This window comes from Schistosoma mansoni, chromosome 2 (genome assembly GCF_000237925.1).
Source record: "Schistosoma mansoni strain Puerto Rico chromosome 2, complete genome".
Lineage (NCBI taxonomy): Eukaryota > Metazoa > Platyhelminthes > Trematoda > Strigeidida > Schistosomatidae > Schistosoma > Schistosoma mansoni.
The window spans coordinates 18929459-19001547 of NC_031496.1; the positions used below are offsets into that span (position 1 = coordinate 18929459).

Genomic DNA, 72089 nt, shown 5'->3' on the forward strand with positions numbered 1-72089 from the left:
CTGTATTGTTTTCTTAGGTGTATTGATTATAGCTGGTCTGCGTGTCAGTTCACGACCTTGACGAAATAAAATCAGAGTAGGAAGCTGTTTAGACCAGGAGGATGTATCAATGTTATATTTGACGCTGATATCTGGATATCGTATTACATCGATTTTTCCAAACTTCATAAGATCTGTTCCAAATTCTTCTGACAATTCTGCAAAGATAGGTTGTAGTTTAGTACAAGCAGGTGACCACACAGTATAAAAGGCAACGAGCCATGTTACTTTCGGGTTACCACGAATAACTTCTTGTTCAAAAGTAGTATCTCGCAAGTATAAAACTTTATCAGGCCCATTATAAACAGGTTGTTGTAAAAAGCAGGCTTGAACCAACCATAAAACACCATACAATATGGCATATACAACATTCTGTTTCCAGAACATAAGTAGACTAACAATTTTAGCAAACATGTAAAAATGAGCAAGATAATCGGGAACAGAAAATTGACGCTTATTGCGCAATGCGACGAAGCTTCCTAAAAATATCAACATTTCATATTCTTGGAGATTGATGTGACAATCGTCATACATCCATGTACAAAATAATGGTACAGTTTTTGATATAAAAAAAAGAGCGCTAAGTAGCATATTCACGATAAAGTATGGATGAAGTAATAGCTTCAAATCCCGTTTATGTTTCATCTGTAAAATTAAAAAAAGAAATGAGTGTTATAAATGAACTATGGAATCGCATCAAAGTGATAAGATTGGAGCCTCAATAATCAGGAATCATTAAAATGTTAATTATTGATCACAAAATACTACAAAATTAACGTGGTTTTCGGAAGTCTCTATGTATTATTCTGGTACTAATCAGTTGAAAAGAAAAGCTGGTTATGTCGTAAACAATTGTGGTCGTATACAATTTTAATAGCAACTAATAAGACCTATCAGAATACTTGACTAGGTCATAAGCTTAAGTACCATTTGGGTGACCCAAGTGATCAAAATGTAATTTAGCCTGGGGATCAAATGGTTATGCACTTGATATTTGGGAATTATTACTTAAGGACCCGAAGTTACAGTTTGCTTTAATCAAAACATTACCATCCTTCCAACAAAAGCCTTATATGAAACAAATACTCCTTTAAAGTGGGAAGCCTTAAGGTCATTTTCCATACTTTTGATCTGAAATTTTCTACTCTTTGAGAGGTTGTGGTTCGAAGGTTTGAGCATTTGACTCCCGAAATCGGGTGATGGGTTTAAAGATTATTTAAACAGTTTCGATTTAGTTTGAGTATTACCTATATTTGCTGCTAACCAGTCCTATGTTCATCAAGTTCTTTAGAGCTAATCAAAGTTTGTCAACAGGGTTGCAACGTGGCTACTAGTACAAGTGACTTGAAATCATGTAAACTTTCAAAATTAAAAGGTCGGACGCAACCGGCAAAATATCCTGAACCTAAATATGGTGTACATGTCACTAGTCAATAAAATGTACCTGTAACTATGTTTTGAACTTGCGCCATAGCCAGACACGTCACTTCTGGCTATTTTGGCAGAGGATGACCTTTTTACGATGGATAGATATATACACTACTTAACATCGAAACACAGTATACGCAAGGTCGTCTCACCTCACCGCCCAACCGTTGCTGCTACCTTGACGTGGTGGGTGGGCTTGCCTATCGTGATGATCCAATCGAGCTATGCTGGCTGGAACAATCGTTCCTCAAGGTCTTACCATGCCAGACAGTCGGGTGAAAGAGCGGTAAGACTAAAAGCAGCAATCCCAAGGTCCGAAGGCGAAGTCGTACTACCGACTGTACAGAGGTGTGACGGCAGTAAGGTGTTCTTTCAGACAACCAGCATGACAGCGATGCTGCCTTCCCACAAGGAGGGGTGGTGTTAGAAAAGGTCAACCCTAAAAATGCACACCTCGCCTTATCCCACGGATTTCCGTCTCCGGCGGTAAGGTCCTTTGAAGAACGGAGCTAACACGTCAAAAATCCCCCACAAAAACGCCGTGCGTGACCGGCCTCAAGCAGTTGTCCCTTGGGCACTGCGGTCACGCTCCCAGGTCGTTAAGACCAACACTAATCCGACTTCTTTTTCAGGTCCCTCAAGAAATACCCTTCCACGGTGTGGGCAGCCGGGAAGTGACATCAGCCCTTGAACCCGTAACAGCACACGAGACCAAGTTGGTCACTTTCAAATCCTTCCTACTCCTAATAACTCTCTTATCTCCACGACTAACCCTTCCCACGTCCTTTTATCACCTCGCACCGCTAGGGCAAACGATTCAAGTACACGGAACGTTATTCCTGGTCTCCTGAAACCACGCTCTAAACTACATGTAGGAACTTTTAACGTCCGAACATTGTGCCAAATAGGACAACAGGCCTCCCTAGCTAGGACTTTAGAATCTTACACCATCGATGTGTGCTGCGTCTCCGAAACGCGCATACAAGATCCGAGTAGTGTCATTCATTTGACCTCACCTAATCAAAATAAAGAACCATCTCGATACACGTTTCGTGTATCTGGAAGCCCTGATGCTGCTTCCCGTGGCCTCGCTGGAGTACATTTATTTATTTATTTAAACACATATATATATTGGTACAAAAGGGCACCAGATACATATGCGCCACACAAAATAATGAAAGTAGGAAGAGAAGGGATGAAAAGATAAGGCGGACTGAAATGTACAACCAGAAGACTCTTTCAGTTAAGAAAGTTAGAACCACTCTTTATGTAGAAAGTAAAAGATGATTACAGCAGGATCGCCACTGGCTTCTATTCTGAGCCATATCTGATAACGTCTCTACCCACTGTGTTGCACCGTCTCTCGGACCCCATCCAGGGAGTCGTGAAGGACCAACAGAAGCTAACTCTTTGCAGCTTTCTTTCATGCCACGACACCATGTCATACACTGACCTCCTCTCCGCTTTTTCCAACCAGTCCCAGAGTCGGCAAATAATGCACGGCGTGGAAATCTCTGGGACGACATTCGTAGATCATGTCCAAGCCACCGAAGTCGGTGTTTCAAGATGGTGACACCAATTGAATTATCGTCTCGGCGCCCGAACACACGATGCCGAACCTCTGCATTACTAACATGGTGTTGCCACTGTATATCAGCAATCCTTCGGAGACAACGATGATCGAACACAGAGAGACGTCTAACATCCTCAACTCGGAGAGGCCAGGTTTCACAAGCATAGAGCAAAACTGCTCTCACCGACGCGTTGTAAATCCGACCTTTTACAGCCAGACTAACATCACGAAGGCGCCAAAGATGGCCCAGATTGGCATAAGCCGCTCTGGCTTTCATTATACGTGCATCAATCTCATCACTCACACCACCACCAGCACTTATGTAGCTACCTAGATACACGAACTTCTCAACTACTTCAATCTGCTCACCATCCAGGGTGAGTACAGGATGAGAATCCTGCCAGTCTTGTAGGAGTAATTTGCACTTGGAGGGTGCAAAGCACATGCCGTACCTGCGGACACTGATTGCCAACTGATTAAGTGCGGATTGCATGCCTTGGGCATTATCGCACAGTAAGACAATATCATCCGCATACTCAAGGTCGAGAAGTCGTTCTCCAGGCAACATATCCACACCGCCATTACTTACATCCATCAGAGCTGTTTCTAGGATGTCGTCGATGGCAAAGTTGAAGAGGAATGGTGAGATCGGGCAACCCTGCCTAACCCCACTGCTCGAATGGAACAAGGGAGAAAGGTGGTTGTATGCCCTCACTCTGCCTGAGGTGTTCGTATACAGGGCCTTTAAGATGTTAATGAACTTCTCAGACACACCCTTCTTCAATAGACAATCCCAGAGAACAGTCCTGTCCAACGAATCGAAGGCCGCCCTGATATCAAGAAACACTACGATTGTTGGCCTGCGATAAGTATGACGGTGTTCTAACATTTGGCGGAGGGTGAAGATGTGATCAATGCATCCTCGACCAGAACGAAAACCAGCCTGCTCCTCGCGAGTCAATCGTTCTCGGGTTTTAAACAACCTACGAAGAATGATAGAAGCCAATAGTTTGGACGCAATCGGAAGTAGACTTATCCCCCGATAGTTGTTACAGGAACAACGTGAACCCTTTTTAAAGATAGGGACGACTATTGACTCATTCCATGATGTTGGAACACTTTCTTGCTCCCAAACCTTTGTAAACAACACAGTCAGTTCCTTAGCCAGAAAGTCACCACCATCTTTAAAAAGAGCCGGAAGTTAGTCATCTGGGCCAGGTGATTTGTAGCGTTTCAAGAGTTGGAGTTCCTTGAGGACTTCCGCCTCGTTTGGTGGATCAGTCGTCACCGGCCATGTGTGCAGAACAAACTGGTCGATGTTGCCGGAGCAGCAGGCCAGTTGAATTGACCTTCGAAGAATTCTGCCCATCGTCCAAGACGTCGAGAGATGTTAGTGATTGGCATCCCATCATCCTCGTAGATTGTTTCACTCACACCAGACTTCTTGCTGCCAGTGGCTCGGATGAGTTGGAAGAGCTTCCGGCAGTTACCAGATGCAGCTGCTGCTTCCACCTCATTAGCACGCTCCGACCACCAGGCTTCTCGGTCCTTACGCAAGCTTTGCCCGATTTCATTACGTAACAGCCTTCGTTTGTGGTCAAACGCACGGTCACCCGGAGTAGACCGATGGGCTTCCATCAGTTGTAAGGAGCCAGAAGAAACCCAGTGCTTGTAAGCGGGACGTTTCGCGAAGCCGCAAGCGGCTTTACTCGCCATTTTCATGGCGTCGTGAAGAAGCAACCAATGCTCATCTATACTTTTCGGTGGGGTGGTAGCTAGCCTAGAGGCTAGCTCCGCTCGATACTTACTTGCAACAGAAGTTGCAGCCAGTTTACTAACATCAATCCGTTGGTGGTGGTCAATCCTTCGGCCACTGAAAAGTAAGGTGAGATTGGCGCAGACCAGGGCATGATCAGACTCCAGATAGGTACTCCAAAAGGAGCGGCAGTCTTGTACACAACCACGCCAGCGGTAGCTGATCGCGATGTGATCAATCTGAGTCCAGGCTTGGGATGCAGAGGGAGGACGCCAGGTGGCACACCGGCGATGACTGTGCCGGAAGTTAGTGCTAGCCAGAAACAGGTTGTGGTCTGTGCACAGTTGCAGCAAACGGTCCCCGTTATCTGTCCTGCGACCAACAAGTCCCCATCGGCCACCTAAACGACTCTCTTCTGTGCCTAGACGCCCGACCTGTGCATTCAAGTCTCCGGCTAGTACTACAATATCTGTCGAACGCGCTTTCTGGAGAAGAACTGTTAACTGATGGTAAAACTCATCCTTGATTGCATCCGGGCTGCAATCTGTCGGGGCATAGGCGGAGATGACGAAAAGACACCGTTTCTCACGCTGATTTCTTCCTCCTTTGATGGAACTTTCTAATCTAACAGCACATAACCGACTGTTAATGGGGATCCAATCGATTAGTGCTGCCTCAGCCCTAGCGCTTAGTGCGACACCAACGCCAGCAAGACCAGACGAAGATGCCACAGGGTCCCCGGATAAGCGCATGTGGAACAAGCTTTTCGAGGCGACAGATGGAGAGCGGATTTGTAGCACTTCACTAGAGTCTTGAATACGGGTCTCGGATAGACAACAAACATCAACATTAAGACCTTCCAAAGACATAGCCAGTCCTATCTGTTGTCTGATATGCATTAGTGTGCGAACGTTGAAGGAAGCCAGCTTGAACGGCGTACGTGGTTTCAGAAAGACTGCTTCAGTATTCATAATCGGTGGAAGCATTCACTTTCAACCAGACAGTGACTGGAGATCGTTTAGATAGGACAGATTTTCCACCATGGGCGAGCTGCTGCATAAGTTGAAAAGTAAGGTTACACAAATTGGGGATAAAAGGGGGTGAGTTAGCGATATGGTAAATAATAATAATAATAATAATAATAATAATAAAGGTAATAATAATAATAATGTAAATTGTCTTGTTTCTAGTATGAGCAGGGATAGTATCGTCAATAGAGTTCATCATTTCATTTATTTGTGTGTGGGCTGTGATACTGCCCGGGTGCCCAAACCGAAGCAGGTGGCTTTCTTAGGGGGCCACACCCCGAGCCTTTGACCAAAAGGTCTGATCCACAAGGCAGTGGAGCATCGTGAGGAGATGCAGTCCCATGGTAGCCGTTGACCAATGACAGGTTCGTCAGCCATTCGTTCCATCAGGATACTGGAGCCCATGTGCACCATTGGTTTGGAATCAGGGTTTTCCAACTCCCCTAGGTGGACCCTCCGTGTCCACCAACCCGGTTAAAGCGCCGGACATTCGCTTTTCGTCCTCTCACTTTCGTAAACAACACCCCCGCCACGAGAAGGCAGTGAGTAGGACTTCCCTGACAGAGGCTATATATTCGCTGGCCATGTGAGAGCATTTCGAGAGGGAGTAGACTCTCCCCACTCTCGGCCGTACCAGGGCATTTGGGGGCATAGGTATAGGATTAAGTCCTAGGGCAGAACTAGCTCTTTTAGACTGGATCCCAGTAGACAGTCGTCTTTAAGAGATATCACTTTCATCATCTCAATCTCCTGGAGTTGAACTTTTACCGGGAGATTCACTTGTTGACTTAGAATACGCCGACGACATAGTTTTATTCAGTGAAGACGCTGACAAAATGCAGAGTCTTCTGACCACTATAAGCAACAATGCAGGCATGTTCGGGATGCGATTCTCTCCCTCGAAGTGCAAAATGTTACTTCAGGATTGAGTTGCATCGACACCTGAACTAATGATAGGGAGTGAAGTAGTTGAGCGTGTTGACTGCTTCACTTATCTTGGGAGTCTCATCAGCCCTTGTGGTCTGGTGTGTGACGAAATCTCAACACGGATACAGAAGGCTCGTCTAGCTTTCGCCAACTTGCGCCATTTATGGCGTAGGCGAGATATCCGTCTAGCAACAAAAGGACGGGTTTACTGTGCAGCAGTTCGTTTCGTCCTACTTCATGGCAGTGAAACATGGCCGATAAGAGTAGAGGATATTCGTAGGCTACTAGCAATTGAACAAAGGCGTAAATGATGCATTGATCTCCTATCCGAGGACCACCGGGTGTGTAAAGAAGGTGCTATGAAGGTGTTAGGAAACGGGTACTAGGTAATGATGTAAATCGACTGATGAAGTACTGAAACTTCATCAGTTGAGATCGCTGGGACATGTGTTACGTATGCCCAACCACCGACTGCCCCGACGTACAACGTTTTATGGTGTAAGAGTAGGTTGGAAGAAAGCTAGGGGCGGCCAGACCAAAACATGGCATAAATCCATGAAGTCGCTGACAAGTGGACTGGGTCGTGTTGGTAGGTGTAGACTACCTGGTTGGGATTCGCGAGATGATAGCAACCGATGGTTAGAGACCTTGAATGACATGGCTCAAAATCGTTTGCAATGGCGAAGGTGCATCCACTCTTTGTGTTCTACCAAATTCTGATTCTCTAAATTCCTCATGTCCCTGTCCTTTTTCTCTTTCCAAATTTATTTCGCCGTATTATACTCCTTCAATAACATCTTCAAACCCTTATCTTTCACATAATACTTATACTCTTACTACTTCTACCAATATGGGATTTGAATCGACAACTTCATCTCTGCGCTAATGTGGTATGGCAACTCGAACTGATGTACGTACGTACGAAGTTCTACGTTGTAACTAATTGACTGACTGACTCACCTCAACTAATAGTCGCGTTGCAACTGGGTTGATAAGATTCAATTAACCATGAAGACGAAATAAACATGACATAAGTAATCGGCAAACACTGTAAATATCTCATTTCTGCAACTGGTTAGTCCCCAGTTGAACAGCACAAGGGCAATGTCTTTAAACGTGACACTAACACACAGGTCTCCCTAAGACTAAAGATACATCATAGTGATAGGTAACAAATAACAAAACACTTTGGTTAAGAGCATGGTTCTGATTGCCCACAATCATCTAGCATGAGTAACAACTCTAATTCTCATAAAGCATCCATATACAATAACGTAAAAAGGTCAGTTTTAAGATGTTATTTAACAGGCAGTTATAAGTTATCACAGACGAGGTTAAAGGTAAATTCCTATCGATAAAAGGATAATCAGACTTTAAGCAGTCAACCAACTGACTGTAATGTAGATATTGCTGAGTCTGTACATTGGAATAAGCGTGTTAGCCATTAAAAAAACCCAACACTGGATGAATTATGAATGTCGTGGATAGTCAGAAATAATGCAAACCAATGTTAGAGAATAACTTTGCAGCGTATAAGTAACAGATCAGTCTAGGTAGATGCGAGAAATCTTGAAAGGTTTTTTTACTTAACTTTCTCACAAAATGTCAAGCTTCCCGGCAGATACACACTGGCAGATCAATACACTGACGTAATTTTCGAAAAGTACTTACATTTACGATGTTGGTATCAAAGATCGTATATACCAGTAATTAGTAAGTAGAAATAAGTAGAGAAATATTTTGCATTGTTAGTTAACGCTTTAAAAGATATGACACTACGTGGCTCCATGTTAAAAAGCAATGATGGAAAAAGTCAAGTAGTTTGTCAATTAGTGCAATCGCCATGTCCTAGAAAAACGTGGACTAATAATAAACAGATTTGTCGCGAATTACACCACAGACATTACCTGTATTGTGATAAGTGAGCAGAAGATGTGGTGGAATAAAGTGTTTGTTTCTTGAACTTTGAGTACCATATTCCCGTTCTACAAATACATCATTAATTAAGCGTTTTAAAAACACCATGGCACTACAGTATTCCCAGGATCACATGATAAGTGACTGATAGTCGAGACTATAATACACCCAGTCACAAAGCCGTACAGCCATTATCAAGAACAAAATTTTCAAGAAGCGTTTTGATGTCATAGTACCAATTTGGGGGAATGGTGGACACTGCGGTGTTCATTTCGGGGAGTGTGAAAGTATTGGTTTTGAGACACGTCACCTCGATGAGGAACATTTGGGGAAAATACACACTACTTGCATCGGGCTGGGGAAAAAGACATTTTGACCTTTTTTGTTCCCTTGGATAATTTTCTTAAGAAAAAACAAAGATTCACAAATACTATTACTTGTCATCTACAGGTTACTATGTGAGGACAAACAGAAGGTATTCAGAAGACAAATATCTTATGGAGATTTGCGAAGATTGTATTTTCATAGTTGAATTCACGAGTCGACCTAATCTGGAAAGTCATTGAGAACCTGAAAGCATTAGACAAACGTTTCGTCCTAATATGGAACTCCTCAGCAGTACGCATCGATGATCACAGGCGTGGAATTCGAACCTAAGACTTTCAGTTTCGCGCTCGAACCTCTGGACCACTGAACCGGGATCCAAAGGTATTATTGCCTAACTTCAATAAGTCGCATGCTTCCAGGTTTTCAATCGATTCGTGAATTGAACTGTGACAAAGATCATAATGAAGAACAGTGACCGAAAATACCTCTGAATACTGTTGTCGTAACGATTTATTTGATAACCCACGCCTTCAATCTACAATCCTTGTAGTCCAAGATATAAAAAATAAATTCCTAATATCTGAGTTATTGGAAGATTTTCTTTAAAACGAGATGTTTTAACTTTTTCACTCCATTCAGAAAAGTATTATACTAAGACTTTCCTGTAGCACATACTGTGATTTCTACCAAGAGTACCGATCATGGTAAATTTGGACAAGTGAATTTCTCCAGGCCTTACAAAGGCAGAAAATTTTCATTCAGAAGGATCTGTTTCGTCTTGTTTGAAATTTAATATCTCAAAGATGCCCAAGGACAATCAGTTTCTGTTTCATTTTGGAAAGTACTAGAGGGTGAAGATACGACCGGTATTGTAGTTTTACAACTAGCAACCAGTAACACCCTCTATATTCGAAGCGTCCCCCAATCGGTTAAAACCAGAAGTCAGATGCAAAGAGATTGGAAAGATATATTTGATTCGTTATCAACATATCGAGAAGCGTTTACTCTAATCTGGCTAGTGAACGTAGGAACTGTTTCCCACGCTGAGTCGTAACGTGATCTGGTGCGGATGCACGACCGAAAGCCTTCAGTTAAACAAGTCCGCTTAAAACAATGTGGTCAGCATCCAGTGTCGAACACTTAAGAAGCCGTTGATTTTGGAGAATTATTTACAGCTACAAGGCTATGTAGTCTGTGCTCGTCCTGGGAATGATGTTCTCACAGTTAATGCAACTTTCCTTTGAAAGAGTTATCAGGTAAAGTTCCATTCAGATAGTGGGGTAATCAATTCCATTCATTGATGATTCTCTCAGAAAGTTGATAGTCAGATGTCGATTAACCTATTCTGAAGTTATGAACAATTTCAGTGTTCTCGTAAATTCTCAGTTTTTGAAAACCAGAGAAGTGAGCACATATCAGATGTACTTTTATCATCAAGTAATTCAAAAACTGTGATCAAGTCACCTTTGGTTTTTTTCATGGCATCGGAAGTAGGTTTAGCTTAGCAAATGGAACATCATACGGGAGCTGTGCTAATACCGGAATCAGCTTAGTTGCGGTTCTTTGAACCTTGTCCGACAGCTCATTGTCTCTTTTTAGGCAAAAGCTAGCCGCTTGTATGCAGTATTCGAGTTTAGGACGAACGACTAATTTATAAAAAGGCGAAGCGATTCTAACATCTATATGGCACTAAACATAGGGTTTATATCAGCTCACGTACATTTGAGTTTGTACACATTTAATTTGGTTAAGCCTTTCTATTAACTTATTTAACAAATAGAGTCATTCGTATAACAACAACCTATCTATACCATTGTATTTTTATTATTGTTGCGCCTGTATGAACATGTATGCTTGAGCATTGCTTACCGCCTACTAACACATTCATTCTTTTAGCTTCAGTCCTAATCGCTTAAATGATTCGATGACTAGTTCATTACCTTTATATATGTACATTTTAGTTCTATTCATTGACTCACTCGCTCGTTCAATCGCTCGCTTGTTCTTTGACACTCGTATATCATTCTTATTTTGAAGCTCTAAACTATCGCTTTTTTGCCACTCTCCATATCTTGGCAGTGTCAGTATATAACAAGGCCGACGATGATAGGAGACTAGGAAGGTCATTTACATACAGGAGGAACAACACTGACCCCAAAACTCTGCTATGAGGCTTTCCGCTAAGTACAGTTTCCGAGCTAGACAACTTCGAGTTCGCCTACACCCAACTAGTAAGTCCTTTTCCCACAAACATAAATTGCTTCTAATCCCGACATTACATAACTTATATAAGAGTCGGTTGTGAGAAACTTCATTGAAAGCCTTATTAAAGTCAACGTAGGCTTCATCTGTACGTGACTACTGATCGTTAAGAGCGCACCAACTTTGACGGGTTACTCATAATTTTATGGGACAGGAGTAACCTATTCTAAAGTCATGCTGATTTTCAGAAAGAATCCAGGTTTCATTTGGGTACTTGAACAAATCTCTTCGAATAATTTTTTCCAAAATTTTGACTATCATGCTGGTTAGGCTAACAGGTCGGTACTTCTAGTGTTTGTGTCGTGTACCGATTTTGGAGGTAGGGCTTACTATAACATTCTTCCAGTCTGGGTTGCAGATAGATTGAAACATGTGCTTGAGGGATTCTCGAAGAAATGTGCTGGTTGCCTTAGTAACCCGGAATACATTTTATCGGTTCCCATGGATTTGCCTATACCAAGCTTATTTAGCAGACCAAAGACATGGTTACAGTGTTCAGAGTGTGTGGAGGGGTCGTATAAACTGAGGGAGAGAGCACCTCAACGGCAAATACATTGCTAAAGTAGTTTGAGAATATCAGTTGTTTACTTTAATCGCCCTCCACTAATGATGCAGTACTACTGTCAGTATTGCTGTCCCCTCATAATGCTGGAATATTTCTTCATCTCTTGGTCCTTTTGGTTTATGCACGAGTATAAGAATTTAAAGTATTCTATAGACTCCTTAACAAGTTTTTCCTTGTATAACCTTCTAAATTTGCAGAGGGTCAAGACACAGATAATTTAGTCTCGTGTAACCTAAATCTCTCCCTCTATCTTCTCCTCTTACGGAGAAGGGTGCAAACCTCTTTACTGAACCACTGTAGAGAATTTCTCTGACCTCTGGAAGTAGTCCAAGGTATATGTGGTGCAGTGACTTGTGTGTAAAAGTTTCTGAACACATTCTAAGGCGTTGAATGCGAGGCTCTAGTCTTATGAACTAGTCTACTGAGGATACTGTGTGTAGTGTCTTGTATATTTTCCTTTCAGACATTTGGTCAGGCTTGGGCTCACACATCCTCGTTATTGACAACCATATGAAACTCTTACTTAGGAGTGGGATATAATAGAAGATTGTGACGTTTTCCTCATAATGGTCCAATATGAGATCTATTAAAGATAATTCGGAGTCTGGGACGTACCTGGTTGCTTCATTCACATGTTGCATTAAAATGCATGTGTTAACCGCATCAAGCAGTTTCTGTCGAAAAGAATCTTCTAATAATTCAGTCCTCAGATTTTTATAGTCTGCAGTAGGCGCGTTAAAGCCTTCCAAAATTAAACAAAGACCATTTGATGATCAAATGTTGAGATTGTCTAGCAAGACCTCATTCAGCTAACAGTTTTGACAGCCGTAGATGAAACAAATCAGCAGCTCTTGCTCTTTGTATTTCAAGTGGTGAACAATTAAGTCACACGTCCCACTTTAATGGATGTGTTATCAATAACGGCAAAGGAGTTAGTATTTCTGATGAACAGAGCTACTCCTCCCTTACATTTCTGGTTTCTGTAGGCCCCTGATAGTATGGAAATTGAAAAATCAGGTTCCTTATTATTTACAGACTGCGTCGGTCACGTTCCTATGACTGTAATAACTTCCACCTTGACATAGACTATCTGTACACCTAACTCCGATAGCTCGTACAGCGAACTCCGAGAATTTGTGTGGCAGATCCGAAGACGATTTAAATAGCTTCGCCCAGAACGTAAAGTGGTTACTCATTAGTCTCTGTCGAAGCTTCACCATCCGGGAATTTAAAATTTTAAGGTCCCTATCGCCAGTATCTAATCTTATTTTTAGTTCCTTCTCAGCTTATTGTCTTTATATGAGCACCATTTGGTGTGCTCTCGAACACGTCTGCTGGTACTTTACTAAGCAGCATTCACCATAGCAGTGGCTTAAGATAGCAAGCTATCTGCGTGCGAGCAACATTTCCGACACAACCACGCGTAGCAATTTTTACTAAATCATTTGAGAGCGGCAGGGGTTGGATTCATGCCGGCTTCGTGGTATCATTCTTTGCACTCATCGCACCTCGTGCCAATTTCCAAAGGGTATCGACAGGCTGAGCGTTAACAGTTGCTTTCTATGCACCATCCAGCCATCAATCACAGGTTTTCAAAAGGAAACTAGACAAAAACATTACTCGGAGACGAAAAAGGCTGATGATCAGAAAAAGCGGATAATTGGAAATCGTTAGAACCAAAACTGCAAACAAATACAAAAACAATTAATGTGTTCAAAATTAAGGATGACAAATTGCCTTCGAAAAACGATACTGCAGGTGGATACTTTGACTGAAATAAATTCACTCAAGGCGAAGATGGTAGTCGAGATGTATAATAAAAAATACTGTTCACTTACCACTGTTTCCCCTAATGGAGCATAGGCCGCCGACCACTCTGTCCTAGGCCTTTCTTTCTAGTTCTATCCAATTTTTGTTCATTCTTCTCATGTCTGTCTCCATTTCTCGGCGTAATGTGTTCTTTGGTCTTCCTCTTTCCCTTTGGCCTTCAGGATTCCATGTGAGGGCTTGCCTTGTGACTCAGTTGGGTGATTTCCTTAATGTATATATACATATATGTATATATATATATGTATATATATATGTATATATTCTGAAAATAATAATTACAGAATTCACGCCAGTCTACAGGCATGATCAATTTGATACAAATAGTAACATTAGATGTAAAAAACAAACATATGATATAAGATTGTTCTAAGTTTGTCAGTTCAGTAATTGTTTAGGTAGTGCAATTATGATATGTATTACAGCAATCCAATGCATCAGCAGGGAACTTTCAATTTTTTCTTAATTGTATAGCCTGTTGAGTGTGTTATTTAAGGTTATTTCTTGTGCCAGAACGAATTACTGATATCTATCTACAACTAGAGAAAGTAAAATGAAAACAGAGAGCACTGAACAACAAAACATTGATTACCAAAATATGTTGGTCAGGTTTACCACTGTTCATGTTAGATGTTGTTCAAATACATTAAGGTTTTACTGAGGGAATTCACTAAGAAGAATGGCTAAACATTTACTTACTTACTTACACCTGTTACTCCCAATCGCGCATAGGCCGCCGACCAGCATTCTCCAACCCACTCTGTCCTGGGCCTTCCTTTCTAGTTCTATCCAATTTTTGTTCATTCTTCTCATGTCTATCTCCATTTGTTGGCGTAATGTGTTCTTTGGTCTTCCTCCTCTTCTTCGGCCTTGACTACTCCAAATGGGGGCTTGTCTTGTGATGCATTTGGGTGCGTTCCTCACTTCCAGCGCTTCCTGATTTCTTCCTCCACTGGAATCTGGTTTGTTCTCTCCCACGGTAGGCTGTTGCTGATGGCAGCTGGCCGACGGGTCCGAAGTATCTTGCGTAGACAACTGCTAATAAATACCTGTATCTTCTGGGTGGTAGCCTTTAATGTTCTCTAGGTTTCCGCCCCATACAGTAAAACTGTCTTGAAATTTGTATTGAAAATTCTGATCTTGGTGTTGATTGACAATTGTTTTGAGTTCCAGATGTTCTACAATTGTAGAAATGCTGCTCTTGCTTTGCCGATCCACACCTTCACATTTGCATCAGATCCACCGAATTCATCAGTATTGCTACCCAGATATAAAATGGTTTAAACACCATCAAAAACTCCGTCAAGTGTGATTCGATTGGTGCATGATGTATTGTATCAGATAATATTATTTTTCCATGTGTATGTTGAAACCTACTACTGCTGAGGCTGCTGCTACACTGCATTTGTTGTTGCGTGTGTGATAGAAGAGCCAGATCATCCGCGAAGTCTAAATCGTCAAGTTGCATCCTGCCTGTCCACTGTATCCCGTGATTTCCTCCAGATGTTGACGTCGTCATGATCCAGTCGATGACCAGGAGAAAGAGAAAGGGTGAGAGTAAGCAACCTTGTCTAACACCGGTCTTTACCTCAAATGAGTCGGTGAGTTGTCCTCCGTGGACGATTTGGCAGTTTAGTTCATCATAGGAGTTCCGTATGATATTGACTATCTTCTCAGGCACGCCGTAGTGTCGAAGAAGCCTCCATAGTGTCGTCCTGTCCACGCTATCAAATGCCTTCTCGTAGTCAATGAAGTTGATGTAGAGTGATGAATTCCATTCGATTGATTGTTCCACAATGATACGTAGAGTCGCGATTTGGTCTGTACACGATCTATCCTTACGAAATCCAGCTTGTTGATCTCGAAGTTGGGCGTCTACGGAATTCTTCATCCTGTTTAACAATACTCTGTTGAAGACTTTTCCTGGTATTGAGAGAAGAGTGATGCCTCTGTAGTTATCGCACTTGCTGAGATCGCCTTTCTTTGATATCTTGATCAGAAGTCTTTTTTTCCAGTCTGTTGGTACCTGTTCTTCGTCCCAAATCTTACTGAAGAGGATGTAGAGTATCTCGGCAGTTGCTGTTGCACTTGCTTTCAGTGCCTCTGCCGGGATGTTGTCTGGTCCCGCTGCTTTGCCGCTCTTGATTTGTCTAATGGCCATGCTAATCTCCTCAATTGTTGGTGGGCCAACATCGATTGGGAGGTCTGTGGGTGCTGCTTCGATGTTGGGTGGGTTCAGTGGAGCTGGTCGATTCAAGAGTTCTTTGAAGTGTTCTACCCACCTGTTTCGTTGTTCTTCAATGTCGGTGATTACTTTGCCTTCCTTGCTTTTCACTGGTCTTTCTGGCTTACGGTAATTTCCAGCAAGTTTCTTTGTTGTATCATACAGTTGTCTCATGTTTCCCTCTCTTGCAGCCTTTTTCGCCGTCATCGCTAAATCTTCCACATATTTACGTTAGTCAGTTCTGATACTCCTCTTCACTTGCTTGCTTACTTCTGTGTTTTCGGCCTGTGTCTTAGATTTTTCTGCTCTTGATCGGCTGGTATTGATTGTTGTTTTCTTGTTCCTCCTTTCTTCAATCTTATCCAGTGTACCAACAGTTATCCATCCCTTGTGATGGAGTGCTTGTGGCCCAGAACCTCCTGACACGTTGAAGTGACTGCCTCTTTTATCCCTTTCCAGTTGCTCTCCATAGTAGTTCCCTCGATACTGAGTAGCTCATGAAAGGCCTGGAACTTGTTGCTGAAGGCTATGTTGAATTTGTTGAGTTTGTCAGTATCCCGAAGAAAAGCCGTATTAAACTTTTGTGATGTCCGCCCCATTGTTCGATGCTTCTTAAAATTTTATTTCATCTTGGCGACCAGTAAATGATGATCTTATGGTACATCAGCTCATCTCTTGGTCCTCACATCCTCCATCGCTCTCCTGAACTTTTTGTTGATGCAGCTATGGTCTATTTGGTTCTGGGTAGTGTGATCCGGTGAAGTCCATGTGGCTTTGAATATTCGTTTGTGTGGGAATATAGTGCTGCCTATGACCAGTTTATTGAAGATACATAGGTTTGTAAATCTCTCACCATTTTTGTTCCTGTCTCCCAGTTCATATCGTCCGATGACATCTTCGTATCCGGTGTTGCCCATTTCAACCTTGGCATTCAAATCTCCCATCAGAAGGGTCAGGTAATTTGTTGAGCATTTCTCGAAGATTGACTGTGGTGAAATTAACTCAGCGAAGAGTAAAATTACTGTCCTTCATAAATAGCGAAAGTAATACTGAAAATTCAAGCAACAGTTGTAGGAAATAGAAATGCAACAATTATTCGGGGTTTAACAGCTCTTTTACACGCATAGTCTATATTAATCGAAGTATGCCAACTCAGAAGTCAGAAATGAACGGCCTCAAAAATATATTTGGAAAGCTAACGCTTTGTCGCGAGACGTCTGGTATAAGCTTGCTAGTAGTTGCAAGGTATGCGTAACATGGTGTACGCACTTGTGATTTGGTGTGGATGTGTGATCGAGCACCTTCAACTAGGGTGATCCCAGTAGAACAAGTTTTGTTAGCATCAATGTCAAAGACTTACAAAACTATTTATTGCATGGAATTTTTTTGCCGCTACAATGGTTAAGTCGTGTCTGCAAACATAGACTCGATAGCTGCGTATAAACGAATTTCATCAGACTATGAAAAGATATATGAAACATTCCGAATTCTAATAGGTATAACAAATCTCAACAGCTATATGAGGAACTCAAAGTGTTTAAATGACCATTAATTACCGTATTTTTTCACTGGTCTTGTGATGTGTTCTACTGGATCTTTAAATTTGGCTTGCTTGTAACTTTTGCCTTTCACATTTTCATTTTAGTCTTGGTTTTGTATGGTATTTGATAGATTTTGTTCGAGATTTCTGAAAATTTAGGGTTAATTGAAGAAAATGTTTTGTAATGACTATTGGAACAGTATTTTTGCGTTGATAGAAAGCAATTTACGAATAAAATTTTGGCGAATTTGAACAGAGCAAGAATAACATGGTCTGCAGAGTGTAGTGAATTCTTTTTATTTCACGGTTTCTTATCAGCTGCATACAACCTAAAATTGCAATTATCAATCTAACTATTAGGTCACGTTTGACATACTTTGAGTTATAAAGTTATGACAAACCATTATAAGAGGGATGGAAATAAACAAAGTGAAGATCGACGTGTATTTATACATCAGGAAGTATTACTCCAGAGGTTATGTTAGGGCAATGGGATCAGTTAGTGATTAGGTAATCGTTCAATATGGTAAAATAAACAAATTTGTGAACACTAATAAGATTGAGTCAGGGATAAATATCAGAAGACGTAAGAATAGTAAAAAGCAACGAAAAGGTTGAAGATAGGGTTGAAAGAACGACCAAAATTAACAAAGGTTATTTGACAAATATACGATTATCATGGCAGGGAAAGACTTGTCAAATTTTCTTTCTGTATACATAGATCAAACCGGAGACGTTTGATAACTCCGCGAAACGAAGAATGATGTCTTTTGCCTGTTGGTTATTTTAAATGCAACACTTTCATTCACTTCATGTCAACTATCTAGATGTTTTGTAACTGCACCTGTGAAGAATTGAATCTCCTTCAGCTGTAAGTTACTAGGAATTTGTTTGTAAAACTTTGTAGAGGCCCTTCTCTGTGTCCTTCTTAAGTACTTTCTAATGCATGTACATTTAATTTCAAAAGTGTGATTGTAGATGACGTCAGAAGTGTATTGATCTAAATTGAGTGATATAATAAAAACTTGGTGTTGCATGGTGAAACCTGTTGGGCGACAGAGAAGCTAATTTTTAGTACCATCTTGTCGATTCTTCCTAAAATCTAATCTCCATTGAAGGGAAGATGCACGGCGACAGGTTTCTTTCCATGAGTTTGTTGTTTAACATCCTTGAAGTTTTGTTCTCCATATTTCATGATGAATTTCTTAAGTATCTTTTTTTCCTGGGATTTTTTTTTTCAGAACAGCCAACTCCTCACTTATTATCCCATTTGAGCTTGAAATCCAGGCTCTAATAAAGAGCGTTTTGATTAGACACCTTTTGTAACTGATGGTGTTGTGAACGCGAACACAGGTGGGGACAACCAATACATTCTAATACAAAATTCAGAATATCCTGGAAAAATACTTCATTTGCCAATTTCTATAATTTGTTCTTCACATCTCGTATGATTCTCCCCATTCACAATTTCTTACTTTTTCCCTTTCTGTTCTCTTCGACCTTATCTTCTCAGCCTTCTGCTGCCAGGCTTTCCATTTCTGATTACTACTACGTACTACTTATGTCGACAGACATAAGTAGCATACACCACAATAGGAAAAAAACTGTTGAGGTCCAAATTCTGTTCTAAACACGTTTCTTTCCTACACATACTTTACTCGAGACATCCACAATTTTTTTCGCCCTCCTCTAAGATCTAAAAAATTGAATTGGTTATTTCCTCCGTACTCCACTGTAAACGTTTTGGCGGGATGAGATTTTTAAGTAGCTAAATAACCAAGAAGCGTGGTCTACATCACCACTAACCAAAATGAGAAACTTGCAACACTTTATCGCTAATATGTTAAAAGGCTTGAATGTTCTGCACGTATATATTGTTGACTGATTGTAATTTATGTGAAAGAGAATCAAGATCTAAAAATAATCATCAAAATAACACTTCTGCGAGTATAAAGAAATGACAAATTAAGATCAGTTCGTCGGAATTCTTTGAACACACTCTCGAGGCATTAGTCCATTGGAAAACAAAGTTGCGGCTATTCTGAAAAGCTTGCAACAGATAGCAGTTGAGCAAAACAACATGAGTTGTAAAATGTGATTAATTAATTGCATCTTGTTTCCTTCCTTGTAGCTACACACAAGTTGATAATTTTGGTTTGTTAGAATTTTTACCATAATATACATTCACATCCCATGCAACTTATTTCTTATTATTCATTTTTTTGGAATATCAACTCATGCTAGCAGTTGAAATTAACCAAATACAGCAACTTGTATGTATCTGAGGAGAAAACAACAGATTAGAATATATATTAATCTCATTCTCTAATGGACTTTATTCCGGCATTGTTTGAATCTGTTAAAATACCCCATTCCTTTGATGTGAAGCTTTGAAACTCCAACTGAAAGCCCTCTATGACAATTGACAGTCACAAGCCCTTGTTGGTAACCCTACATCTTCTAAAGAATCTGTTGTGCCTTATGAGCGCTGGCCAGGACAACTTCCCCAATCATCAATCACAATCTGGTCTATCTCGCGCTCACTAATCACTTGATAGCCTAATCTCTCTGACTCAGTCAATTACACACCCGGCTGGTACTTTTTTTATATTGAGCCTACAGCTAAGTTCCTTTTGGACTGTTATTAGCAAGCTTCTCACAATACTCTGCCTTCAGACTAAGGTCTTCTACAGATATGGTTTATTTACAGACATACTGAACGGCACCATACGATGAAATAAAAAGTAACAAACGAAAACAAGCCGAAAGTTGTTGTAGATAGTGAGTAATATTCTTATAACATGAAGATCTTTCGAGATTCTTACAGTAGGGTGTTCTATCCAAGTCCTGAAAACTTTACTTATCTCAACTTGGAGAATGAAGACAGCGTCGACTAGTTTACTTCCGAAGGATTTAATAACTTTCGGAAATACCCAAAGACGAGCTGTGAAACCAATACATGGTACCTATCCCAAACTATCATATCTCTACCTACTTGAGTAGATGAAACAGAAGTGAAGCTGTGACTTTCAAAATTATAAGTACTCCTGAAATTAACTCCGCTTGTAGCCCCTCCGGGAGCTACTGCCGGTCCCAAGCCCGGATAAAGGAGGAGGGTTGGGCATGGGGTTAGCGACCCCATCCTGTAAAAAACCGACTCGCTAAGAAAACATTAACCAGAAAATTATTCACTCCTGAAATTCTCAGAAACACTTCTCTGTGTTCAGTCTTATCACAAACTATAGAGGTAGCAGTCAGAATTAGAGTGACAAAACAAGCTTGGTTGACGATTTACTTTCTATTTCCTAAGAGCACTCAAGCCTTGGGATCAAATACCTTTCGAAGTGATTCGAATAGCTACCCGGTACTTTGAGAGGAGACTCTATGTTTACTGAAGGACTTCACATAGTGCTAAAAAATTGTTTCTAGTTATTTTCGTACAACAAGGTGCCACCTACCTACCTATAGGGATTGTCAACCAAATATAACTAGATACAGATACTCGATAGCCTCTTTCACCTCGTCTGCATCCATTTATAGTGATTGGTTTCAAAGTAGATAAAGAACCCTCTTCGAAAGAATTGGAAGAAATTATGACCATATTCTCTTCAGTGAATTTCACATACTGCGAAAAAGGTTGGTACGGTTTTAAGCAAATGCCCTATACACCATAGATATGCCCTCGCAAGTGATGTTCAATGCCAATGCGTAGAGGGATTGTTAGCGGAATATAGATTGGGTTTAAGTGTATTCCATGCAGAATTGTGTTGAAACACGTTGGGCGGCCATTTCTTAACCCATCGGAACTAAAGATTACTTGGAAAACACTCTAAAATCTCCCTACGTAAAATTACAAGTAAACTATCGTTTTCCCTATTATGCTTCTTTTTCCCATTCTACCTTGTTACTTGAAAGATAATTACCCTCCTGCTCAACTGTGTTCTGATTCTGGGGCTTGTCGAGTGAATTAATGTTCGAAAGAATACTAAGAAATAAGAGTAGCTGGGCTGTAATAAAACCATGACAAGGATATTGAACAATAGGATATCATGGGACTAAATAAAGACAAAATTATTCGTGACAAAGATTGTACTACTCCTTAATTAGCTGCACACACCCACTATTCAGAGGAATTCCAGAGAGCAAATAGTCCGCTACTTTTGCCCACCAAATTTTGGAGTAAAGATGATTTCGAAGAGCATATGGATTGTGTAATCTAAAGACCTAAATTAGAGACTAAACGATAGTATGTGGTCAATCAAATGCAGGATCTCAACTGAAAGCGACATTTAGTCAGCCACACAAGATAAAATCAAAGTACTTTAATATCCTGGACGACAGGAGTCACATAAGTGGTAGGTGAATCACTATGATCTGCCGCCAACACATCACGTTTACTTTATACTTGGGTCTGACCATATTTGCTGCCTATGCTTGTTTACTACCGGTCATGCTAATAATGACTGTAAAAATCAATACCAACTCTAGACAACCGAGTTATTACACCTTAAGACAAAACTTGTCGCAATCAACGCTAATAAAAAGTAATCATTATTTACTTGTGGTTGATTTTTGCAGAGGCGATATCAGACTAGTAGTAAAACAATAGGGAGAATATTAATATCCCAATAAGTACTGACAACACAATAGAAATAGCAACTTTGTATTGTAGTACAAAACTATAGCAGTTAACAGATTAAGACTTTTAGCAAACATAACATTCTAAACAAACTAGAAAGTTAAGATTACAAAGTTATTTAAAATACTCTATGCAAAACGACTAATAAATGTTTACGAAATCCCCCATATGTTGAATAGGTATCAATTAATGAGCAACAAAAGGTTTTGTAAAATGTCCGACATATGTTATATAACAAAAATTTGCTACGGAAACAGAATATATTTTGTGGAATAATTTCAAAGTGCTAGATGTTCAAAAAGAATATAATCTTGTTATTAGCTAACAAAATCAAAAATTTATGTTTAGTTTAAATCATTTATAGACAAAAAAAATAAAGAAACAAATAAAAAAATCAAAATCACTTAAAAAAATATGGATAACGAATCAGTTAGGATTTGCAAGAAAAACAAATTATGACTAGTTAAAATGAAATGATCGATAACACCTTCCTTACATTTAAAATTCTGAGTAAGGTGTGCTGGAGTCGATATTTACATTATCGGTTAATAAAAACTTGTTTTCTAAAACTGAATTGCTTGGTGTGCAACAAATTCCACTGTCGTTATTTTCTACCTTACATCTACAATCCGCCTGACTGATATCTGACTCCAGATCATTCATATGTAACAAACACGGATTAGCGACACTCTATGTACAAAAATAAAATAATAAACCAAGTGATTTTTTTGCATTATGAGAGAGAATTAATAATCAATTTAATTAAAGAATGACACTTGAAATCGTACAAAGTATTAAAAATGCTTAGACATGTACAAGTCAGCTAAACAAAACATCTTAAAATGACTTATTATAAATTATGTCAATAAATCATTATTGAGTGAGCCAGTAGTAGTTTCATACTTTGAAATTAAAAAGTACCACAATGTACCAAGATTATTTGTTAATGTGCACCTTGTGAAAATAATACTTGTACAAATGAATTAAAAAGGTGGAAACGACTCAATTGAAAATTCTGTTTTACTAAATCATCGTCAGTAAATCATTGACAGAGTCTAGAATAGAGGGTAATAATAAAAATCCTTTACATACAATAAAGTATTGTTACCGGTTCACATGACAGTTATAAATAATCTAACATACAAAAGTAAACGCAGATTCGAACGCATTATTTGTCAGAGACTTGTATCATCATAACTAAACTGTTCCAAAAGTCAGCGGACCCGAAGGGAGTGATAATCTCATCAGCGTATTAACACCATACTTGAATAGTGCTTACAACTAGGCGATTAGAACCCATAGCTCATTGATAGAAAACTAAAGTCCAATATAACTTGATAGATATAATCACAAAAAATAAGAAGCCATATCATGAAAAACAACTGATAATATTAACCCAACATTGAGGAAAGTTAAGAGGGACAAATCGAAACAAGGTGTGACTCGTTAATAATTAATGAAACGCTCACTGTTTATCACAAGACTGTGGGCTAAACACTGAGATGGGCTTGAAATAGGCATAAATTTCACCCTTGGTACCCAAACACTGAATAACTATTCACAACGAACCATAGATGGGAAACCAAAAGTATGCCCCAAATCGGTCCAGAGGTATATGATACTGTGTATTTATTATGAGTTTTGATCCAATTCCATTGAAGCTTATTACACTTCACTTATTAAGTACATAAAAATCCAATCTCAGACAAATAGTAGTTGGATTAGATAGTTCTATTCGAAGGTAGTTTAGTTGAAGGTTTGAATTTCCCTTTCTAATTGGATGTCAACCCACGAAGTTGTTCATCTAACCATTGCAACTTACTGAGGCGAAGATGCACAAAACATGATGATGAAATTTACTCGGTATTGTTTGCTTGAATCTTCCCATTGATGTTTAGGACTGCAATGATCAGTCTCCTATTGGCACATGCGCATGCTGTGTGTATAACCTCGATATTACCTTAAGTCACAAGCGTTATAAGCAAAGATGGGTGGTGGCTAGCGGTGGAATCCAGGAAAAGCGTTTCATCCTACTCGGGACTCGTCAGCTGCATGTGCTCGCATCCAAGAATTGATGTCCACTCTGAGACTCGAATCCAGCACCGTTCGCTTCAATTGCAGTCCTAAACATCAATGGTAAGATTCAAGTAAACAATACCAATTGAATTTAAACTTTACCCCATTACACAAACAAGTGGCTAACTGGACTCAGTAGCTAAGTGGATAACGTGATGGCGTTTGAAGCGAACGGCACTATGTTCGAGTTCCGGAGTAAACATCAACTCTGAGATGTAGGTACATCCAGTTGATGAGTCCTAAATAGGACGAAACGCACGTCCTGGATTCCGCCACTAGCCACTATCCATCTTTGCTTATTGACAACGAGATGTTTATAATACAATTTAGGTCGTTAAAACTTAAAGCTGGAATCATATATTAGCAACTTCGCTTACAAAATGTACCAATTACCAAAATGAACATAAACAATAATATACGTCAGATTTATTAACTAAAATTAAACGAATGATACAATAATCACACGCTATAACGCTAATAGAAAAAAACAAACAGACTAAACAATGTTTAATAGTGCGAATACAAGGCTATAAGACTAGATGGAAACAAATTGAATGAAAAAATCTATAAGTGATAAACTGAACAGTTTACATGAAACTGCAAAACAAATTTTCGAAAAAAACGATCTCATTTAGTGATTTGTTGTCATTTACAACATATATTTAGATTTTAATATACCAACTTAGTATACGATACAACGAAGCACGATGAAATAATATTAGATGAAATCTAAAGGTTTTTTATTTAGTTAAGACCGGAACAAAACAATGTGCTAAACAGAGATAAAATTATCTTGAATTAAAAAGAAAACTATTATACTTCAGAGTATATCGGAATATCGTTGCCTGATAGTAATGATCGAATGTGATGCACTTATCGAATTGAGATTTATGGCAGATTTGTGTAAGAACTAGTGATACTGTCCTGTCAGCCAAGTTGAAACATCTAGAGCTCAGGTCGAACCTGAGATTTATTAGTTGGGAACCGGATATATTAACTTGGGTTATGTACAAACACTTAAAAAGACATTAACATTCTGTACAATGTTTAGACAAATCAACCTATAAACAATCAAAAGACCTGGTGAAATAGATTGAGTGTTATAATGAGATGAAAAGATTACCTTAATTCAGCGAATGAGCACTGATTCCATAATCAAATAAATGTTTTTTTATAAATAATGTGACTAGCTGGAGAAAATAGTTATACCATCTTAGGTGGTTTTCATTAGATGGCTGAGTTTTGTATACACAAATTACGATTGAAACTAAAAAATAATTTAGGTTGTATTAGGACGTGATCCAACGTACTTCGCATGATTTGTATAGTGCTCTAAAGAATAAGCATCGAGACCCGGCGTCATTTTCAGTTTGAACAACGAAATATGGGTCAACTGTTAGTGGTGAAGTTTTAATGGTTGTAAACTACTTAACCACATAACAATTAAACATGAAACTATTGTTGAATTAAAACTGAGATCTGGTTAACAACTATGTTGCACAGTGGACTCAATAGAACATCAATTTGATTGGTTGCCCCCAAATGCCCTGGTACGGCAGAGATTGGGGAGAGTCCGCTATCCCTCTCGAAATGCTCTCACATGGCCACGCGTATATAGCCTCTGTCAGGGAAGTCCTACTCACTGTCTTCTCGTGGCGGGGGTGTTGTTTACGAAATTGAGAGAACGGAAAGCGAATGTCCAGAGCTTTACCCGGGTTGTTGGACCTACTGCTAGAAAAAAAACGTTCTCGTCGACTGAATTTTCAGGAATTGATCTCCTACCAGGAGGTCGACTTATCGACTTAGAATACGCAGATGACACAGTCCTGTTTGGTGAAGATGCTGATAAGATGCCGAGTCTTTTGGTAGCACTGAGCAACAGTATCAGGATGTTTGGAATGCGTTTATACCCATCTAAATGTAAATTGTTGCGTCAATACCTGAAATAAAGATAGGGAGTGAAGTAGTCGAACGCGTGGACAACTACACTTATCTTGGAAGTCTGATCAGCCCCAATGGGTTGATGTCTGACGAAATCTCTGCACAGATTCAGGAAGCTCGTTTGGCTTTTGCCAACTTACAGGACCTATGGAAAAGGCCAGATATCCGTCTATCAATTAAGAGATCAGTATGCTGAGCAGCAGTTCGTTCTGTTCTAATTCATGGTTGCGAAACGTGGCCATTAAGAGTGGATGATACTCGTAAGTTCTTAGTATTCTATCACAGATGTCTTAGAAATATTGCTCGCATCTGCTGGAATCACCGGGTAAGTAGTAGTGAGGTTAGACACAGGGTATTAGGGAGTGATGGTAAATCAGTTGATGAGGTTGTAAGTCTTCACCAACTGAGATGGTTGGGCCAAGTGTTACGTATGCCTGAACACCGATTACCACAATGCGCTATGCTGACTAGTATTGGGGATGGTTGGAAGAAAGTTAGGGGCGGCCAAACCAAAACGCGGCATTAGTGCTTGAAGTCACTACCTTCTAGTCTGAGCCATGTTGGTAGATGGTTGGAGACTCTGTGTGACATGGCTCAGAATGGATCACAATGGCGTAGGTGTATACACTCTCTGTCTTCCCTTAAACTATGAGACTAAAATTGCTACATATCTTTCTTCCTGTACTATATCATTATATATAATCCGTCTTTTATATATAACCAGCACTAAATTAACTACCATGAATTTGGTGTTAATCTTGTTGTATTAATGAGGCATTGTGGCAACTTGAACCGACTTATATATGTGCCTGGTCCTACGTTGTAGCTGACTGAATGACTAACTTTGCATATAAGTAATATTAAAATATCATCATGAGCTATAAGTATTTTGTACGATGACTATCTTGACCTCTTTTTCGATATCACGAAACATTAAGTCTATAATATGATTTATTAATGTTTAGTCAAAAAATTAAATTAACCTACCTTTTGTGATGAGTAAGAAAGTAATTCTAATCCACAGTCCATGGCTGTTGGTAACTCAAACGAATTTAATCGTAAAATCAAACCACTCAAGCGATCAGCTCCCTTCCAAAAAATTGAATTTATCATTGAAATAACTGGATGACTGTTTGTAGAAAATCGATGACAACTCTTTTTGGTATCTGAATCTAAGGACATTGGTATCGTTTTATCGATTGCTTTATTTAGTGTACTAGTCGAAGTTTGTTCTGTTTCGTTCACTGTTTCAAGATACCACTGAGACTCTTTTAAAAGATCCAACAAACTGAGTAAGTGATAAGTACCAATATGGGATTGTTCTAAAGCCCCTACATATCTGAAAAAGCACCGAAATAAACGAAAGTATCATCAATGAAAACCAACTCGTATAAGGAAACAGTTCAGACTGACGGAGTCTACGAAAGACTACAAATTAAATCATATTCAAAACTCACAATTATATCACGTCATTAAAAGTAGAATTTTCTCGCCCTGCATACAGTATTAAACTTAACCATCAATTTTCGTGATATTAGCTATCGAATTACTGTTTAAAAATGTTGGTGTCCACGAAATTATTATCACCAAAAATTAAACATTTTATTTGGGGAAAATTGACTTCAGTGAAGACAAATTTATAAAGTATTATTTTCCCTTAAAAATTTTAAGCATCATATTGTTATACAACTGTTGAAATCATTATCAATTAGTTTTTCCTCCTGTTGATATTTCTATGCTACGCAAAAATGTGATGTACAGCAACATGGATTAAAACAGATTTGTGCCACATTAGTTACCTCTTTGTTTCCAACTGTGTTCAGGTGATAAAAATTTCGATATTTTCATTGTTCTTCATTTATTTTTCCTTTTCTGACTCATGAGTTCCTTACTTACTTTATTATCATTTCTTTGGTTAAGAAAACTATGGGTGCAATCATTTTCAAAAACCGTACATTTATCATGTCCATATAATTAGATTGAAGATAGTCTTCAATACATGAAACTAGAACATCCACACCATACATTATTAGCCATCAATGAAGCAGAGATGCAATGAATTTATCAATGAACCATAGATGTATTGAGCTGACAATCGTCAATTATTCATTAAAATTTTAGACGACAGCTTGAAGAAATGTGACAGTCTAGTTTGAGATAATATATATCAGACAGAATAGAAACTTATAGAGATTTTATTGCAGCTTCATTTTTCATAGTTGAAATCATGAGTCAATTGAAGCTAGACCACCATGGAAAACCTGGAAGCACTAGACGGCCGTTTCGTCCCATTATGGGACTCCTCAGCAGTGGGCATCCGCGATCCCGCCTCGCGAGATTCGAACCCAGGACCTACCAGTCTCGCGCCAGAGCACAAAAGAGTAACTACATGAAATTTATTCTAGTTGCGTATTTAATTATTCTTTTGTTTATTTGTCAGTTTTTCAAATGATTTTCCATCGAATTTGCCGCCTTCCTCGGTGTAGTGAATTTCATGAAGCCCAATTACATGAAGTTTCGATTTTTAATCATAAATAATAAAAAAATTATTGAACGTGAGGATATAACTTATAAAACCGAATTTTCAAATTTAAAGTATTTATTATAATGAAAAATGAATGGAACACAAAGATTTACTATACTTAAAAGCGAGTTTTATATACAGAAAAAACACAAATCTGTACGTTAATTATTATAAGGCCTGATTACCTGGAGATAACATATATTAGAAATTTAATTTGTAACCTCAGAGGAAAACCAACCAGTTTAAAACTCATTGAGCACAAAGATGATCCATACATCCAAAGATGACTTTGAATACAGTTTAAATATGATTGTGGAATTTTTGTACTATCTCTAATAAGTGAACTCAATGAAGAAGGTAACGAAGAGTTAATCGCCCTATACAATTCATTTCGACATGCACAACAGTGAGCTACATTTAGGCCGATCCCAGAGCCACTAATTAATTTTTTAGGTGCGGAACCGATAAATTTAGAGGATTTGACCGTTCGAACAACTGAACTTGTTTCAGGGTAGCGATTTTGATTACTATCTGAATCATTATGTATTTTACTGGATACAAGTGAATCACAACTATGTAATCGACGAATCCGTGGAGAGTTTCGTGATTTCATTCGAGAAATATTTGAAAATTCTCTTGGAGTTTGATGTATACGACAAGCAATAAAACCTGATCAAAAAAGAAACGTTCCAATTTAAAATAAATGCAACTGCTAAATAACAAAACAATAATATGCATTCAGGATGTTTTCATTTTTGTCGAAAAGGTAATAGGCTATACATAAGTCAAGAGTAGCATCTGTGATATGATAACAAAAATGGAACATTTAGTTAATCTAATATGCCCAGTAACATAAAAGTGATTAGGATTGAGAAATAAAGTTGTAGAAGTACAGACAATTAGAGAAAGAAAAGATGAGAACGAAGTTCAAATATCAAGAAACTAAAGAGTGATATTGGACACTGGAAATTTTCAGCAAATACAACACTGACAAAGGTTGAAAGCTATACCTTAATAGCGTAGGGCCTAGAATGTTAGTAATGGTAGTTTATGTGAGCACAAAACAACACTGCTGGCTATTACTGTTACCATCTTAGTTGTCAATCATATAAAGGATCAAAAAAATTAAATTTATAATCGGATTTACTCAACTAGTCTAACGATTATTTATCTTTCCTGAATAAATAATTAGAAGGAAGCATGGCTGTCAACATATATACACTGATAGTCACCAGTCAAGAGAGTACCTGATAACGTCTGTCATATATTATTTGGTCAAAAGTGTCAGCAACAATATTATTTAAAAACGGTGGGAATCTTTCAAGTAATTAGGGGATCAAATAAAGCACCTGTCAAATACTACACGTACAGTTCGACATAATTTCTTCAATTCTCCTAGACGAAACTACAGTGTTATTAATTGTTGAAAATTAGTATCAGATCCGAAATAGTTTGACGGATACTGTCATCAAATACAATTTTATTAGGATGAAATTAAGTGTAAAATTAGGTGTTGATTCAAATGTGATTTTCATTAATTAAAATATTCATATGCATTAGCTTTGTATAGATTTCGTTCAGAATGACAAAGTCTGTTGATAATAAGTACTATGATTAGGTCTGTATATAAATAAATGCCTTCAAATGGTTAATTTTAAGTTCCTCTCAACAAATCATCTGAACAAACCCGAATTTTTGTTTTCAGCTAATGGTCAGGGTACAACAAAACAGGAAGCAGTCTCGTTTATTGGCACTGAAGTCGGAGTTTGAAATTATTAGCTAAATGCACAAACGTTAAACACTCCATAGTAATAACTCTGGCAGTTTGGATACGTTTAAAGTAGTGGTATTTGAGGGTCAATCACAGTGAATATTGTTTGAAAACTGATAAAATAAATGAACAGATAGTTATTCTGCGACATGATGAATACGGTTAACATCTAGATGTTTTGTATTTAGCCTGAAATATTATATATTATTAGTTAGAGTTAAAAATCGAGTTACACGGGGAACATTGACTTGGTGAGGAGCGTCATAGAGCACAAAACTTGGTCTAATCCTTCTTGTCAACTGTCTTCAACCACCCAACACGCGACGTCAAGTCACTTAGACTAGTGACCACATTGTAACTCAGTCGATATAATTTCATCAGAACTAAGGATTAGAAAAACATGATATTGGTTATAAATCAGTAACTAATCAATGTCATGGTGACCCAGATGTATGATGTCTTTAGAAAAAAAACCTAGAGAAACAACCAAAGATTTCTTGAGGGGAGTTTCCGATAATTGTTTCTTTTCTATGCCCATCACTTGTGTGAAAGGTGATAATACCATACAGCTATACAAAACAAAGTAGACAGAACCTCGAAACCCGTATGTTTTAACAACCAAGCCACCGTCTTACTATTAAGCCTCATTCGCTATTTTATATCCACATAGTATTACATAATTTGGCAGTATTTGTGTCCGAAACTTCCTTGTAGTGAAAAACTTTATTCTTGATATCTAGAAATTAAGCGCTTTTTTGAAGTCATTAAATAAACAAGAACCAGTAAAACACAACAGACATACCACGTGTAATTAAAAACCGTAATGCATCATCATAACCTTGGTTGGCTAAGTTGACCAACTGATCAGGAGCCATTGGCCACACCATTCCCACTAAACGTTTAATATTTGTTAAGTTGAAGCTCATTGAAAGATTCAGTAATGAGATTGAACCTAACACATCTTCGTACTTTTGTGGCTGAGCTCTATGATACTGTGGGCCCCATTTTGATTCCAGTGGACATATATCTGAATCACCAGCAAATGGACTAACTTTAATAGTCTGTTGGTTTATGCTAAGTAAATTGTTTGATAAACCGCCATCGACCACAGGCTAAAAAAATGGATACACCAAAGTAATCATTATCATGAGGGTATACCATGAATAGTATTTCAAATTTATTGTGATATGAGCCGTCACTACTCACATTAATCACTTTTAAACTGTAAATGAGGTTACTCCATCCAAACAGGAAATTGTGTTATCATTGAACAGTAGTTCTAACTTGGAAAGAAATTTGGATTTCCAGTTTAGTAAACATGATGTCCCAAAATATGGCTGAGACAAATATTAGTAATGTCTACAATTATAAATATATATAAATAGCTCAGTAAATCGGTTTACTTTTAGTATGATCTCTTATTACAGAAGAGATGATAACAAACTAACGAGTATTCGGAAAAATATTGAGTATGATAAATAGTTTTCTTAAACATCAGCAACTAGATAATCTTCTAGATTTTTGGAAGATCTCAACAAAAATGAGGTGCTGTTAACAATGAACTTAGAAGAGATAAGTTCTGAACAGAACGAGCTGACCATAACGCTAAAAAATAAAGATATCTAGTAATGAAATGAATATCTGAAGGAAGTTAGGAATCTTTACTTTTCAAACAGTATCCTTGTTATTATGTATGAAAAAGGAGTATCCAGAGTATCAAGAGGAGATTACTACTGATTCGGACAGAATATATTTAGAGAAGTCAGTATATATATATATATATATCAGCCGTCAAATCGATTGGTTAACGCACTGACCAGATATAAGAATATGAGCATGATAAAAGGTATAACTTAACAACCAGTTCAAAAAAATTAGACTCGGTTCACAACACCTACATATTTAGTTGTGTTTAATTCAGAACGATCCAAGTGAGTAGAAGATAAATAACTGGGTTCGTTGCGCTTAACAACTAAACGAACAAGTATCGGGAGTTAAAATTTATCATCATTATTAGCTTGCAATTTGGTACTGGAATGGAAATTTTCGGACGTCACAAAAACGATAAGTAGAACAACGATAATTCAAATGAAGAGAACAAGCTTATCACGCTTACGAACAATGTATACTTGTAAGTCCAACAAAATTTGAGCAACCGCCCTCTGAACAAATTATGTAAATATCCACATCAAAAAGATTATATACAAAAGACCAGCACCTTATAAGCTTGAAGTTGGGGCAAGTATACTAAACGGAAGCGATCCATCGGATATTAACCTGTTATAGATCGACTACGTGTGTAATTCAATCGATTTCATCTAAAATATAACGCTTGAGATAAGACGAATAAGGGACATGATTTCCGTGATAGACGAGGTAATAGCACCCGGAAATCTGTATCAGTTTAAGTTTCCGCAGTTAATATCAAAAGTGAGGGATTAACACGACAAAAAGTGAAGAAATTGAAATGAGTATATCAACGGCAGTGGGAAGTTACGAGAAAAAAAACTTCAGGGGAATATATAAGAGAGAAATAGAAAGCGTGTAAGAATGCTAATCTCAAAATTCAAAAGAGCAATGGGTATATCTACAACATACACATTTTAAGATACTACATCTTGATTCGTCTAGTATACATATACATCATTGAGTGGATGTCAACTAAGAAATTTGTGCTTTTCGAGGCTACAGTAAGTGAATTCACTGGTTGTCTCCATGTTTTAATCTATTCAATTCTCAACTTCTTCGAACCCGCTGTTACGCTACCCAGCATTTCGCGCCGGGGTAGACGGTAGCTATGCACTATAACACAATCACCGAGTACCTTAGACGGCTAATGTTCGCAAATTTATCAATCCCTTGGACTCTAGCTTGACTATATGTGAATAATGTTTCTAAGACATCTCAGTCTGTAGCTCCTCTAGAGTTACTGCCGGTCCCAACCTCGGGTAAAGGAGTAGGGTTGGGCATGGTGTTAGCGACCCCATCCCGTAGAAAACTAACTCGCTAAAAAAACGCTAACCAGAAAACATAATTCAAACCATTTAAACTCTGCCCTGGGAGTTGAAGGAATAATTATGACGCCTCAAGATGAAAGCCGAAATTTTTCCGAAATCACGAGGCCGACGCACCTTTTAACAACCAGGAAAACAATCTCTATAAGTAAATGAAACGTCCGGACAATACGGGAGACAGGGAGGACCGGTCAAACAGCAACGAGAATGAGGATATCAGTCAGTCACAACGTAGAACTTCGTACGTACGTACATCAGTTCGAGTTGCCATACCACATTAGCACAGAGATGCAGTTGTCCATTTAAATCCCATAGTGGTGGAAGTAGTAAGAGTTAAAGCAGTAACCGGAAAGATTATTACCCCAATGCTAAAACTCTAATACATTTTTTTTATTATTATTATTTGAACACATAAATATTGGTACAAAGGGGCACCGAATACATATGCGCCATACAAATCTCATTCGATTTGTGTGAGGGCTGTGATACTGCCCAGGTGCCCAGACTGAAGTAGGTGGTTTTCTTAGGGGGCCACATCCGGAGCCTTTGACCTAAAGGTCTGATCCACAAGGCAGTGGAGCATCGTGAGGAGATGCAGTCCCATGGTAGCCGGTAACCAACGATTGGTTCATACGCCATTTGTTTCCTCAGGATACTGGAGCCCATGTGCACCATTGGTTTGGAATCAGGGTTTTCCAACTCCCCTAGGTGGACTCGCCGTATCCACCAACCCGGTTAAGGCGCCGGACATTCGCTTTTCGTCCTCTAAATTTCGTAAACAACACCCCCGCCACGAGAAGGCAGTGAGTAGGACTTCCCTGACAGTGGCTATATACGCGTGGCCATATGAGCGCATTTCGAGAGGGAGAGCGGACTCTTCCCACTCTCGGCCGTATCAGGGCATTTGGGGGCAATACATATCTGGTTGTAAGCAGCTGATGAGAAACCACGAAATATAATGAATTCATACTATTCTGCATCAATATTTGTACTGTCTTTATTCATAAAGGGAACTAACTGCAGGAAAGATTAGGGTTTGAAGATGTTATTCAAGGAGTATAATCCAGTCAAATAAATTTGGACAAAGACAACTAGTGTAGCAGCAGACTCTGCATTAATAGGCCTCAACATACACAAAGGAAAAAGCAAGATTCTCAGATACAACACGAAGAACATCAACTCAGTCACACTTGATGGCGAAACTCTGGAAGACGTACCTGGAAGCATCATTGATGAACATGGAGGATCTGGTGCAGACGTAAAGTCAAGGATTGGCAAAGCAAGGACCGCATTTCTACAACTGAAGAACATATGGAACTCAAAATAACTGTCAACTTATTTCAAAGTGAGAATCTTCAATATGAACGTCAAGACAGTACGAATGTATGGAGCTGGAAAGTAGAGAGCTACTACAATCATCGTCAAGAGGGTACAAGTATTTATAAACAGTTGTCTACACAAAGTACTCAATATTCACTGGCCGGATACCATCAGCAACAGCCTTTTGCGGGAGAGGACAAACCCGCTTCCAGCTGAGAACGAAATTAGGGGAAGACGTTAGGAGTGAATAGGATATGCATTACGGAAATCACCAAACTGCATCACGAGGCAAGTCCTGACTTGGAATCCTGAAGGGAAGCGGAAAAGAGGAAGGTCAAAGAACACATTACGCAAGGTATTGGAAACAGACATAAAAAGGATGAATGTCAACTGGAAATAACTGGAAAGGATTGTTCACGACAAGGTTGGATTGAGAGTGCTGGTGCGCAGCCTATGCTCTTCTATGAGGGATAACAGGTGTAAGTAATTAGGTATAACAAGGAAACTAAGTATCACTCGGTTAGTCGGCTACAACGTAGGACCAGGCACATATATGCATCGATCCATGTTGCCACACTTCATCAGCACAACAAGATGAACACCAAATTCATAGAAGCAGCTACTTCAATGGTAGTAATATATAAAGGAAAGATTGCATATAAGGATATAGTACAGGAAGAAAGAATTAGTTCGTAGAAAGAAAAAATATAAAGCAATTTTAGTCTCATAGTTTAGGGGAAGACAGAGTGTATACACCTACGCCATTGTGATCGGTTCTGAGCCATTTCACATAGAGTCTCCGACCATTGGTTACGATAGTCACGCGGACCCCAACCAAATAGTCTGCATCTACCAACATGGCTAAGACTAGAAGTTATTGACTTCAAGGACTGATGCCACGTTTTGGTTTGGCCGCCCCTAACTTTCTTCCAAACATCCCCAATACTAGTCAGCATAGCGCATTGTGGTAATCGGTGTTCAGGCATACGTAACACTTGGCTCGACCATCTCAGTCGGTGAAGACTTATTTATTTATTTATTTATTTAAACACATATATATTGGTACAAAAGGGCACCAGATACATATGCGCCACACAAAATAATGAAAGTAGGAAGAGAAGGGATGAAAAGATAAGGCGGACTGAAATGTACAACCAGAAGACTCTTTCAGTTAAGAAAGTTAGAACCACTCTTTATGTAGAAAGTAAAAGATGATTACAGCAGGATCGCCACTGGCTTCTATTCTGAGCCATATCTGATAACGTCTCTAGCCACTGTGTTGCACCATCTCTCGGACCCCAGCCAGGGAGTCGTGAAGGACCAACAGAAGCTAACTCTTTGCAGCTTTCTTTCATGCCACGACACCATGTCATACACTGACCTCCTCTCCGCTTTTTCCAACCAGTCCCAGAGTCGGCAAATAATGCACGACGTGGAAGTCTCTGGGACGACATTCGTAGATCATGTCCAAGCCACCGAAGTCAGTGTTTCAAGATGGTGACACCAATTGAATTATCGTCTCGGCGCCCGAACACACGATGCCGAACCTCTGCATTACTAACATGGTGTTGCCACTGTATATCAGCAATCCTTCGGAGACAACGATGATCGAACACAGAGAGACGTCTAACATCCTCAACTCGGAGAGGCCAGGTTTCACAAGCATAGAGCAAAACTGCTCTCACCGACGCGTTGTAAATCCGACCTTTTACAGCCAGACTAACATCACGAAGGCGCCAAAGATGGCCCAGATTGGCATAAGCCGCTCTGGCTTTCATTATACGTGCATCAATCTCATCACTCACACCACCACCAGCACTTATGTAGCTACCTAGATACACGAACTTCTCAACTACTTCAATCTGCTCACCATCCAGGGTGAGTACAGGATGAGAATCCTGCCAGTCTTGTAGGAGTAATTTGCACTTGGAGGGTGCAAAGCACATGCCGTACCTGCGGACACTGATTGCCAACTGATTAAGTGCGGATTGCATGCCTTGGGCATTATCGCACAGTAAGACAATATCATCCGCATACTCGAGGTCGAGAAGTCGTTCTCCAGGCAACATATCCACACCGCCATTACTTACATCCATCAGAGCTGTTTCCAGGATGTCGTCGATAGCAAAGTTGAAGAGGAATGGTGAGATCGGGCAACCCTGCCAAACCCCGCTGCTTGAATGAAACAAGGGAGAAAGGTGGTTTTATGCCTTCACTCTGCCTGAGGTGTTAGTGTACAGGGCCTTTAAGATGTTAATGAACTTCTCAGGCACACCCTTCTTCAATAGACAATCCCAGAGAACAGTCCTGTCCAACGAATCGAAGGCAGCCCTGATATCAAGAAACACTACGATTGTTGGCACGCGATAAGTATGACGGTGTTCTAACATTTGATGGAGGGTGAAGATGTGATCAATGCATCCTCGACCAGAACGAAAACCAGCCTGCTCCTCGCGAGTCAATCGTTCTCGGGTTTTAAACAACCTACGAAGAATGATAGAAGCCAATAGTTTGGACGCAATCGGAAGTAGACTTATCCCCCGATAGTTGTTACAGGAACAACGTGAACCCTTTTTAAAGATAGGGACGACTATTGACTCATTCCATGGTGTTGGAACACTTTCTAGCTCCCAAACCTTTGTAAACAACTTAGTCGATTCCTTAGTCAGAAAGTCACCACCATCTTTAAAAAGAGCCTGAAGTTAGTCATCTGGGCCCGGTGATTTGTAGCGTTTCAAGAGTTGGAGTTCCTTGAGGACTTCCGCCTCGTTTGGTGGATCAGTCGTCACCGGCCATGTGTGCAGAACAAACTGGTCGATGTTGCCGGAGCAGCAGGCCAGTTGAATTGCCCTTCGAAGAATTCTGCCCATCGTCCAAGACGTCGAGAGATGTTAGTGATTGGCATCCCATCATCCTCGTAGATTGTTTCACTCACACCAGACTTCTTGCTGCCAGTGGCTCGGATGAGTTGGAAGAGCTTCCGGCAGTTACCAGATGCAGCTGTTGCTTCCATCTCATTAGCACGCTCCGACCACCAGGCTTCTCGGTCCTTACGCAAGCTTTGCCCGATTTCATTACTTAACAGCCTTCGTTTGTGGTCATTTCACAAATAAATGAAATGATGAATTCTATTGACGGTGAAGACTTACAACCTCATCAACTGATTTACCATCATTCCCTAATACCCTGTGTCTAACCTCACTATTACTTACCCGGTGATCCCAGCAGATGCGAGCAATATTTCTAAGATTTTTAGACTCAAGACCTGAGGGAAGGTAGAAAATGAATATACCTCCTTATCAGTTCACTCGATGTCTCCAACAATTCGTGACAACTTTGCATACCTCAATCAGGAAGTCTGTATCTAACGACAATTTAGTCCAACAGTGAGTGACTTCGCGTCCCGACCGCTGCTGCTATCTTGATTTGGTGGCCAGGCTTACCTATCCTGATGAACCAATAGAACTATTCTGGCTGGAACAATCGTTCCTTAAGGTCCTACCATAACAAGTAGATCATTTGATGAACAATAAGACTGAAAGCGGCAAACTCAAGGTCCGAGGGCGGAGTCGTACTACTGACTGTATAGAGGTGTGACAGTAGTAAGGTGTTTCCTTCAAACTGAAAGCATGACAGCGATGCTATCTTTCCACAAAGGAAGGGTGGGTTTAGAAAAGGTAGACCCTAAAAATGCACACCTTACCTTATCCCGTGGACTTCCGTCTCCGGAGGTAAGGGTAAGGTCTTAACAAGTACAGAGCTAACACGAAAATTGCTCGTAAAAAGGCCGTGTGTGACCAGACTTAAGCAGTTATCCCTTAGGCACTACAGTCACGCTTCCAGGTCACTAAAACCAATTCCAACCCGAATTTATTTTCAGGTGCCTCTAGAAGAACCCTTCCACGGTATTGACAACTAGGAAGCGATAACTGTTCTCAGACTTCTAACAGCACTCAAGACCACAGTATTCATAATTACCCTCTCTATGTCATATCTTGGTTCGCCAGTCTCCAGGCTTTCTTGTAACCTATTCCCATATCGACATGTATTGTGCATATAAGTTATTCATATGTAATACGTGTTTCAACCACTTTACTGAATTGAGATTCACAAACTCAGCCAACTAGCTATCTTCACCTATTACGTCAACTCTAGGGATTCTCATTCGGTGGTTTCAACATGCACGAGCAATGACTTGAAGCCACTTATAATAAAATACTAGTAATCTAAAAGCATTCTTTGTTTTTGAAAACTATGTTTTATAACCACTAAATATCCATGGTCAAACAAGAACCTACATATATTATATTGCATAGAGAAATACAAAGCGATCTTCCACACATTATACTAGTCTGAATGGCAGAAGAATAATTAGTGAGTTCGCAGGTGGAAGATTTAGCAATGACAGCGGAAAAGGCTGCAAGAGAGGGAAACATGAGACAACTGTATGATACAACAAAGAAACTTGCTGGAAATTACCGTAAGCCAGAAAGACCAGTGAAAAGCAAGGAAGGCAAAGTAATCACCGACATTGAAGAACAACGAAACAGGTGGGTAGAACACATCAAAGAACTCTTGAATCGACCAGCTCCACTGAACCCACCCAACATCGAAGCAGCACCCACAGACCTCCCAATCGATGTTGGCCCACCAACAATTGAGGAGATTAGCATGGCCATTAGACAAATCAAGAGCGGCAAAGCAGCGGGACCAGACAACATCCCGGCAGAGGCACTGAAAGCAAGTGCAACAGCAACTGCCGAGATACTCTACATCCTCTTCAGTAAGATTTGGGACGAAGAACAAGTACCAACAGACTGGAAAAAAAGACTTCTGATCAAGATATCAAAGAAAGGCGATCTCAGCAAGTGCGATAACTACAGAGGCATCACTCTCCTCTCAATACCAGGAAAAGTCTTCAACAGAGTATTGTTAAACAGGATGAAGGATTCCGTAGACGCCCAACTTCGAGATCAACAGGCTGGATTTCGTAAGGATAGATCGTGTACAGACCAAATCGCGACTCTACGTATCATTGTGGAACAATCAATCGAATGGAATTCATCACTCTACATCAACTTCATTGACTACGAGAAGGCATTTGATAGCGTGGACAGGACGACACTATGGAGGCTTCTTCGACACTACGGCGTGCCTGAGAAGATAGTCAATATCATACGGAACTCCTATGATGAACTAAACTGCCAAATCGTCCACGGAGGACAACTCACCGACTCATTTGAGGTAAAGACCGGTGTTAGACAAGGTTGCTTACTCTCACCCTTTCTCTTTCTCCTGGTCATCGACTGGATCACGACGACGTCAACATCTGGAGGAAATCACGGGATACAGTGGACAGGCAGGATGCAACTTGACGATTTAGACTTCGCGGATGATCTGGCTCTTCTATCACAAACGCAACAACAAATGCAGGAGAAAACGACCAGTGTAGCAGCAGCCTCAGCAGTAGTAGGTCTCAATATAAACAAAGGGAAAAGCAAGACTCTCCGATACAATACAATATGCACCAATCCAATTACACTTGACGGAGAAGCTTTGGAGGATGTGGAAACCTTTACATACCTGGGCAGCATCATTGATGAATACGGTGGATCAGATGCAGATGTGAGGGCGAGGATCGGCAAAGCAAGAGCAGTATATCTGGAACTCAAAACAATTGTCAACCAACACCAAGGTTAGAATTTTCAATACAAATGTCAAGACAGTTTTACTGTATGGGGCGGAGACGTGGAGAACTACGAAAGCCATTATCCAGAAGATACAAGTGTTTATCAACAGCTGTCTACGCAAGATACTTCGGATCCGATGGCCAAACACTATCAGCAACAAGTTACTGTGGGAGACAACAAACCAGATTCCAGCGGAGGAAGAAATCAGGAAGAGGCGCTGGAAGTGGATTGGGCACACTTTGAGGAAATCACCCAATTGTGTCACGAGACAAGCCCTCACATGGAATCCTGAAGGTCAAAGGAGAAGAGGAAGACCAAAGAACACATTACGCCGAGAAATCGAGACAGACATGAGAAGAATGAACAAAAAATGGATAGAACTAGAAAAGAAGGCCCAGGACAAAGTGGGTTGGAGAATGCTGGTCGGCGGCCTATGCTCCATTGGGAGTAACAGGCGTAAGTAATAAGTAAAGTAACACTCGCAGGTGGAAAGGAATGATCAAAGACAAGTGAAATAACCGTACCCCTGATGAGGTTCTGTTGACTACTAGCATACCATGATTAATGCTCCCAAATGCCCTGGTACGGCCGAGAGTGGGAAGAGTCCGCTCTCCCTCTCGAAATGCTCTCACATGGCCAGCGAATATATAGCCTCTGTCAGGGAAGTCCTACTCACTGCCTTCTCGTGGCGGGGGTGTTGTTTACGAAATTTAGAGGACGAAAAGCGAATGTCCGGCGCCTTAACCGGGTTGGTGGATACGGCGAGTCCACCTAAGGGAGTTGGAAAACCCTGATTCCAAACCAATGGTGCACATGGGCTCCAGTATCCTGAGGAAACAAATGGTGTACGAATCAATCGTTGATCACCGGCTACCATGGGACTGCATCTCCTCACGATGCTCCACTGCCTTGTGGATCAGATCTTTCGGTCAAAGGCTCCGGGTGTGGGCCCCTAAGAAAACCACCTACTTCAGTCTGGGCACCTGGGCAGTATCACAGCCCTCAAGCAAATCGAATGAGATTTGTATGGCGCATATGTATCTGGTGCTTCCTTGTACCAATATTTGTGTTTAAATAAATAACCATGATTGATGACAGTCCCAAATGAGGTGGTAAACTCACTCAAGCGCCTTACTTCTCACAGTTAAACAAGGCTCATATTTTTTTGTAATACACGTAGTTAAAATAGATGCACTAACAGACTGAAATGAAAGTTGTTTATAAGTCCTACATTATATCTTATAAATGGTCAACAACACATTTCTAATTATTTACTGACTTTATACCTACTGTCGTGGAGTCTAACAGTTTCCAAAAATAGAGGCCTGACTGAGCCTCATCAATTCTCAGTTATCCTTAGAATCCTACTCATTAGCATTCATGACACTACAATCAACAGACCCTTCGAAACGCTGTAAGTTTTTTTGAGATTTTGTTGTCACACGGTTTTCTTGGGTACTTCTACGCTGTCACCGACAATGACAGCTTTTCAAATTATATGGACTAGGAAATTCAGAAGAAATGTATATTAATATACACGTCTTCTTCGCATAAATGACTTCAGTATGTGAACACTATACCTGACCACAGATGTCTTAGAAATATTGCTCGCATCTGCTGGAATCACCGGGTAAGTAATAGTGAGGTTAGACACAGGGTATTGGGGAATGATGGTAAATCAGTTGATGAGGTTGTAAGTCTTCACCGACTGAGATGGTCGAGCCAAGTGTTACGTATGCCTGAACACCGATTACCACAATGCGCTATGCTGACTAGTATTGGGGATGTTTGGAAGAAAGTTAGGGGCGGCCAAACCAAAACGTGGCATCAGTCCTTGAAGTCAATAACTTCTAGTCTTAGCCATGTTGGTAGATGCAGACTATTTGGTTGGGGTCCGCGTGACTATCGTAACCAATGGTCGGAGACTCTATGTGAAATGGCTCAGAACCGATCACAATGGCGTAGGTGTATACACTCTGTCTTCCCCTAAACTATGAGACTAAAATTGCTTTATATTTTTTCTTTCCACGAACTAATTCTTTCTTCCTGTACTATATCCTTATATGCAATCTTTCTTTTATATATTACTACCATTGAAGTAGCTGCTTCTATGAATTTGGTGTTCATCTTGTTGTGCTGATGAAGTGTGGCAACATGGATCGATGCATATATGTGCCTGGTCCTACGTTGTAGTTGACTGACTGACTCTAAGCCTACCTAAAGTAGTTCTATAATCCTTATTATGAAGTCCTTTACGCCAAACTCATAAAAAGAAAATATGTGATAGGTTTTAGGCTCACTGGATATTTGGGGATGCAACTGTTTATTATAAAAACGAAGAACATGAGAAATCATGTGAGAAAGAGAATGACTTACCTGACCTCTAAAAGTTAAGGGAACAAACCCACTAAAAATAGGAATATACGCAGAACACAGCAGAGCCTACAAAATATTAAAATTGTAATTACGGTATTTTTATGCTTACTTGGATTACCTCATCCCTATTTTTATACTTTCGGACGACGATGTTCTTTCGCGTAGTGAAGCACGTTAACGATATCGAAAGGCGATCAGAGCACAAAACATGAGCATCTGGTGGTAATAACTGAGATAAGCCATCTTTTAAATATTCGCTTATTTTATATCGGGGATCAAATGGACCAAGCATAAAGCGTCTCGTGTTTTCAACGAGTTTACAAATATGCCGAACACATACATCTATGTAACTTAAATTTTATGTACATGGTAACTTACCCATATCCAAATCACACACTAAACAAGCTGCGGCTAATGCACCAGCGCTAGTTCCAGATACTGGTTTATTTTGATATAGATGGGGTGCGAAACGCTTAATACAGCAACAAACACCAATATGATACAATCCGAGAAAGCCACAGCCAGCAAAAGACAGATTGTGCTTAGAACTTGGTAAATCTCTATAATAACGATCTTCAATTAAGTCAATGTCTGCGACTGAATACATTTCGTCTACGGTGATGCGACCCAAAAACTTCCATAAACTTCAAGTTTCACCTAAAACTGTATAGTGGTGAAGATTTAGCGGATGTAGTCTTTGAAAAAATACATTTACTAAAGGATTCCTAGAATTTACTAAAGAACAAGTTACTAGTCGTCTATAAAGTGGATGGATAATGACTAGGTAAGTCCTAACCCCGAACAAATCAGTTGAAAAAACGTCCGGAATGAGAGAGCGTTTTAGTACTAAATTCTTAGTTAAGCAGTTGGACGTTTTTTACTTATTAATAAATAAGTTTTTTTGTAGATCTGTCCATAGATTCATATGTATATCTATTGATTTTCATGCGCATGTGCGGTAGTGTAAATTTACAACACAGAAAAGTTTTCATATGGCATCTTATCTGGTTAGAAAGAGGTTGTCTAAATTATAAAGTGGTCTGTGGTTAGACGAAAACGACCTTCGAGACTTACAAGATGAAATAGCCGTCCACTTTACTATAAGACATGTACGTAAAGAGGCTTCCAGGTGCGACACCTATCACTACACCAAAATCTATAGATATACTTATTGCTCAATGAGATGGAGTTGCTAGGATGAGAACAAACCCGAAGTGATACCGTCTACATATTTCGGATGTTTTTTTCAATATCCTATGGACTAAGCACGGACGAGTCTGCCGATGATAAGTCTCGTGTCTCAAGGTACAGGTTGCTGTGTCAGATCAAAACCCAACATATCAATCAGTAACAGCTATAAGATTGGCCTAACGAGACATATCTTGATGGCCTTAACAACCTAGAACGCTAGTAATGACCCCAAAAATTTCCAGACCGAAATCAAGACGTGATATTTTAAGACATAATAGCTAAACCACTTGCTATAGTAAGCTCGTATAATCAACTCAAATTAGTACCCAGTTAGTCTGTGGATCACACCGCACGACTAATTCACACATCTGAGTTGACTACATAGTCAACAGGAATAGAAAGGCAAAATATAGTATTTTAAGTTCGAGTTCTTAAAGCTATAGCTAGAAAGTTAAATTACCGCTCAGTTGAATGAACCTATATTCATTAAAAAGAACACTGCGCAAACTGCCTCGTTACAAAATGTAACGTAGTATTTAAATATGTCACTCAACAGTACAGTAATGTAAATGGTTCAAATGTTTCAAATGGTTGAGGACGGAATATAAGAAGCTTTCGCTGAACGGGCTTCCGTGTCTAGTAGCAGTGGATCACCAATACCTCCAGGCAAAAACCTAGGTATATGAACGATAATAGAGGAAAAAAGAGAATTTGGTAAATCATAATAAGTTATCCTTAGTCCTTAAGAATAAGTCAAGTTTCCTCTTAAAGGACTCCTGGGAAGTCGCTCGGAATAGCTCAGTCGTCAGCGAATTCAAGCACTTGACTACTCTTACGGAGTAGAAGTTGTGTTTGCAGTCTGTTCTGCTATGTTGGGTCTCCAGTTTCTGGGTGTTACCTCTTAGGTTAGTGTTTAAGGGGGTGACCAGAAGTATTAAGGATACTGTAAGTCATAAGAAGGTCACCTTTAAGACGCCTGTACTCTAACGAGTAAAGGTTAAGTGATTGGAGGCGCTCTTCGTAAGGTTTGAACTTGAGTCCCCGAACTGATTTCGTGGCTCGACGTTGGATACGTTCCAGAGTGTCCTTATCCTTTTGGAGGGAGGGAGGAAATACTATGTTTCCGTACTCTAAATGCCTCCAATGCTTTCAGTCTTCCAAACATTGAAAAGAAACAAAGTGTTCTTCAGACCCAAATCAAGAACGTATCCGGTGCTTCGAAAATTAGAGGTGTATACTTTATATAATTTCTGGATTATTCGGATAGATATAAAGGCAAAATACTAACAAATATAGATGCAGAATAAGTGAAGTTGTCGGTTCTCAGCCGATATAGACCCCCTTAGGACGATCTCATGGTCCAAAGGGCAGTAATATCTTCAACTAACTGTCAGCACATCCAGTATTTATTAAGAAGGTATTTGCTAAGGAAACTGGTCCATGGATGTGAAAGAACTTTGATCGGTTCCATTGGATTTAGTTCTATCAACCTCCATAAATTCAGCATGACTCAGTAGTACTGAATTGTTGATAGCGAACATGTGACAGTCCCACGATGAATTAATTAACGACTGGTGTTATAGACTTTTATTTGTCCTATCAGTTTGTGACATTGTTTACACATCTTGTTGTACAGTATTTACTGGGTCATTATCCATCATCATGATTTGACTAATTGTTATGCAGTGTTCAGTTCAGCTATTCGTTCTGCCTTGACAACCTGTAATGGACATTTATTAGCCCTCTGAAATATGGACGACTACTTAACCAACCCCATCTTGGGATAGCAACTTATAGTTTGTCTGGAAACTACTCTAACGTCTCAAACCTAATATTTAAGTTGGTCCTGGTGATATCTATCCTCAAATCATAGGAGTCCTGCCGAATATAACTATCACACCATCAAGCAATTAATAAATCAACCAATCACTACCTTCCGGTCAATCTAACAAATAAAGTTGTCAAATTAAAGCTTAAATGACATGTGTTAGTGTCAGTAACGTATGATTGGCCGCTGAGTGTGGAAAAACAGACACAGCCTACGGACTATTAAATATGTGACTTTTCCCGTCATTGATTTTTACCCCGAACTCATTGATTGTGGCTGCTTGTAATTGTATTGAGTAAAGTATTATCTAGTGTTAACCTGGTTCTCGATTTTGAGTCGTGAATCCTGGTTCTGATATAACGTGATTAGTCTCATTATCGTATTGACGTGTTATCGTATTATTCCCGGGATAAAATACTAATAAAGCATCCGTCATACCAGTAAGATTACTTGGGCTCCCATTTTAAGTCATGTTGGAAAAACTAAACTTCTAGTGAGGAAACATCTTGGTTCTTAGGAAAAGCTTTTCAAATTTAATAGGCTTTATTGCGACAGAAGATCGAACTTCGGAGAAAGATAATAATATTCTGACAGATGTAATTTTTATAGGTCTAAGTAAAGCCTTTGGTGAAATCTCTTCTCTTAGGCTCAAACAAAAAGCCATAAGATTCTGGAATCAGCCACAAGGTAAAAAACTGGACTACTAACTTTCTCAATTCCAAGAAGCAGTGAGTAAGAGTGGAAGGTGCTCCGTTACCATGGGAACCTATTGAGACCAAGGCCCAACAAAAACCATCATAGGCCTTATTGTTTTTACTTCATATAAGTAATCCAACAAATGTTGTAAACCTGTCCTAGTTTTTACTGATGAAATTGAAATACGGAGAACCATGCAAAGTGTGTCTGATGTAACGTTTATGAGAACTAAATACACCTGTCAAGTGGTTGTCTCTAGTGTGTATTAATGTGAATTTGTCATTGAGACAACTTACGTAACTACACAGTAGACAGGACAGGATCTCTCAAAGCAATTGGTCATGACATTTCAGTAATCGTAAATATTAATGACCTAAGACTTACAAGTAACTGTAATCCGGCTGCTCTCAAAGGCTTCTTAGTCTTATGTGGTATTCTTAATCCATCTATTCATTAACACAAACAAATGTCTAGGATATCATACCTGACGTTTGTGAGGTCCCATTTGAGATTTAAACATGGGTCATTGTTTTAAACACGAAATAGAAATGCTTGGAAGGGTTCATCAAAGAGGAAGAAGTGTTGGTAGGTCTTCCTGATGAGGGTTATGGAAATAAACAACAACCCAACCTATTCTCGCTATCTTATCGCAAGTTACCAGCTGGTCTAATACTGGCTTACTTTATAATAAGCAATGAACTTGGCACTGATTTGTTCTATTGTTTTCTTCAATCTGAAAATGGCCATCTCTGTGTATATTTTCAGAAACCGAGCCTAAATTGCAGATATCTAGTGTTTCTTTTATTAAACGTAACCGCTAATTACTGGAAGTCTTCAGCAGAATACGTAGTATCAGCATCTTTCAGCTAGTACATGTGGAACGAGATCGAGTCCTTACAGTATCACACATCGCGAGGATTAACACGGTTCACTTGACCCCTATACTTAACTCTGGAAAGACCGGAAATCTTGAATATACAGAAATCTGAATCCGTGGATCAGTCCCATAATATGAACAGGATAAAAGCTTATCGGAATTTTTCGATAGCGTAATAAGAAGATAAAGATTATCAGAACCATGTGATATATTAGCGCAATACATTTCGAACAATCTGATCACACATATACTTGTTAAGAACATTTATATATAAAAATAAAAGGTCAACTAGACTGGGTAAGAGGAGACAAGGATAATAATAATAATAATAATGTGCAAACAATTTGAAACCTAATCACTCTGGATAATAAACTAGTATTACCAGGGTAGGTTTAAGGTGAGAACAAATTGTTTTTGAATACACAAAGGGGGCTTGAATTTTCGTATGGCTAAGGCCTGATAAAGCATCAGACGTGGTTATCATGAACAAATGCGAATATAAGAGTAAGATGTTATCCATCCTCAGTGATGAAAGTAAATTCATGTCTAGTGTTGCATTTGGAGGTATTAGCAAACTAGAGGGAAGAGTAAATTCAAACCTGGAAAGCTTGTAACACGTTAATATTATTGATAAAGATGAATTTAATTTTTAAAACCTATGGGTTCTGATCATCGTCATTTACATGAACTACCTAAAATTCCCAAATCAAATATTCCTTTACGCCCAATTTTATCAATGTGCCGATCAACTTCATGTGATCTAGCTAGATGGCCAACAAAATTGCTGTATCCTGTTCGAAGACGTTTGTGTAAATATTCTCTAAAGTATTCTTTTGAATTGGTCGATCATTTAGATGATATTGCTATCAAGGGAGAGACAGTGTTGAGGATACCACGGATATTCTAGTTTTACAACTAGCAACCAGTAGTATCTTCTATAATCGATCGTTCCCAGTCGAATAGAAACCAGAAGTCAGACGAGGAGAGACAGGAAAGATATATTTGATTCGTTGCCAATATATCGAGAGACTTCGTTATTAACTGGCTATTGCAACGTAGGAGCTGTGTCCCACGCCGTGTTGCAACGTGATCTGGTGCGGATGCACGACCGAAAGCCTTCAGCTAAACAAGTCCACTTAAACAACGTGGTCAGCATCCAATGTCGAACACTTAATGAGCTATTGATTTTGGGGAATTATTTACAGCTACAGATCACTCCCCCTCTAGTGAGGTAGTGATGCCCCTAAGACGTGACCAGCCAGAAGTTTAAACCCAACGAGTTTGTCGTTGGTAAACACTCTTCTGATAGCTTGCTTCGTTTAGCAGCGTCTGGTCGTCTTTCCTTAAACTATGGGACCAAAATGTACAACGTAGCAATAAAGAAATATAGTACAATGAAAATTTCGGTTCCTTGCGAAACGTCGTCGTTCTTTTCCAGCTGTCCTGGAAAAGAGGAAAAATAAAACGTGTGGGTGCATGTCGAAAATACACTCGTACTTGCGTAAGGACACAAGATGAGCGGAAAAAAATAAACTAAAACACTTACAAAAGCGTAAAAGCGATCGGGAAAAAAATGGGTTTTTTTGGTTTTTTTTATATAAATAAAAAAAATGAGCATATTAAAAAAAATTTTATAATAAACTATGAAATGGTAATTCAAGATAGAGCTTATATCCTACGTGCAATAGTCGTTAAGATGTTCTGGAAATCTTACTCGTCTTCCAGAACGCGTTGTTTTAGGTTTATCTATCGACGTTGACGAAGTATTAAGTTGTGTGTCGGTTGTCGTGTAGGGTACTACGAGTGTAGTAGCTGTGTCGTTTGCTTGTACCGAAGGAAAATCGACGTCGTTCTTTTCCAGCTGTCCTGGAAAAGAGAAAAAATAAAACGTGTGAGTGCATGTCGAAAATACACTCGTACTTGCGTAAGGACACAAGATGAGCGGGAAAAAAAACTAATACACTTGCAAACAGCGTAAAAGCGATCGGGAAAAAAAATGTTTTTTTTGTTTTTTTTATATAAAAAAATATAAATACGCTCAAAATAAAATAAAAATGTTTTGTTTTTTTTGTTTTTTTTATAAATAAAAAAAATGAGCATATTAAAAAAATATTTTTTATAATAAACAATGAAAAGGGAATTCGAGATAAAGCTTGTGTCCTACGTGCAATAGTCGTTAAGGTGTTCTGAAAATCTTACTCGTCTTCCAGAACGCGTTGTTTTAGGTTTATCTATCGACGTTGACGAAGTATTAAGTTGTGTGTCGGTTGTCGTGTAGGGTACTACGAGTGTAGTAGCTGTGTCGTTTGCTTGTACCGAAGGAAAATCGACGTAGCTAGGGTTTCCTTCTAAGTACGCTGCTTTGAGTCGAACGATACTGATGCTATCGTTCGTGCCGTTCTTATCAACTACATAGTACTTAGGTTCGCGTTGAAGAACTTTGAAGGGTCCTTCGTATGCTGATTCGAGGGGTCGTCGATGTGAGTCTCGACGAACGAAGACGTGTTACTATGTCGTAATTCGAGTTGAACGAAAACATCAGTTGATTGAGGTCGAGTGTGAGCAGGTTTAACTGAACGCATAGCGTTTGTAAGCCTACTCGTGTAAGAGTTGAGATCCATGTTCAATGAAGAAGCTGAAGGATCTACGAATTCTCCTGGAAGTCGGAGTGTCGTTCCGTAAACGAGTTGAGATGCAGTGTATCCAATGTCAGCTTTCACTGCATTGCGAATACCTAGCAAGACGAGTGGAAGAGCGTCTGTCCACTGTGAAACGTTTGCGGCTGATAATGAAGCTTTAAGTTGTCGATGAAAACGTTCTACTAACCCGTTTGCTTGTGGGTGGTAGGCGGTCGTTCTGAAGCGGGTGATTCCTAATAGCGAGGTCAAACAACGGATAAGTCCAGATTCGAACTGGCGTCCACGGTCTGTAGTGATCGTGGAAGGGCAGCCGAAATTTGCTACCCATCGTTCGACGAAAGCGTGGACCACGGTTTCAGCAGTAATGTCCTTAACCGGTACTGCTTCTGGCCATCGAGTGAAACGGTCTACGCATGTTAAGAGATATGAGTATCCGTTCGAATCGGGTAAGGGTCCTACCAAATCTAGATGAACGTGGTCGAAACGAGCGTCAGGGGTTTTGAAAGAGCCTAAAGGACATTTTTTGTGTCTTATGACCCTATATTTCTGACAGCTTACACAGGAGCGTGCCCACTCCCTCACGTTTTTATTCATGCCAGGCCAACAAAACCGTTCGGCTATAAGTTTGACTGTTGCACGAGCACCTGGGTGAGAAAGATTGTGCAACGTATTGAAGACGTTGCGTCCATAATGTTTTGGTACTATTGGACGATCCCTACCTGTAGATGTGTCACACAGTAAGGTTTCTTTACCTGTTCCCATCTGCTTAATACTTAGTTTAAGAGTTGTCGAGGATAACTCATGCTGAAGATCAATGTCTTCTTTTTGAAGCTGAGCGAGTTTAAGAAGGTCGATTCCTTGGAAACTGTTCAAGGAACTTATTCGAGACAAGGCGTCTGCGACTACATTGTTAGCTTCAGAAATGTGTTGTATATCTGAAGTAAACTGCGAAATGTAGTCGAGTTGTCGAGACTCTTGCGGTGAGTACTTGTCTGAAGATGAACTTAAAGAGAAGGTAAGAGGTTTGTGATCGGTAAAAAGCGTGAATTCTCTTCCTTCGATGGAATGTTGGAAATGCCGTACAACACAATACATAGCTAGGAGTTCCCTACCGAACGTGCTGTACCTAGATTCCGCGTCTAGCAACCGTCTCGAGAAAAATCCTAAAGGTTGCCATGAGTTGTTAACCCATTGTTGTAAGACTCCTCCGATTGCTGAGTCGGATGTGTCTACGGCGATACTAATGGGCGCTTGAGTGTCCTGATGAGCAAGCAGGGTTGCCTTAGCGATGTGTTCCTTAACTGTGGAGAATGCTTTACGAGCTGTGTCGTCTAAACTAACTGATTTTGCATTTCCACGAAGCTGGTCGGTTAACGGTTTCATAAGGGATGCGCATTTGGTTATGAACCGTCTGTAGAAACTTACAAGTCCGTTAAAAGTTCGCAACTGCTTGATCGTGGTCGGTTCTGGGTAATCCAGAATGGCCGCCACTTTGCTTCTAAGGGGTCGGATGCCTTGAGCATCAATAGTGTGTCCTAAGAAGTCTAAGGAGTTGGTTCCGATTTGGCATTTCTGAATGTTGACAGTAATGCCATGCCTTTGGAGTCGATCGAAAACAATGTCCAGATGCTTGAGATGTGATTCTCTGTCCGGACTTGCTATTAGACAGTCGTCAACATACGGATGTACGAAGTTGAGACCTCGGAAGACGTGGTCTATAAACCTTTGGAAGGTTTGAGCCGCATTTCTTAAACCAAAAGGCATTCGCAAGAATTCGTAAAGACCGAAAGGAGTGATGATGGCGGTTTTAGAAATGTCGTCGGTTGCCATCGGTATTTGGTTATAAGCCTTAACTAAGTCGATTTTCGAAAAGACAGTTGTACCTTTCAAGGTAGCTGTCAAATCGTGAATATGAGGCAATGGGTAACGATCGGGAATGGTTTTGGCATTCAGACGCCGATAATCACCAGTTGGCCGCCAATCGTTGCTGTCCTTTTTAGGGACCATGTGCAATGGGGATGACCATGGACTATTCGATGGTCGAATTATCCCTAAGTCTATCATATGGTCGAGTTCGTTTTTGGCTAACCTAAGCCTTTCGGGAGCGAGTCGGCGGGCTTTCGAGAATACAGGTGGTCCTGTATTCGAGATGTGATCTGTAACATTACTGGTTACACAAGGCAATTTCGATTGCGATTGGTATATCCCGGGGTATTTGTCGAGTACTGATTGGTACAAGGGGTCTATGGTGTGCTTAATCGTGACTGGGGATAACCTGCGACCAGAACAAGGAGTTACGCAAACAGATAACTTAGTGTTTCCGTCTATTAACCTTCGTGAGCGTGTGTCGATGAGTAGATTGTGGTATTGTAACAGATCTATACCAATGATTGGCATAGAGACATCTGCAACAACGAAAATCCAGTGTATGGGTTTGCGTAAACCCACGTTAAGGTTGACGTACCTTTTACTGTAAGTAGCGATCGGATTTCCGTTTGACGCCTGTAAACTCTAAACAGACTCGCGAAGTCTGTCGTTGGAATTCGCTGGAAGAACGCTAACTTCTGCGCCGGTGTCGACGAGGTAGCGAACTTTCGTAGTCACATCCGTGACGTATAAGAGGCGGCTGTGTTCGCCGGCTACGGTTGCCGTTAATGCGTGCCGGCTGGGAAGTTTCCCGAACTGTTTTTCGTGTCACTCGATTTTGAGGTAGGATAATTGCAGGGTTTCCTGCAATTTCTGGAAGACTTACCGTACTGGTTATGATACCAGCACCAGTCGGGATTGTCTGTCTCTCGTGGTCGAGAGCCAGATCGCCTACGTGAGACACTTCTGCGCGGGGTTTTTGACCAACTACGGTCATTACGAACTCTAAGATATCGTGTAAGCGTGTGACATAGTTCGGCTATGTCAGTCGGGGTCGATTGGGGTTTTTCCTTGACGGAAAAAACCTCGGCCTTAGAAGATTTAGTGATTTCTAAGATTCGGTCAGCAGATGCGGCCAGCTCATCTATGGCGTTGTTTTGAAATGAAACAAGCACTGCCCGCACCTGATGAGGAAGTTTAGACAAGAAAAGTTGTCTGAATAGGCCATCATCGAAAGTTCGTTGGCCGATAACCTCTCTCATTCTTAGCAACATGTCTGTCGCAGAACCCTGTTGCAAGTCGATGTTATGGAAGAGTTGGTCTAACCGTTGTCGGTCGATTAGGTCTCCACGTTTTAGAATCGAACATTTGAGAGTTTCGTAAGGTTCGGGAACATCACTAGTAAACATACTAGGTGTTACGTACCTGTTAAACTCGCGCGGTAACGCCTTAACTACCGCGAGGAATCGTGTGCGCGAGTCCGTGATTCCGTGCATGCAAAAATCAGCTTCTGCGTAGCAGAACCAGGACTCGATATTGTAGGGCCAAAATGTCGTTAACTGAATCGAAATAGGGGGAATAGACTTTAACTTAAAAACCTTAGGTGAGTGTTCCGTCATAGTAATATAGATAACGAAAAATATCTAATTAAAATATATCCGGGAAAAAAAATTCGCGAAAAAACAGTATATCACAATATATAAAATTCAAATAAACAATAACAATGAATAATAATATTCCAAAATGGAACAGACTCACAGTATATTGGCTTGGTGTGCCAGATCACGTCGGTCTCACCACTGAGGTTACCACGGATATTCTAGTTTTACAACTAGCAACCAGTAGTATCTTCTATAATCGATCGTTCCCAGTCGAATAGAAACCAGAAGTCAGACGAGGAGAGACAGGAAAGATATATTTGATTCGTTGCCAATATATCGAGAGACTTCGTTATTAACTGGCTATTGCAACGTAGGAGCTGTGTCCCACGCCGTGTTGCAACGTGATCTGGTGCGGATGCACGACCGAAAGCCTTCAGCTAAACAAGTCCACTTAAACAACGTGGTCAGCATCCAATGTCGAACACTTAATGAGCTATTGATTTTGGGGAATTATTTACAGCTACAGTGTGTTCATTTGATGTGAATTCCTTATTCGAAAATGTACTTTAGAAAAAGACTATTGACATACGATGTGACTACACAGTTTTAAACAACTGTAGTGACCTCCTTTTATGACGAGAACGCGATTGGTATAATGTAATCAATTATTTTTACAACCAGTCGTACTAGTGATTGTTTTACTGTACTTGCTTGTTTAACTATACCAAATGTACTTTCCCTCCCATCGTCTTTTTTGCTTGTACGAACGCGCTTACTCTCCGCCGTTTTGCATGTACTCTTTGACACGTCTCGGTATTCTTTCGATACCACAAAATCGTCAACAAATATATCTTATTTGAACCATTAACAGCCTTCTTGTTTTTGGCCTACCGAGGGATCCAAGTCAATATCTGGCAAGTAATCTTATTGTAGTGGTGATCATGGTCAATCGCGACTCGACACCATCTACAAAACCTTAAATTACCTGTCCCTTTAAAAATTCTTAAAGACTTAATATTATTATGTACTGACAAATTTCAATTCACTTTTGAAGGCGAATACTCCCACCAGATTGATGGGGTTGCCATGGGTAGTCCGTTAGGACTATTATTAGCAGATGTGTTTATGGCACATGTTGAACATCTGGCTGAAGACCTAATCGAAAACGTCAATTTATAAGAGATATTTGGACGATATCTCAATTGTCTGTGAAAGAAAGGATGATATGAACTGTTTATTGAATAAACAGTGTTCAAAACTACATCAGTCTCTCATGAGAAGAGGAGAACAACGACCAGCTTTCCTTCGTGGATATACTTCCAAGTAGACGAGATGGCTCAATCAAACGATCGATTTTTCGAAAACCAACGTGAACAGGCCAATACCTTAGTTATTATAGTTATTGCCCTGTGCAATACAAACGAGATTTGATAAGGTGCCTATTTTACATGGCTTGATAGTATTTGAATAAACGAAGCTATTGATGATAATGTTAGGCTGTCAAACAAGACAAAAGTGGTTTTGCACTTAAACTTGCAAATAGATGGAAAGTTCATGGTACAGTGAGACCTACTGTAGCCTTGGTGGAAAAAAAGCCTGTCTACATCACCTTACCATTAAGAGGTGATTCAAACAGCCTTTTATTGAAACAAAGGCTTAAATCAGTCATCAACAAAACGTATTGTGCAGTGAAGGTCATTATCAAAGAAAGAACGAGGTCCATGCTTTATCCAAAACCAAAAAGAGATGAGAACGATTGAGTTATATTCCACTATGTTTACCAATTTATATATGTGTGGTCACACATACATAGGGAGAATCGTGATCTCAAAATAAGGGTGTGTGACTTACTTACTTACTTACGCCTGTTACCCCTCGTCGAGGAGCATAGGCCGCTCACCAGTATTCTCCATCCAACTCTATCCTGAGCCTTCCTTTCCAGTTCTTTCCAGTTGCTATTCATTCTTTTCATACCTGCTTCTATTTCCCGGCGTAGTGTGTTCTTTGGCCTTCCTCTTTTCCGTTTCCCTTCCGGATTCCAAGTTAGGGATTGAGTCGTGATGTGTGAACATGTACCAAAATGGTTGCAGAAACAAATAGAATCAAATGACCCAATAAGAGTAGAGGATAAACATCTACCATCCTCTATTGCCAAGCATAAAATCGAAACATGCCATAAGATTGATCTAGCCTCGGCTTTTGTGGTGTTGTATAGAAGTGCAAAAGGGCGTATACTAAGGTTTATTGAAGCCTTAGCCATACGAAAATTCAAGCCCCCTTTGTGTATTCAAAAACAGTTTGTTCTCACCTTAAACCTACCTTGGTAATATTAGCTTATTATCCAGAGTGATTAGGCTTCAAATTGTTTGCACATTATTATTATTATTATTATTATCCTTGTCTCCTCTTACCCAGTCTAGTTGACCTTTTATTTTTATATATAAATGTTCTTAACAAGTATATGTGTGGTCAGATTGTTCGAAATGTATTGCGCTAATATATCACATCTTCGTCTTCTTATTACATTATCGAAATTTATCAAAGGGACTAATTGCTTATTGTGATTGTTAGGAGTTCACTATTCTGTTTGATTTAGCTCTAACTGGATGGCTAAGCATCCCTCATAATAAGCAATCCTTTTACGTGAATGTTGTTAATAACTAAAGCAAGCTACCTTACTAGGTCAGGTCACATGACGTTATCATCCCGAACATTTTCGTAATTTTATCAAACACTTGCTGGGAAGGTGTCTAACATGTTACTAAGTTACTTGGCAACGACACCTACTGCAAAATATTCGTACCATAGGTAAATATATCAATAATTCCACTGTAGATATGTCTTAAACATCTCAACAGACAATGGATTAAGAAATCACAGTGCTGGAAACTCTGGAAATACTAATCCCATCAATTATTCTAAAAATATCGTTTTTTCATGTTACCGATTCAACACATTCGTAACTTTTTTCATTTTGAACACAAAGAGCAAAAGCAGAAAGACAAGTATTTCACAAATCACTCGGTCAAGACAGACAACATAATCAAAAGAATGAGTCAAAAGGAGACCAATATTTAAATAAATATTAAGTCAATGTGCGATGCATCAGGTGTAAAAGACAACATAATCTTTTCAACTCAAAAACAAAGATATCTGACTGTCGATTGAATTAAGGAGAAAAATAATCACAATAAACATCACTGCACATGTATAAATATATATAAACACAGCAAGACGACACGGAAAAATCTCAAAGACTCATTCCAGTCTGTGTTCATAATTTTGAAATGTATTTGCATTTTCATACGGTTCAAAACCTGATCCTGTGATATCTTCGTCAAAACTACCCATTTTTGGTACTGTAATTAATTTTCCTGACTCTCCAGGATTACTTGCATGAATGCTGTGCCTCCATCCATATCCAAAATAAATTATCAAACCTATGAACAATAATTTACAATACAAAAAGTCAATGAACTGAGTAATTTTTTATAACATAGCAATGCTTGCTAAGGAGATTGACTTATATACAAGTTTTGGGCCACCATGCTTATTTTCATTCAGATACATATTGAATATTGTTCGTTTTCGTAGAAGTGTTTGGTAGACTTATTGTTCGATTGTGAATATTGTACGTCTGAACTGGTTTTATGGTGAATATTAGGAAGATTTATGTTCAAATAGTCTGACCCAACAGTATCGAAATTTAGGCATATTTTAATATTCTTAATAATCTAAAGCATTCACAGCTTGAAAGAACAGAAATCCATGATTGTGTTCAAATGCGCGTGAATATACTTTGAATCCTAGATATGATCAAATACATTAATTGACAATGAATCCTTCAGTATTTCAGTGTATTGAGTTCTTATTTAACACAATAATAAAGGCTTGTATATCGCAGTTTAATGAAAAGTGAATTTTTTTTACTCAATGGCATTACTTAATAATCAGCAGTGTTGATTTTTTGTTTGACTTCCGTGTTTGTTTGATTGAAACAGAATAAGTTTTGCGACTGGGAAAAACGGTTAAAGAATAACGTGAATATTTTGTCTTCAAAAAGTCCTGAACCTTTCTGACAAGTGACTGACCATTTTCCAAGGTAATTAGCTGAATACTAAACAGAAATTTCCAAGGATCTTCCTGCCCTTCTACCAATTTTAGTTATGAGTTTAAGTAAACAAGTCATTATTTTAGATAGGGTACCTCCATAAATATCTTCAGTAATTTTGATTATTTCTTTGAAGAATTTTGGAGCAGAATAACAAGTTTAAAGTTGAAACTATCCCTACCACATTAGTATATTTTATGTTCTATATAAACTATATTAATATACAAATACATTAAAAGAGAAATAAAGATAAATACTCATCTTTGAATATCTTACCGATAACCAACCAAATAATGAATCGAACCCATGTCATAGGTGATAATTTTACCATAAGACAAAAATTCAGGAAAACACATAAACATGGAATCAGAGGAACAAATGGAACCTGAACTCCAAAGAAACAAGATAAAGAAATTACTGATGACTTATAAACTATGCTAATAATGATCTTTTTCAAAATGAAATGTTTATTCTGTACTGACTGGTGCCTGAAAGTGTAAGAAGCTCTAACCAAACCTAGTAAGCTACTAATTTCATAAGATGATGCTTATTTTATTGACTTACAGTTCAGTAGCTTATGTATTAATCAGTAATAAATTCCGAGATGTTTTCAATATCGGTCTGCTAGTTATTATAATCAGAAATAATAAAAATGTGATAACTGTAGTTAATTGTTATCAATTTAAAATTCAGCAGTTATTAAACAAATGATACTTTTGAAAGCATTAAGTGCTTTAGAAAATTACTGAAGTAAATAGTAGTGTGTACCGAATCATTATTTTTGTTTACCGGTCGGGAAATTTCCATTTGAACATTAAAGAGATTAAGACTAAGGTGTCGACTGTTTAAAATTACTCAATAAAATACAAAATTTATATGAAGTAAAAATTAAGATGTTTTACGGTAAATTCTTATCAATAAGACTCAGTATGCTCATACGGAATGGTTTTCTTGGTTTTCGTTGTGGTTAGCTTACACTTAGTAATATCAAGCTACTCATCAACGTCAATTCATCGAATGGATCGAAACATTTTACAAGCATAAAGTATTTCAAAAACTTTACTTTCAATGAGATTGAACAAAATATAAATTATTTTACCTATTCATGTGTCTGTCAGAACAATATGATTACTAAAAATCTCCACAAAACCCCCTTCTGATAATGTGATATATTTTGTTACTCAGAAAAAAACAACCTTCATAAATAATTTTGCTTATCACTTAATTTAAATTAAGAAAGTTGTATCAGCCATAAATTCACCATTCATGACAGAATATACTACAAATAACTACAGATTAATTCGATTATGCAATAAATGAGTCGAAAAATCGTCTGTTTGGGTTGTACAGAATTTTCCTGAATTTAGAAAGTTCTGGTATTTAATATATTAAATAATTAAATATTCACAATAAGTTTTATGTTATTTTAGCTTTCAAGGGATTATTTCAAGCTAAAGAGAGTCGGGTCTATTGTAATATAATTTCAAGTTATGGATAGAAATATATAGGAACTTTCGTCTAAATTAGTTTCACAATATTTGGGCGCGGAGTTGACGTGAGACATTAAATAAGAATATGGATAGGAATAGTAGAAAATGTAATATCTGTCACTATTCCTCTTTACAGATTGGTATATATTTACACAAATTACATAGTTTCTTTCGGGTCGAACATTAAACTTAACTGAATTTACTTATCATTTACAAATTCCACAAATAACTTTTCAGTTTCATAAATTACAATTTCCTAGTAAGACAAGTTTACAGTAGATAGTTGGCTGGCATACTATTAAGGAAATAGAGATGAATTGAAGAAACTGTACATTTGTTTATACTTGGTAAAATATGGATTTTCTTTACACCTGAGAGTTGTAAAAATCAAACAGAGATTTGACAGGGCTACTATAGATAAGCCACAGTAAGTCTGTCAATTATCATTGGACATATTTAGTTGTATCTAACGCTCCGAAAGTCTCATCCTACATGTAATCGCACTTCTATGGGTGTATTTCATCTCATGAAAGTATATAACCAACTGATTACCGATCTACTATTTACCCATTCACAGCTTTTATGGACAAATATGATTCATGGATATTGATGTTGTAACATCTAAGTATATTAATTTAAATGTTATGTTAATATATTCATAAGTTTAGCAGATTCATATATTTTAAGTATTGTAAACGTAAGTGAATACCTTGAAGCTATCAAATGATTTGTTCTGTTCATGTAGAAACATAATAACCACGAAGAAAATCGCTCCTATTAGGAATAAAATAAATATCACCACTGCCCACCAACGTGCTTCTTGAATGTACTGAGCTCCTGGTAAAAGAAGACTGGCTAGACCGAAAGCGCAAATAGTATAAAGTAACAGCGAAATAATAGGTGCACGTCCGGGTGTTGAATCACGAAGAATCGGTAAGTGACGAAAGGCAGATTTCAAACGTCCAATGGAGTGTGGCCATTCGTTCAATTCAGCTTCATTAGTTTCACGTATAACCTTTTCGTTATTTAAACGTTCATCAGTTGGAAAATTAAGATTCTGTAAACAAAAACGGGGTTACTATTATTATTATTGTACTAACAAACATATATTATCAGTTAAACAAGTTAGGCTATTGCCAAGAGTCTAAGTAAATAAACCCACGAGGCCAATATAATGTTACATTATGAGAAGATTGAAATAATGATGATCACCTATAATAATGTAAGCTGGAAGCTTAAACCTAAATGTGATCATCATAAAGCCTAATAGTTGTGTTTTTTATGATGAAAGTCTAGACGAATCCACATTGTTTAGCTTCATAACAGGAGAAAACAGATTAGAAGCAAGTATTATATTCAATTCGGATTTACTATAATAAAAGTAAATAAAAAGTACCTTACCACTCAGTGAGTATTTTGATGAATAGAAAGGACAAATGAGATAATAAGGATTAATTTGATTACTAAAGAGAATTTTATGACTGTATCCGGAATTATTTTATTCTTATTGTATCAATTTTTAAAGAATGTATGAAAGAAATATTGAATTATTCATGTCAGTCATTTCTATAGGTTTATAAAATAATATTATTAGGTTGACATTTTAACAAGAGACAAAAATAAATAGTGATAAATTAGTGTATTATCGAATAGTGGGTATTTTCTCAAAACAACTGTCAGCTAACATAAAAGTTAGAATCTTCAATACGAACGTCAAGACAGTTCTATTGTACGGAACTGAAACTTGGAGGACTACTACGACCATTATCAAAAAAAGTACAGGTATTTATAAACAGTCGTCTAAGCAAGATCACGAGACAAGCACTAACTTGGAATCCTGAAGAGAAAAGAAAAAGACGAAGAATGAGGAACACTGCACCGGGGATCGGAGGCAGACAATAAAAGAATGAACACCACTCGGAAACAACTGGAAAAGACTGCCCAGGATAGAGTTGGATGAAGAATCGTGGTCGGTGGCCTATGCTCCACGAGGTGTAGCAGACGTAAGTAAGGTTTTTTTTCAGAGAGTATGATAAAAAGTCTGTTAAAATATTAAAAGAGAGAAATTTCACGAGATGAATTTAGCGAAAATACTAGAATCTCTAGCACGAGACTGTATTCAATACAACTGAGTTTGTCGTGGGCGGTAAAGAAATAAACTTTTAACTCATACTGTCAAGTTGATAATGAGATCTTAGTTTCCTCTACAAATGAAACTTTAAAATCTGTTGAATTGATTATTAACATTGAACATAGGATGAAAGTGTATTTTCTACAAGAGTTGTTAAGTTATCTAGTCTACCGTGAGTTTTAAATAGAAGTTTTAAAGAAATCTGAATCAGATAAACATTCTAGTTTTAATGAACGTATCTTCCGGTTGTATGAACTACATTTACGGGTAGCTTTGATAACAATTTCAAATGAAACAAGAAAGATTTGAAAGACAAGAAGTAGTAGTTGGTTATCTGAAACGATACAACAGAAAGATAATTTGACTTCTTTTTTACTAAATCAAACTAGTGACAAAAGAGCCTAAATCAGAGGACAACAGTTTTATTTTTTTTAATGCAGTTCACAATACTGAAATATAGATTATTTGAAGACTGAATGTCATTTTTTTCTACTATTTAGCTATTGCAATCTGATTTTAAAGAGCTACATACTTAAGTAAATATTCACTGGCATTTAATTTCTTATCTGAGCAAATGGATTTCAGATTCTCTTCATGTAAATTCTGATACGAGTACGAAACAAGTTTTGTTTATCAGTAATATTTCTTACTTGTGGTTTTGAACACATCACTCTACTGATCCTGTTTGCTATTGGACAAACTAGACTCAAACTTAAGTACCTTTATGTTTAAGCCTGGAAAAATTATAACTGAGTAGTGTGGATAACTTTTAGAGTAATTGCTAAAAGTTGATAATCTATTCCATAATTTTAAAGATGGTCATCAATACATACAAACTTACAGTCGACAATGTCTCATAAATTAGTTAAAACACCATAGAAATTTATCATAGAACGTTTGTTGGGCAAGAATTTTTATTTTGATGAACGAACTGTAAATGATTGAAAAGTTTCTCATGTTTTAAAAACAAATTCACTTTATATTGTTTTACTTGAATTTTCCTACTTCAGTTTAGGACTGCAATTGATCAGTCTCTTATTGGCATATATGCATCCTGTGCGTATCGCCTCGAAATTGCCTTAAGTCACAAGCATGATAAGCAAAAATGGATGGCGATTAGCAGTGGGAATCAGGAAGCGTGATGGTGATGACGTTTGAAGCGAACGGTACTGGGTTCGAGTTACGGAGTGAACAACAACTCTGGGGTGCAGGTACATCCAGCTGACTAGTCCCAAGTAGGATGAAACGCGCATCCTGGATTCCACTGCTAGCCCCCATTCATCTTTGTTTTAGAAACAGTTCAAGAAATGGGGGTTTGTGGAGATTGTAGGTTTCCCATTGTGGTCTAGCTTAAATCGACTCATGAGTTCAGCTATTGAATTACAGATCACGAAAATAAGAATTTCGCCTTATTTTTGTGAAACATTCATACTACTTACTAGTAGTTGAAAGTGAAATGTGGAAATGTCTGTAATCAGGATTTCGATTGAAAGCTATAAACTAAGGCGTAAATCAAGAGTGAGCAAGAAAAAAGTACAGAATATTACAGATATAATATGATTTGGTACTGTTAGTAAGATAGTGTAATTGAATCTGTATGGCAAAAGAATAAGTCAAAGTCGAAGATTGTGGTAATTTATTATTCGGAAGAAATACACTTAGCAGTCGGCAATTCAATTATTAGCTATTGTTTAAAGATATACCTAAATAACATCAAAACTCCCAAACTTAGTTTGAATATCTCCATTTTCTATCATTTGCTTATTAAAATATCCAAAACATTTGGGATAATTAGTGAATCATCAAAACTCCATAGGTTGACCTCAACACCAAAAAGTAAGCATTAATAAAGTGTTCAACTTTTATTTTGCAAGGGATTTTTGGCTCAAATCATTGGAAATGAAGTCTTCGAGTCGTTTTAGATAGTCGGTTTAACTAAATTGATTTATTTTCAAGTTATCAACGTTCTGAACACTCAATTTGAAATTAACAATATCCCAAGAAATATTTTTCTATGCGTGGAAGTTTAGTGTTTCCATGACGTAGAAAGCCAATAAGTTCTTCAGAGCTATTCCTAATAGTTTATTAGGAATAAGAGCTTCTGATCGCTATACATGACCTTCAATGACTCAAGCTGGTAGTTATAATCTGTTAACAACTGAGAAAAACAAAGTTTTCTTCAAATCAAATAATTTATGTAAACATAACTTATTTGAAGAAAAAACATCAAGATGAAAATTACCTCTTCATGGGATTCTAATTCATTCCATTGACCAGAATATAGTTGCGGTTGACAATAACGCAGAATACATACATTCATTGAGACAATTGTATAGGCGATTAGTGTTCCAATGCTTAAAAAGTCAGCTAATAAATGAATATCGCATAAAAGAGTCAGTATTGCAGCGAATATTCCAAATAAACTTAATGCAACGACTGGTACCTGGAAGCAAAATAAAAAAGACTAGTTGATAAGCGTTACACTGCCTCTTACGAAAAATAACCAACAGAAATGGTCGAATAAATTGAGCCTATATTAATTGATACTACTTAGCAAAAACCTGTTTTACTTTTAATTTGACGGTTAGAACTTTGGTTAGAATTTCAAATTCAAAATACTATTAATTTTATACTTACAGCTTTTTGTACAACACACATTACATTTTGGAGTATTTGAAGACAGATTTATAAACTGGCACTCTCAAATCTCGACTACATTAGTTGATAATTCACAGATAATAATACTGATCAATGATTTTGTGAAAAAAGCTTTTCGAAACTTCAAGAAAGTGGAATTGTCCTATAAAATATACGGCCACCTCGATTATAGACAAAATTATATGTTGACTGGCTCCTGTACATACAACAAAAGATAAGGAAGATTATCCTTCCGTGTTAATCCCTTTGGCAAGCGCACCATGGTTAGTATTACTTACTATCGACGGCGTAGAACTACTAAACCCGATATCAATCGTATGATTTAAAATTATCACTGAAAACAAGCAATAATTAAGTAACTTGTTTCATCTTATGAACTCATCTGATCTGGAAAACTTTTTATCCCACAAAATGATTCACTTGACTTTTAAAGAAAGATGCAAAAATATTCTAGTAAACTTTTAATCACAGGAAAATAAATTTTCAATCTTTAGCTGCTTAAAATAAATGAGAAATCATTTTTATCTTTCCATAACTCCGTGGCTATTAAAATGAAATATGATAATATACATCGTTAACCAAAAGTACTCTCTACGTTATTCAGTTGGTAAATAAAATATAGGAAAGTTCGGAAGATCTGTTACCCATACATTTTAAAAATGTACCATCTAAACATTTGATTACACGAAGTCAATCTACTTTGTTGAATGTTTTAGACTTACTTGTGTAGATGGTAATAGGTAGCCTAGAAATTCAGGCAATAAACCATCACTTGCCATAGCATACACTACTCTTGGCATTGCATACATACTTGTAAATAAACTGGCACTTAATCCAAGCAATGAGCCAACTCCTGTTATATATGTAGCCCATTCATAATTGCGAACATGAAAAGCAGCTGTAAAAGCAGCCTGTCGGTCAACTGTCCACCATGGTACAAAAAGTGTCAAAGCCAAGCTAGCCAATAAAAATAAAAGTGTGACTACACCGACTGATACACCAGTAGCAATTGGCATTGATCTTTTAGGATTTAATGCTTCTTCACTGCTAACCGTTATAGCATCAAAGCCAATAAATGCATAAAAACATGTTCCAGCTCCACCAATCATACCACCGAATCCATATGGAAATAAACCTCCATGAGAAGCCGGTGCGAATTCTGAACTATGCTCATTCGGCCGTGCAAACATAACACAAGTGGCCAAAATAATTACCACTAAGTTTAGCATTGTTATTATAGTATTTAATATCGCTGAAAGCTTTGGTCCCCGGAATAATACTAAACCAAGTATAATTATTAAAAGAGCTCCAATAAAATCTGGATAGTCGCCAAGAAATTCCACATTCGATGGAAAACTAAAATATATCGAAAGTAAGAAGAAGGAAGATATACTAGTACATCGGGATAAGGTTATATCAAATGAGTACAAATGTTTATCAATGGGACCGATATTCCACAGACTATACACTCATCCAACTAGTAATAGTTTTATGATTATAATTTTAAAGGTAGCCTTAGAGTTAAGAAAAGCTCACAAGTTGCTTAGACTTCAAAAAAGTACTAAATGTGACTGATAAGAAGATACCAACAGTCATTAGACTGCATGCATTAAACGGTGACTTTCATTAAGACCCATGATAGTAGTTAAAAATTGCAAAGTAATAAATAAAGGACTTCGTTATTACCGTAAGTGACGTACAGAAAAGATAATTAATATTATTTAGTGTAACTGGACAAAAGCGTGCCATAAGCACTAGTTATAATTTGTGTGGAAATTGATAATTGCTGGTTGCTATGACTGAAAATTAACTTACATATCTCGACTAAAGGGGAGAAGATATAAGATTGCAGGTGATTTTATTCAGGTATCGACAATAGGTTCGCACGACCAAATCCAAAACTGTACGCATAGTTACAAATGATTTATTTACCTGGTCAACAGTCAACAGTCAATACATTGAACTAGGCAGAAAGTACTTGACATCAATTAACAAATAATATAATGGATTTATATAGTTTGCAACTTATTGGATTAAGTTGATTAAACTAACAGACATAACTAAGTCACTAAGTTATACATTTGTTCCTTTCTAGTAGTACGACATCAAAACCTAGTGAACTCATACATTTAATTAAAATAGCCGTATAAAAGTACACCAAATTTTAGTCTATTGATTTTAAAGAGAAATGAAAATGAATGCAAATCATAATATGTTTTCCATCCACTATGGTCGGGTAACTTTAATATAACAGTTAAAGAAAATTAATGGTATGATACAACCACGAAGATGGCTTCGGCGTGACCCTTCCTTAACAAAATTCCGGTCTTTTCCTTTTTCAAATAATAACTAATAACACTCTTCATTACTGATATATATTGATGAAGGAATATTATATGCTTGCTAGAAAAAATGACTCGATAACACGCTAAACAATATACTGAACAAATTCATTTGCACAAACATGTGGCTAGCAGGACTCAGTAACTAAGTGGATAACGTGATGGCGTTTGAAGCGAAAGGTCCTGGGTTCAAGTTACGGAGTGAACATCAACTCTGGGATGCAGGTACACCCAAGTGACGTGTCCCGAATAGGACGAAACGCGTGTCCTGGATTCCACTGCTAGCCACCAACCTCTTTGCTGATAATATACTAAACAATTTTAGCAGATAACGCAGTAAACAATCCCGAAAATAAATAAATTCAAACAACAACGAGTTACACTATTTTAAAAGTTGATGTTTAAAAATTAACAATTATTGACACAGGGGAAAGATTCATCAGTATATAAGGGCGCAGAACTTGAGAAAAGGTGTTGGAAATATGTTAATGTTGTTTTTCACTACGTTAATTCAAAATCTTATAAATCTGAAAAATAATGAGTAATTTGACCATATTCACTTAAATCCTATGGGAAATGAAAAATACTAACGAACTTAAGATTTGTTACATTATATATTGTTTAAACATGTTAGTTAAGTGATTCGACGGTTTGAAGCGGAGATTAAAATATACTGGTCTTTTGTTTGGTTGTAAATAGGTAAACAAAAAACACTAAGCGTATAACTTAATCTAAGTATAAGCTGAACTACAAATATTTATCATTAAATGCACATACATTTATGCACCTCTAGTCTAATATCATATTAATGTCGAAAACTTCAAAGAATCTACCCCGAAGGCTGTATTAGTTGAGCTGGAAACTTCATAGGTTACCGTATTATATAGATGGTAATACCAGTCGGCTATTCAAGCTCTGATGTTTACTCAGAACGTAACCACTGAAACACCTCAGATTACTAAAACAAACTTAAGTACGTATTAGTGATAATTATAATTAATACTTAGTTTACAGAAGGGACTTTTTAAAGCGGAAAAATGAAAATATTTTAGAATTATTTCGTCTGAATTCACGTAGACTGTAGCTTAACGTGATGATTTCTGCTTATGGGAACTAGAATTTTCTTAGGGTTTGAACAGACAAGTACTAATTTCTACCGCAATCAACAGCAAGGGAAACATAAAATATCAAACGACAGAAGATCCTTTTGAGATAAGTTCATTGTTTTGGCCACACCTTTGTCATAAGTTTACGATGTGACATTACCAAAAAGGAAAGCTTGAGTCTATAAAGCGGCAATGAAACATGCTTTAAGGAGATCATGATTATGGTACGATTGTCTTAATAAATCTATTTAATTTATTTAGATTTGAAGAGAATCACAAACGACCTTTCACTAAAGGAACTTTACCACTCATTATTTGGAGATATACACTAGTACTAGATATATTATGTTTTAATTATTTACAAATTTAAGCAAACTTTATTGTATTGATATTACTGATTCTAAAGAATAGAGGGAAAACTATAAATTCAGAAAAAACTCCAACTGATTTACAAGATGTAATTGTTAAAATATATCACTTATAATGCCGAACCAAAACAAGTAGGATATTTATTCTATATTTTGATTATTCTGATCTCTTGTAAACACATTCTAAAACTACCAACTTTACTCAGTAGTTTGTTTTCACATTAAGAGGTGGGTACTGATACGCAATCTCACAAAACTAATCTTGTTGTAAGTTGAGAAATAAAAGAAGAATATTATCAGAAGGTTTACCTAGCAATTAATTAAACAACAGAAGATGAGAACAAATCCGGATAGGTTCAAACAAAAACATTACCTCAAACAGTAATAATAAATAGTACAATTGTGATTGGTTATTCAGTTAATAGATATGTCTATCTACTACTTACATTTATTGATTAGTAAATATGATATCCTGAATTCTTATTAAACTACTGTGAGGAGTTTATAAACTTGAAGAAGGAATTGAGTTATTTAGGGTAGAGATTTAACAAGCAATTTGGAAATGGTTTGAAAACATATGTAACAGACTAAATAGAATGTTAGTAATAATGATGAAGGAAAATTCAAATAATTATCAGAAAAATCAATACAAATAGATATTTCCCTAATAGACTGACGTAATTACGAAGGAAGACCAGGGCATTAATTCATAGATAAATATAACAGGTAAAATTATGTACTAATAGGTCACGTGCTAGCGGTTGATATCATGCTATTTAGTTGAATAGAGGTTAGAACTCATGTTATCTAATATCACAAGCAACAGAGTTACCAATGGAGTATCTGATGTATGCTCAAGTGAGTGATCAATATCATTTAGTTTCAGTCCCAGTACAGATCACTTTCATTTATCTTCTTAATATGTGTTTCATCTAAAACAGTTCAACATAATTCCTTGAAGCTAAGTTAAAACCGAAACTTTCAGGTCTTATAAAGAAAGTTTTACTGTTGAGTCACTCATTCAAAATTATGATTTTAACTTTCGTATGCTTTCATGAACGTAGTGGCTCAGTGGATAATGAGATGGGCGTTTAAAAGGAAATCACTGGGTTTGAGTTCCAGATTGAATACCAACATTGGGATGCAGTTACGTCTAGATGCTGAGTCACAATTTTCACCTTAATCAATAAACATTGTCCACTAACGCTTTGTAGTTATAATATGCTAATTACCTATTAAAACTTTTTTATTCCAATCTAAGGAGATGTAGGTCACAAAAATATTATGGGATAAGTTTAGTTGTATTACGAATTTACCGTCAATCATTTTCACCTGATGTAATCAGAGTGAAGCATCTTTTAACTTCAATTCATTTAAAAACCATAAGTCTTAGTGATTAAGTAACTGAAAATCACTAAGTGTTTGCTTCATTTTCAATAACTAATCTATAACTCAAAAGACATGTCTTCTAACTAAGAGATGATCCATGGATTTAAAATTATGATTGATTTTACATTGATTTTCCTGTCAAACATTTAAACTAAAAAATAATCCATCATGGATTTCATGTTACATATTCACTTTTTCAGTTATCCCGAAAAATTAATCAATAAAAATTTGTAACAATTATAAGTCTTTTATATTTTATTTGCTGCCTATTTTATTACTGAAATTCCAGCATCTACTTTTCTGTTAATCCATTATAATTTACCAAGTTATAAATGAAGAGACAATTTCAAATTACTGAAACTTTTCAATTATTGAATTCTGATAAAATTTGATTAACGCTAGTCATGGGATCAAAAACTTGCAGTTTACCAAGTGTTTGAACAGCTATTTATTAATAGTGAAGGAATAAAGTTATCATTAATAATATGTTACCTAAAGGATGGTTATGATAATTCGTTAATCCGGTAAATATTATCCCAGTAATCAGATGATAATAAACATGATTATGGTGTAATTCATTATTTTGACGTCTAAGTTATTAATGTCATTATTATGTTATAGCATACACTTTAGATTTATCTTAGTATGTCAAATTCCGTTAGTCGTAATGAGCTTGCTACGTTTCAATAATAGAAGACAAAAAAATCTGTTAATTGCAATAAAATGAGATGAGATAAAATGAAATTTTCAGAGACCTCGTCTAAGTGTTTTGCACAGGACTGAAAATTGAAACGAAAGCTTCAGTTATAAACTATAATGGAGCAAAAATAGTAATGTATAGTAAATATTCATCAAAGTTGAAAGCTGTTTTTATTGAAGGTCAATACTGCTAAAGAATTTTGAAATGTATTAAATTTTAAAACCAGCAATGATGTGAAAACGTGCATGATATCAATCATTTCCTAGACATTTTTTCGCATTTTCAATTATCTTTTCTTATCTTTTTGACCTTTCTTGGTTTGGATAAAAGATCCCAAGACAAGTCAATATGCAATAAGTCTGTACAAAATACATTGCCCGACTACATCATAATTTCTAGACACTCTTTTTTCTGATTATACCATCGGAAATTAGAGAGCTATTTCATCCTTAAAACAAGTCACAGATGCATACCTTTGGGAAATTTAAAAATATTACGTATTGAAAGCTTGGCGAAACAATTTATTAACAATAAAAGATCTTCAGTAATACTGCACTCACAATTAGTAGACGATCAACCAACCATTAAGCACTCTGAGACTAATCTGCAGTCATCTACTTTGAAACAACGTCAGGTAATTCAATGTTAACAGCTAAAGACTGACGAGTGGAATTCAATCGGTAACGTAGACTAAGTAAAATTACATTGTTTACCATCCAGTTCTATGAAGAATGAGTGGTGACTCAAAGAGCTTTATGGGAGCTTCTCTAGCTGATAAACGCTAGTGAACATAAAAATTTGCCCACCAATACGAATTTGTGAGTTATGGGAGTTTTTTCAGTGTCTCCAAAACAGCCAAGAATTACATAAATATGGAATTTCCCTGATTTTTAATAGATGTAATGCGGATATTTATTTACAGTTGAAATAAAACTTAAATTAACATTATTTCAATCAATTAACTAAATCATTTGAAGCTGACAAAACGTCTCGAAATATAATGAATTCAACTTCTTCAGGAAATGTTAGTACTTCTGCTTTATTTAAAATTAAATGATGAAACTATTACCTAAAAAAGTTAGAGTATTTAAGAAGTTATTAGAGTTGATGATTATTAACTTAGATACAACGGAAAATACAACATACATAAAAACATTTTACCTGCCAATAGTATTTTTCGTTCCGTTACTAATAGCATGTTGTGACATGGCGTCTACTGTCCCACTCCAACCACGTGCAACACTTGATACAGACAAAACGTATTCTAATATCATTGACCATCCAACAATAAATGCTAAGAACTCTCCGCTTGCCACATATGTATAGGTGTATGCAGATCCTGACTATGAAAGTAAGAAAACGAAAATAACAAGTGATTTGTTAGTAAATCAAAATGAAATATGGAGAATCATTGAAATACCAGTTATAAGTAATTTCATAATCGATTTTTTTAAGTTAAGAAATCGATTTCCAAAAACTTGGCAAATTATGAGCATGATAAACAAAAATGGGTATTGAAACTCAGTCAAACTTTTAGTCACAGTTTACACAATTGATTAATTTATTGCTTCTTCAGTGTTTTACTTAATGCATTATGAGGTTTGAAAAATGACATTTTCACTGGAAGTCATTTTTAATTATTTTTAAAAGAATTTCTGTTTGGTTCATTGTAAAATATTAACTTTTTAAAAATGGTGAAGAATACCTAAGGCTCAGAATGTGACTTTTCGGATAGATTTTTAACTTGACACTGAAAACAAAAGACGAAAGTGTTATTCTTCAATATATCATTAGTTCAATGAATACTTCTAATTTGAAACAACAAAGTTCAACGAAGTTCAGATCGTAACCCAGTTTAACTTCTTTCGATCATAATATTTTTCTCAATCATTTTATTAACCTCCTTATATAAGTTCGATTAAATGCATGTAGAATTTCAAAAATTCTATTAATCAGTCAATAGAAATCTTCTTTCTTTGTTTTCTACGGTGAATGGTAATGTCATATATCCATAAAAAATATGCAATCTACGCAGAGCTTAATATTATTCACATTGAATGTCCTAAGTACAAAAACCAATCAATATAATTCATAGAAATACAAGAAAGCTGAATAGTGTTTTATTTGGTGGAAAAATTGTTTGTCCAGTGAAATTTATTTCCCAGACTCGAAGAAAAATGTAGTGTATTATAAACATTTGTTGCTCGTTACATTTTATAATAGTGACGGTTATTAGGCCTGTTTAGATCTAACTGTAGTGTTACTTTTCTTGTATACAAACACCTTCCATACTTGATGAGAGCTTTCAAGGAGATATTAAGAGTGTAGGAAA

At 37.9% G+C, this 72089-nt stretch overlaps 3 protein-coding genes across 3 annotated transcripts in view; all 3 read right to left on the reverse strand.

Moving 5' to 3' along the window:
- Smp_004170 (hypothetical protein) overlaps window positions 1-684 on the reverse strand; it is a gene marked incomplete at both ends in the record, with an annotated part of 819 nt that extends 135 nt beyond the window's left edge. The window contains one exon of the mRNA XM_018795974.1: window positions 1-684. This exon is cut by the window's left edge and continues 135 nt beyond it. Coding sequence (XP_018650233.1) covers window positions 1-684 — 684 coding nt within the window.
- Window positions 685-22062: 21378 nt separating this feature from the next.
- Smp_124390 (hypothetical protein) lies at window positions 22063-44499 on the reverse strand. The gene is made up of 8 exons (XM_018795975.1): window positions 44416-44499; window positions 43143-43427; window positions 42874-43106; window positions 42765-42830; window positions 31167-31476; window positions 28779-29262; window positions 27057-27408; window positions 22063-22742 (listed from the first exon to the last, which is right to left on the reverse strand). Exons 2-8 carry the CDS (start codon window positions 43369-43371, stop codon window positions 22551-22553), a joined length of 1866 nt encoding a protein of 621 aa, XP_018650234.1. The 5' UTR covers window positions 43372-43427; window positions 44416-44499; the 3' UTR covers window positions 22063-22550.
- Window positions 44500-56720: 12221 nt separating this feature from the next.
- Window positions 56721-72089, reverse strand: part of Smp_004190 (putative cationic amino acid transporter) — a gene marked incomplete at both ends in the record, with an annotated part of 19808 nt that continues 4439 nt past the window's right edge. The window contains 6 exons of the mRNA XM_018795977.1: window positions 56721-56902; window positions 57850-57958; window positions 59773-60120; window positions 63437-63637; window positions 64575-65208; window positions 70919-71100. Coding sequence (XP_018650235.1) covers window positions 56721-56902; window positions 57850-57958; window positions 59773-60120; window positions 63437-63637; window positions 64575-65208; window positions 70919-71100 — 1656 coding nt within the window. The remainder of the gene's footprint in view (window positions 56903-57849; window positions 57959-59772; window positions 60121-63436; window positions 63638-64574; window positions 65209-70918; window positions 71101-72089) is intronic.

Coding starts and splice junctions, on each gene's coding strand:
- Smp_124390 (XM_018795975.1), bottom strand. CDS start 43,371: ATGTATTCAGTCGCAGACATTGACTTAATTGAAGATCGTTATTATAGA. Junction 42,831..42,873: donor ATAGGGATGAGGTAATCCAA/GTAAGCATAAAA, acceptor AATATTTTGTAG/GCTCTGCTGTGTTCTGCGTA. Junction 31,477..42,764: donor CCTTAACTTTTAGAGGTCAG/GTAAGTCATTCT, acceptor CCATTTTTTTAG/CCTGTGGTCGATGGCGGTTT.